The sequence below is a fragment of the Anabrus simplex genome, chromosome 1, assembly GCF_040414725.1.
Source record: "Anabrus simplex isolate iqAnaSimp1 chromosome 1, ASM4041472v1, whole genome shotgun sequence".
Lineage (NCBI taxonomy): Eukaryota > Metazoa > Arthropoda > Insecta > Orthoptera > Tettigoniidae > Anabrus > Anabrus simplex.
In genome coordinates, this window is record NC_090265.1 from 637,321,494 (window position 1) to 637,393,582 (window position 72,089).

A 72,089-nucleotide genomic window follows, 5' to 3' on the forward strand; every position below is an offset into this window, starting at 1 on the left:
ACTCGTAAGCAATGCTCCGTAATAAATATTCCCAGCTTTCCCAAATTAACTGAGGTACCATTTAGACGGGTACATAATCCCCCTTGGTTGATTTAGGATTTAATTAGCAGATTAAATCATAACAACTCAATTCACTTTCTAAATGTACACGGAAAATGTGCACCATAACAGCTCCTTTTCAAGATTAATTTCTAGGATTTCTCCGGGACTGGTGATAGACACGTAAATTCCCAGCATTATAAATAGCTCTAAAGTGTCCATCAAAGCTCTCTACCTGGTATGCGTTGTTCCCCAAGTCTTTAATTACTCTGTAAGGTCCAACATATAAAGGTGCGAACTTCGCGTAGAATTTTTCAACAGGACTTGAAATAGCGGGTTTACGGAGTAATACGTACTCTCCAACATTTAAGGGACGATGAAATCGTTTCTTACGTACTCTCCTCCGTCTTCTGTTGGCATGATCTACAAGGTTTTCTCTCGCTTGGAGAATTACTTCCGCATGAGTAGGACGTCTTTGATCCAAGTGGGGAATTACGTTGTCCCAAGTTCGGACGGGATATTGATTGAAGTGAATGACTGAGGGAATTAATTTCGTCGCCTCATGCACTGTGTTATTTACCACGTCCATCATTATTGGTAACACTGCGATCCACCTATCGTGTCTGTTTTTACAATAAATTCTGCAAAATTTTGAAATCTCTTGCATCACCCGCTCAGCGGGATTACTGGCTGGATTTCGGATCGAACTCATGGTGTGCTTGATCCCCATTTCAGATAAGCCTCGTCGGAACTCTTCAGCCGTGAATTGCGATCCGTGGTCAGTCAGCAAGACTTTGGGTTTCCCCATCATAGGAATTATGCCTTTCTTTAATCTCCATAGGATCGATTTTGTGTTCGCCTTCTGAATTGGAAAAAGGGTTAGAAATTTCGAAAACACATCTATGGTTACAATTACGAATTTATGTTTAAATCTACTGGCTGGAATCGGGCCAAATATGTCCATTGCGAATAAGCTTAGTGGTCTCTCTGGAATAATAGGAATAGGTTTTTGCTTAGCAAAGTGTGAGCTGGCTTTCGTTCTCTGACACGTATCACAGGTGCGTATAATTTCACGTACATTCTGGCGGAGTTTATCCCAAGTGAAGGTTTCTTGGATAGTTGCTACAGTTTTATCGAGTCCTGCATGACCCGTAATTCTGTGCACATGCCATACTAAGTCTTCTCGAATTTTCATGGGCACCACGGCCTTTAAATTGACCCTCATGGGGTCCACGAATTGACATAACATGCCCCCTTGGCTAAGATATCGTTTAGCTTTTCGCCTCAGCATTTTGTACCCGGGATCACCCGGTTCGATCTTTCCAGACAAATAATCAATCAAAGGCCTTAAAGTAGCATCTCTTTTCTGCATCTGTGGAAAATATCGTAATTTTCGTAGGAGCTCCCGGTCATCCGGAATTAGCTCGATCCAATAAACCTCGACATCTTCTTCCGGATTACGGCTCAAATAGTCTGCTAACACATTCTGTTTTCCCGGGCAATGCTCGACTTGGATATCAAACTGCTGGACAAAGAGTGTCCATCTCATTACCCTTTCGCTACTCATTGTGGTGCGCGTCATAAACGTCAAGGCATGGTGATCTGTTCGGATCAGTATGGGGAACCCATAAATTATTTTTTTCCATTGCGTCAAAGCGTAAACAATTGCTAACATTTCTAATTCCGTTATAGTGTATCCTTTCTCATTAGGTCGTAATTTCCTGCTTGCAAACGAAATAAAGTCTTTCACGTCCGGTTTCTCTGGATTTTCTTGAAATAGGACTGCTCCCACTCCAACCTTTGAGGCGTCCGTCTGAATAATGAACGGTCGTTCGAAGTTGGGGTAGCTAAGCTTAACATTGTTCCTTAGCATTTCCTTGGTCTGGATGAAAGCTTGTTCTTCAACTTCCGACCATTTCCACTTCTGGTTCTTTTTCAATAATTCCTGCAATGGCGAGATCGTTCTCGTATAACCCGGGCAAAAATTCGCGTAAAACTGACACATGCCTAGGAATTGACGTACGTGTTTTATCCTTCGTGGACGTGGAAAATCACAAATAGCGGTCACCTTGACCATTCGCCAATATTTCGGGTATTTCTTCATTCAAAAATTGACGTTTTTTTTTTCACCCCTTGACTCATTCCGGGCTGGCAGACGGTCTCCTCCTCTCCTTTCCGTCTTTTTTTTTCTTCCTGAAATGCGAGGGATTCTGCGCCTGTTACGTCGGGATCTGTATTTTGATTCAAAATAGCTCTTCTCCATATTTCACCTCCGTCTGTTTTCTCCTTGAGTTCCCGGACATGTTCTTTGTTTTCATCAACTGTCCCCCTTGGTTGATAAAACCGATAATAATTTCTTCTTTTCTCGGCGGCATATTTTATTCCTCGGGAAGTTCGGCCAAAATATCGATCTCTTCCTCTTGATCCCATCGAATACGGTCGAAATCCATGGAAGCCCCTCTGTAATCTCTGCTCATCCCTTGTTTCACTCCGTTCGGACCTTTCTTTAGTTTGTACCTCTTTATTTTTCTGTGGAACCACCGTCCTTTCTTTCTCAACATAAGTCGAATTGATTTCCTGACTCAAGGCTCGAGTATTACGGGTATGATCCCTAGACGTCATATCTAGCTGTCTTAATACTCTTTCCAGCTCTATAGCTGTTCGGATGTTCGATGCTATTAATATTCTTTGTACGTCCGGCGGTAGCTGTCGAATGATGACTCGGCATAATTCTTCCTTTGGAAGTGGGTCGTCCAATTCTCGAATTTTCCGGATCTGATTTGCGGCAAACTCGGAAAATTTCGTAGGCAGCGTCGAAGCATATCGACGAGCATACCATTCCGTCCTTAAATTGTGCTGAATATCTGTGTTCCAAAATTTATCGAAAAATGCGACTTTAAATCCTTCGAAATCATCGAAACTGTACCGGAATGCCATAAACCACGTGTGAGCTGACGAATCTAGGTATTTTTCCGTCACTCGTAATTGTCGTTCAGGAGGAATGTCATTATCTTTAAAATATTCTTGTAGGTCCTTAATAAAAGTTTTAGGTGTAGGTCCGTTTTGATTGTTGAACTTTCGGGGTTGATTGTCCTGTAGACGTATAATATTCACAATCTGCGGCCTGTTCCCTTTATCGTCCATTTGAATTAAAGATGCGGTATTATTCTTAGCTCGACCGGAAGTTTTTATCTCCTGTGCTGCATTAGGAGTCGAACAAATGAATCCTGCTTTAAACTGTTGCTCCATTTGTGATTGCCTTTCAATTACGGACGCAGTCACAACTCGTGTGCTGTCACTATGCAATCGCAACGTTTGTAGTTCCGTTGTCATATTTGATATTTCGTCTGACATCCCCTTTATTTTATCCTCCATTTGTCCTACTAACCCACGGGACGCAAGAAGTTCGTGTTCCACCTTGGATACAACTTCTCCGATAGCTTTCTTATTGTCATTTGCAGCTGTTTTCAGACCTTCTACTTCACCAGTAATGACTTCTTTGCTCATCTGAATTTCCTGTCTGACCCCCTTGTCGACCTGAATTATACTATCACATACTTCCTTAAATCGTTTAGTCCACCTCAATTGCACATCGGTCGTATTTTCCTTATGCGATTGTATTTGGTTGCTAAGCTCAGAAATTTTCCTTTCCACCTCAGTCTTCTGTGTGATCATATTATCCATAATTGATTTCTTGAGCGTGCCTAGCCTCTCAGTAAACTCCTGCGCTACGCTAGCTATCGAGTTTGTAACCGTTCGTTCAATCTCTTGTTTCAACTTCGCCTGACTATCTTTAAAATCACGCGACATCACTTTAATTTCTTGGGTTAACCTAGTCTGGTTGTCTTTGAACTCACGTGACATCTGTGCTTGACTCTCCTTAAACTCAGTTCTAATAGAATCAACACTAGCCTTAGTTTTCGCTCTCATTTCGGATTGATTACGTTCAAGTCTTTCAATACTAGCCCTATTCTCAGCTCCCAATTTCTCAGCGCTGGCTCTCATCTCCGCTATCATCCGAGCTAAAGTATCCAAATCCATTACAATTCATAAGCATTGTGCTCGCCAACAACGATGAACCTGTACATCTTTGCCCCATTTGCCTAAATTTCACCGGAAATTGCCAAAGAATTTGTAAAATACAAAGTATGAACTCAACAAGCATGCTCTCCGTACTGTAACAAATAGACCTATACCGAAGCAATGTCCAGCTGTATTATGTCATTACCAACCTTGGTATCTCTATCCATTTAATTGTCACCATTTAACTGAATGAAAATTACCATCTCCTTGCTTTTGCGCCACCATAGTGTTCGCCGAAACAACAAGATCGTAAATATAACAACAACAACAAAAATATGCCCTGGAAATAACTCACCAAAACGATCAATGCCTAAGCAATGAGGGTTTTGGTTGGCCCCACGTTGGGCGCCAATGAAATATGTCCCCTTCTCCGGGGTCGCTCAGTCGGCAGAACGAGAGTCCCAAAAGGGTGGACCGTTCGCAGGGCCGATTTTGCTATTAAGGGACCATTTCATAGAGTTTATATTTTCAGGACCCTTGGTGACTGGATAGGTGACACAATATAAATGAAAATCAGGGCAAATAACAACAACGTTTATTAAAACATAACGGAAACTCAGTCTGGACAAATGCATAAAAGAAAAAAAAAATTTTTAAATACAATGTGATTTTGCAACAAAAGAAATATCTCAATCTTTAATGGCTTGTGGATAAATGAACACGACTATAAGTCCTCGCATGCTTCTGGAGTTAGATTCCATTGCTTCTTCAATGAAACTCCACCCAATATTTTACTCTGCAACATCGAATGAACCACAAAATTAGCAAAGCTGTCATTTCCCGTTATAACTCATGTTTAGTCATTTACAGGTAAAATAATTTCATACATTTTGAAGAAAAATTACTATTAGCTCAGCATTTACTTGTTCGAGGAAATCTCTTGAAAATTCATTCACTCTACCTGTGAAAATCCTCTAACTCATCTTGTCATCATAAAATTCCTTTACAATTTCATTTTAGTGTTGGGAAATGTTTTTACAATTTCTTTGGCATAACTCCCTCTCTCTCGTAGACTACGCTTGACTGTATTCTTTCCTTACTCTATTTAACTTTTCTAAATTACCTAGCATTTCATAGATGGATAGAGCATCATGAGATCCTACACGGAATCAACAACAACAACAACAATGCTTCACAGTCACAAAAAAAAAATATACAAGATAAGTTTCCTTGGAATGATATAAGTAAATGACATCAAACAACCCAATTCTACCAACTGGTTAAGTAAATTTTTATCACACAATGAATCTGTAATATTTATTATTATTATTATCATCCAGTCATTTATCTCGTCTTCCTCTTGAGTTTTATTGAAGATCCGTACAATCATCTGACCAGAATAAAAACTCGCTCATGACTGTAGTTATGATGATACAGAAAGCCAAATTTCTCTCTCGAAGAATAACTATCACCATCATCAGTGATAAGAGCTCACGAGCCTCGAAAACATCTAATAACGATTAAGTCATGTATTATTCATTTCAGTTGTTGAGCCAGAAATAGACCTATTATTAGTCACTAAATTCGTACATCCTCATAAATCATTATCGCCATAATCATTCATTACAATCACTGTGACTCATAATACCTTTTAGGCCCGACATGCACCCTAGTAGTCCCATGTCGTCCATTAATGGCGAACTCCATTATCACAATGACCATACAAGTTTAATCTCAACAACTTTTACATTATCCGACCTTTACTATTATTAGCATTATTATTATTATTATCCTATAATGGCTCCTAGATCGTTCTCTCGAAGAATATTTCTCACATTCGTCGTTCACTTTCCCTTCTACCATCAATCACTACACATGACTAACAGGGTTTTAAAACTACGATTTAATTATAGTGTACTCCTACATCTAATCATATCTTCATTTACTATTTTTATGAGTTTAATTTATTCTTATTATTATTATTATTATTATCACGATTGTTAGTAGGCCTTACTCCCTTAAAGTCACTTTCGAAGATCATAATCACTCACTCTTGTCGACTCAAGAACAACTGGGATTATTCATCATCACGTCCAAAATAAAACTATCATTATTCCAAGGAAATGCAAAGATAGAACAATATTGAAATCACAAATCAACGAAGTAAGGAACGCTCTCCCATCACCATTAAATACAAAATTACTAAGGAAACTACTTTACTCTACGCAAGAATACAATCTAGTCATCTACTAAAAGAGAAGAAATTTTACAAGGGTACTCATATTTCCGGTGAGAATCCTTGGCGTCGGGATGCTGCTCCAGGCGACGACATCTCTTGCCTCATCTATGGTGGTTTACGGATGTACAAAGTCATCGCGTTGGCGTGCACTCTGGAATTTAGTTCCTCATGACTGTAGCTCTATTCAGCGTCTTCCTTTTATTCCAGCAAAGTCCCAGAAAATCTCTCGATTTCCCTCTTGATCGCCGCATGTCGACAACTTGGTTTCCTCGGAGATAGCTGAAACTAAAATATTCTATTAGCACAGGAATCCACACTAGCTATAACTCACTAAGTTATTTACAACACTTAACTTGGCGCAACGATGTACTTCAGGTCCATTATTACTATAAGCTTCGTCTTCTGAACACATTCATTAAGTTACGATGCGCCTTAGGCTGACAAATAATAGGGCTGAATATTATGATGATTAAATAAAGGTTAGATTTCCTCTCGTCTATCCACTTGAGATCGTGACTTCCTTTCATAATGTCCAATGGAACATTCCTAAAGCTTCTATGGCAAGAATCGGCTTTAATGAGCACGCTGACTGTCTGTGGTTTAACATTTTCCACCCGGGAGAATGCATGACTGTAATAAGCTCGCTGGATACTGCGTTGAGCTAACAATGAATTACACTGGCATTCAAGTAATGTAATGATCGTGCCCTACCAGGATTACACTAGTATTCACGTCGTCTGAAAATATTCTTCTTTCCCGTAGAGAATACACGGTTCGACTTCTCGTAAGAAAACCACTGTCCGACGTGCTCTTGAAAACTGTTCTGGCCGTCGTCTCGTAAAATTTCTCCTGAACTGTTCTGTCGTTCATACACAAGAACTTCCTTCGACTTTTCCAGAACAATCCTAATATTTCCAGCACTTTCCTCAATTTCTATTGGCTGGTAATCGACCTGCGCCATAGCTCGTCCTTGACCGCTACGAGTGGATTTTATGAGAACATTTCTCCTCCCCTCTGTCGTCTGCTGGTGTCATGACGTAACTGCGCTCTGGTCACCCTCGATCAGCTGTTGACCTAGTTTCGGCCGGCTCGCTCTCGCACAACTATGTCACAGCTGGTACACGCGCACTCGTAAGCAATGCTCCGTAATAAATATTCCCAGCTTTCCCAAATTAACTGAGGTACCATTTAGACGGGTACAGTATGTATGTATGTATGCATGTATGAATGACTATTTTTTGTTATTCTGAATATTCAGTAAGTTCCTGGAACCGTCTGTACATAGATCTGCCTGAGCCACCGTTTTCGGTATATTATCATCTTCTATAAGTAACAGCATCCCATAAGATTGAAAGCAGGACTCACGATTCGAGACTGAGTGCGGTTAACTTATAAACCGAGCATTCAAAGTCAGCCACCGTGGTGCTGACAGCTATTAATAATTTAACATTTGCTCGCTGTGAACTTTTCATTACAGTGCTCGGTTCCAGTTAATAATCAACTTTATTGGTGATTCTGTTTGTACTATTCTCTATTGCGAAATATTGTTCGCTTAGATAATGACCTACTCACATAACAGGCGCCGTGAGCTCAGTAGTACAGCAACTATGTGAATTATTAGTTGCCTTTGTAGATCCGTATTAAAGTTTAGTCCTCCGGATCCCAAACCTGCAGGTTGAAATTCGGCGTAGGTTGTCGGATTTTTGATTGGTGAAGAAATGTCCATTCGGCACCCCATTGCGATCAATGTGAGAAGTAAAAGATATTTGGGGTGTGTATACCTACAGAGTTGCTGGCCTGAAGTGGTGCCATTTAAGTCAACTGTGCCCATAGAGGTCAACTCTCACTAACCAAAGTTGTAGTCTAGTACTTCAATCTTCGCAAAGTTGAGCTCGGTCGTGCAACCATGGGCTATCCGCCAGGGTGGACAGCACACTACTCCATTGGTTGAATAACTTGGAGATTTTCACGCTTATCTAGTGATCTCGTGGTGAATTTCATTGAGTTGAGTTGGTAATTTCGCATCACCAGTGATTCATTTGAGGAGTGTCAGTTCAAAGGGCGCTATTTCCGCCCTAAGGAAGTTGTGGAAAAAATGCAAGGAAACGTATAATAAAAGGCACGTGGTACGTACTCATAATCAGGTATGGTACTTCTTTTAAGGATTTACATCTTTCTTGTCTGGATTGCTCATGACATTCGATAGCATTCAACTATTCCAATGCATGTTGGCGAAATACAAAAATGTTTGAAGTTGTGATAGTACATATATCACACCCAGAATTATATGTAGAAGTTAGAGATATTATTGTCAGTATTCGATTTATTATTATTATTATTATTATTATTATTATTATTATTATCGGTATTTCATTTGTATGTTTTGTCATTTATATTTATAAGCTGGAAGATATCCACATATGTAGGTATGAGTAATTTGTTTTGCATGAGTGGGAAAACATTGCTTTAATAACTCTGGTAATTCGAATGAGTCATATGGCTACCCCAGTGTCTGTTGTGATGTACTTGTGTCGGGAAATTCATGAGTCATGTATATATCCCAGCCTGATGAGATGAGCTTGTTGTTGTACCAGGGAAATTTGATGATTCATGTAAAACTCCCCAGAGTTTGTTATTGTCTTGGGAGGAAGAAGTAGTTCAGGGCTTGGTCTTGACAAGAGGTTCACTCATGATTGGTGGGCAAGCACCAATCCAGACGTATCATCTGAGAGGAGGGGGATGTTGATGTCTATAAAGGTTGATGATACGGCGGCAACCAAGGACATTGTATGGAACATTGTAAGGGTGATTGTAGAGGTGATTGTAAAGGAACGAGAAGGAAGATAACTACAACTACAACTACAACTGAGGCACTGTACGGGAAAGAAGTGGTGCTGATACACGGTACTGGAGTGACACGGCAGCAATGGACTGGACTTCAAACGTTCGTGGAGCGTAGTCTAGTTATGTTTGTGGAAAGTGGCTGATTGTGAAGAGTGCTTGCGCATTAAGTATGGTAGCACTTGTGGCGGCCTAGCATTATATGTTGGTGAAAGCTATCTCAGACTTTCCATAAATTTATGTTGAGGATCGACAGACGTGTGTATATATCTTTACAACAAGTGTTAAAATATGTTAACACAGTAGTACAAGGTACAGTATCTGTGTGATGTGATAACTGCCGATTATGAGAATCGGTAAGTCGAATTGATATAGAGACAGTGAAGGGTATTTATCTTCATACATGTACATTGTTCATCGGACTATCTACAAATGGTAGCTTAGTTCTTGCTTTCGTTTTCCCACTGTTTTCATTATTATTATTGTTGTTGTTGTTGTAAATATGGAGTCTTCCAGCAATATTTTATGTGTGTATTATATGTATAATGTTGTATGTTGATGAGGTGCTCATGCACGGAATTTGTTCAGAATATAGTTAGCTATTTTAGAATCAGTGTTATTGATGAACCTAGGTGCAGTTCCTACCTAATTAGTCGTTTTCAGGAGGTTAGGTAAGGCCTGCAGCAGATGTACCAGTACGCAGCATTATGTACACGCCCTGGGATATAAAGTTTATCATGCTCTTATCTAAATTCGAGGGATCCATTCTGGTGAACTCTGGCGCCCATACTACGGACATTTCGGTTAATTATGCTTATTAATTTTATTAAGTTTTTGAGTAATTTTATTTATATATATTTTATTCATGATTTTATATATTTATTTATTATTATCATCAAAAAATATTACAAAGTGGAAGTAGCACCTCTTGAACAGACACTCCCCATTTGTGGAAGCATAGGTGCGTCTCGATTTAGAATGAACAGCGATCAAAAATGATCCATTTTGTCGAAGTATAAAGACGCGTAAAGTTAATAAAAATGTTAATAATCCAACTTTTCAAGACAGAAATATGAGGAACGATATCTATAAGCACACAGCCGAGGAGATAAATATCTCCAGTACCAAAAATGTAAGAAAATATAAACAACATACAAGCGATAAACAGTTGGGTTTATTTTTCGAAAGTAAGACGATGGAGCCCTAGTCAGATGACGTTTGCAAACCGGCATCTCAACTTCGTGGATACCTCTTAAGAAATATTCTAAAACTACCATCTACGATTTATTCTTTTTTATGCTAGTAGCTTTACGTCGCACCGACACAGATAGGTCTTATGGCGACGGTGGGATAGGAAAGGCCTAGGAGCTGGAAGGAAGAACCCGTGGCCTTAATTAAGGTACATCCCCAGCATTTGCGAGGTGTCAAAATGGGAAACCACGTAAAACCATCTTCAGGGCTGCCTACAGGGGGATTCGAACCCACCATCTCCCGGATGCAAGCTCACGGCCGCGCGCCCCTGACCGCACGGCCAAGTCGCCCGGTCTACGATTAATAACCAGGTAAGTGATTATATTAATACTTGTGCGGAGCTGTTCATTAGTAATGTTCCTCGTTTTATAAAAGTAGTTCAAAACATTTTTTTGTGTAAAGATTTCATGTCTTTTTCAAATCACAGAAAGTTTTGTGAACACCTTTTTTTCTTTTTCTAGCAGTGTAACGTTGCGCTAACACATAGAAGATTATGATTGTGTTGGCAAGACAGAAGTCACTGGAAGTGAGCTGCGGTTCTTCCACTCATGGAAAAGACAGAGTCCTACATGCCCAAAGCGGATTCGTCCGTCGAATACGGTATGGCAGGAAGACAGCCGATGACTCCGTAGGAACCCATGTTAAGTCTCCATCAGTCACATTGATGGCCAAACAATGAATGTTCTGGATCAGTTTCATGCTGTTTCTTCACAAATTCTGCAGGTAAATTTCCTCGAATGTAGGGTGAAACAATTTAGATTAAAGGGTAGATTCCTTAAATGCCGGGCGGTTGAGGCGCTGGTCTTCTGACCCCAACTTAGCATGTTCTATCCTGGCTCAGTCCGGTAGTATTTAAGGTGCTCAAATACGTCAGCCTCGTGTCGGTAAATTTACTGGCACGTAAAAGAATGCGGGACTAAATTTCGGCATCTCGGCGTAACCGAAAACCGTAAAAGTAATTGGTGTGACGTAAAGCCAATTATATTATTATTAGATTTCTTAAAGTTGTGTTCGTTAGACATTCGGATACAGTTCCTGAAGTCCCATTAAGTGTTATGTCCATCTTTTCGCCATGAGATGAAGAAAAGCAATGAGAGTTGATTGGTTGGATAACGCGAAAATTCCAATTTGTATCCACTTAAATTCCAAAATACGCCGTTCAGGCGAAAAATCATTGTGAAAACCATACCTCTATTACATTTCTCTTCTTCTTCTTCTGCTTCTGACCTATTCCTAATTACCAGGCTTCGATACTGCATCTAAATTAAGCTCAGTTTTACGGCTGTCTTCCCTTCATGCCTTACCTGTGTGGAGTATTGTATATATTCACCATTACGTATTACTGTGGTTGTTGGCAGTGTGAAGTGTTGTGTATAAATGAAGGGGTGTATTTTAACGCGAACACAAATACCAAGTCCCAGAGCTAGAGACATTAAATGGACGCGGCTAAAATTTCTAGCACAGCCAGGAATCGAACCTCCGAACCGAAGGCCACTACGCTGACATTCAGCTAAGGAGTTGGACTATAGTTCGCATAGATATAAGAGAAAAGGATGTTCTAAGTATTATTGAATATTTATTTAAATAAAATCGTTCATACATACATACATACACTTACTGATTAAATGTAACATTATCCTTAATCACGTATAAAATATGCCATTGAATTTATTTCATCCATCTTAAGAACCTTTAGATGGGGCTTTTCATCCAATGTAAACTGTATATTTCCTATAATAATCATAAAATACCTAATGGTATGTGTTAATAAAAACCAGAATTCTCTCATCTTTATAAATTGTCTTTCTGTCGTTAATATATAATGCATATTTATCTCTGATGTAACTTTCATAGAAAGTTGTAAAATACAAACATATATAAGTATTTTTAATACATGGAAGAAAATACACTGCAGTTAGCTTAGTCTGAGATTTAATTACCTCAGTTATTCGATTGTTCTATATCTTCATTAAATATATTTTTAAACATCGTCTTCTAAAACAAATCTTGATATTTTCATTATTAGCTTGTGGAGTGTCTCGTGGAAATGGGAAGTAGTTGTGTGTTACCTCAAGTCAAGTGAACATTCAAAACATAGTGCCGTACAACAACGTCAATTTCTGATTATTTAAATCACATTACTCATAATGAAATGTACACTTAACATCATTAATATAGAATATTCCTTTCTTCGCAATAATAATAATAATAATAATAATAATAATAATAATAATAATAATAATAATATACTTGTCACATAATACTGGTCAGCAATGCACGCACACTTACATAGAGTGGTTTGTGCTGGTCTATTTTGTACTTGACAGAGATTTACATGATTCAAGGGTTAAGTAAATGCCTCTTACGTCATAGAAGTTTAGAGGTATTTTTAGATTCACTTATTAAGTACGTCTGTCGTCATTCTGACATGTCTGTTTAGAGTCTTTTTCGTTATACTAAGTCATACCAATTCACCATTTTAATGTTGAAGAAAAGCATTATGTTCAGGTCACAGCTGCTACTCTATTGCGAAGAGAAACAGTGAAATGTGAGCAAACAACTAGAGGTTATCCTTATTCACATCTTGTAATTATGTTACGTACATAATTCGAGTGCATTAACCTTTATATTAATGAAAGTTTGTGCAGTAATATTTTATTAATGAAATTGACTACATTTGTAGACTTACGATCGAGATTTGTGCGTAGTATTTTCAAAATTACGAGAAGATTTTCAGAACTAAAAATAATTTACACTTCACTGTCCTGGATGAAATTCCTAAAGCTCTATAAAACACCCTTGTCTACTGTTTTACTTGATTGTTAGGGGTCTTATTGGGTGTACGTCTTTTCTTTATGCAAATATTTGTACAATGTCTAGTAAGTATCCTACGATACACACGTTAATGTCTGGAAGTAAGGGAAATGAACAATATTACGCAGGAGTCAGAGAGACAGGGAGGTTCATGCATTCGTACTAATAATAAGTATAATATGTCTACACCATTCTTCTCTTTATAATTAACAATTGTTGTATACAAATATTACTAACTGTCGTAAATTGTAACATTAGGGAAATAATAATTCGATGTCAGTAAAGTGCACTGTCTTGAGGAGTCATTATCGTTCCCGTGGTTTATTTTTGTTTAATGGTTGGAACAGTCATTGGATTTGTTGTCTTTATATCAGTGTCTGATGCATCATGTACTCTATGTCTTCCGGAAGCTGGAAAATTTGCGTAAAGGAATATCACAGTTTCTGTTGTATAATTCAGGTCACTCATCTGCGGATTCGTATAGTCTTCGTCCATCATCCAAAATCTTTGTCGTTGATTCAAAAAGTTATACTTTAAATGTGTCGTATCGTAATAGAGTCTATAAAAACCATGCTTAGTTTGCTCAAATAGAAGTAAGAGCCTAAAATACGGTAAAATCACAGAAGTTCCAGTTGTAAGAGACCGAAGCTACTTCGAAGCAACAAAAAAAACTCTCACTGTACGAGCATGAGGAAGACGCCTTATTACAAATTGTAATGTAGTAATACTTAAAATACCCATCGATTATTTCTGAATGACTTCACTTGCTGCGTTGTTTTCACAACGTTGTAGACCTTCTATAAGAATACCTTAAGGCCGATCGCAATCTGAGCCAGAGAATGAAGCAGGTGAGGTTGGTGAGAGATGACAAGAAATGAATATAACAGCGCTGTTTGAATTGCAGTGTGACATAACGCAGGTCCAGTGCTACGTGATCTTACGGACCGCAGTCTTCATGCCACGGCTTTCTGCGCGTCATAGGTGTGAATTGCAATGTCTGACGTTTATACAACCTAGAAGGAAAGTTTATTTAGCCTCTGTGTGCATTTCTTCAAACCGCACCGAGCTCGATAGCTGCAGTAGCTTAAGTGCGGCCAGTACCCACTATTCGGGAGATAGTGGGTTCGAACCCCACTGTCGGCAGCCCTGAAGATGGTTTTCCGTGGTCCCCATTTTTACACCAAGCAAATGCTGGGGATGTACCTTAATTAAGGTCACGGACGCTTTCTTCCCACTCCTAGCCCTTTCCTGCCCCATCGTCGCCATAAGATCTATGTGTGTCGGTGAGACGTGGAACAAGAGCAAAAAAATATGTAAAACGTTCAAGGTCTTACTGGAAGTTGGTAAATAAATCGTCAGAAAATTCCTTAAATTAAGCATTTTATCCAAGTCTTTGTTTTCCTAAAATACGTTTTACCCCTTTACGTTTCCTTCATTATAAACGCCACGTTGCGCTAGTATTTCGGTCTAATACGATACATTTGAATCCTATTCACAACATTTCAGCCATAGAACTCAACATTGAGTCCATGTACGTGGCGTTAGTACGGCTCAATTGAGCATTTGTGTTGTATTTCTCAAACTGTACTCCAACGTGCGCTTACACATTGAGAGGAGTTTGTCATGTCCTGCTTCACCCTGGACCCCAACTTTGATTGGCTTATGAGAATACCCCCGTCTGCCGCTCCACGAAATCCAGGACGACAACAGGTGCTTGTGCTCTCACCATCACTGAATATTTGTTAATGTTCGAAATGTTCGCCTGATTTTCGTCAGCCCTTTATCATCATTGCCTACTGCTCTCCATCGATTGTCATCCACTATTGAATACTTTTCGATTATCAAATTTACGCAATTTATTTTTCATATTGTTTTAACCTGCCACTATTAAGTTCTACATTTATATTTAACGAATTGATATTTGTTGAGAATGAACTGCTGTAGTTCATTTTATGTGGCTTTTCATACGGAATATTTCATTATAGAGACAGAAACTATTGAGACTCTACTGTTTATGAGAAAGATGTGGTGTCGTGAGGTATTATTAATATAATAATTATATTTAATATGAAATTTGTATTAAATTATGTTCACAGTTATCAAAATATAATAATGTCACTCTCATGTCGTCTTGGCACGTCATCGTCCGTTGAGATAGCTGTCGTTCTATCAGTAGTAGCCGTAATGTCCAGCATCCACGTAACCGCCTCCGTAGTCGTAATCGTAGGCGGGAGCAGCGACGTACTGTACCTGAGGTTTGGCGTAAGCTGGAACAGAGAAACAAAGCAATGAAGAGCCAAGCCCAAGGAATTTGAATGAATTAATCAATGAACGATACAGGACGTGCACTGGAAAACGCAACTGGCTATGGTTGGTAGCGTGTGAGTCTCTCTTCGGATATTGATATAGATAATATTTCATTGAAATTCTTTGCTACTAACCAAGTCTGCTTTACTGGCGTAATTGTTTGTGTACGTTTATGTTGATTTTGCATGATCGTGAAGTTATTTTTAATTCCCAATCATGAATATTCATAGTCGTGAGGAAGATGATGGTAACAAGATGGGTTTTTTTCTTTTCTTTCCTGGCCGTATACGCGCCTTTAACTCGGGCTCTTTGATTACTTGGAGTAACGATTTCAACCCGGTTATTCAGCCGGATGTGAATGGGTGTATTCAACTACTGCTTGTTCCAGTAATGGTTGATAATGCGGCATGCTGGATGTAAATGAAGAAGTATGAATTAAGACAAACGCTCAATCCTTGAATCACGACAATTAACCAGATGCGCAAAAAATCTCGGGCTCGGCCGGAAATCGAAGCCTGGATCCACTGAATCGAAATCTGTTATTCAGCTAACGATCCATACAAACTGTGTTATTTCATTACTTCGGAATATTTCTGTAATGCATTAGGGGTGATGTAGAGGGATAGCTACTCACCTTGCTGCTTACAATTTATTGGATTGTATCGAGTATTTTGTATATTTATACGGACTGATTTATTTAACTGCAAAGCAAGAGAACAATAAACTAACCAATGATTCTGTGAGTATGCTTGTGAAAAAGAATGTTATAATTAGGGTCGGAAGTTGAAAACTATAACTTGCCTAAAAAGATCTAAATGTATCCAGAGAGGACCTAAAAACTGGGAAAATGACGTAAATTCATTAATAATTTTAGTGTTAATTACGGTACATATTTAATGAAGAAATATAGTATTTTAAAATTAAAAGTTCTGATGGTATGCAACATACTGTGCAAATATATATGAGTGACCGATTTCTTCTTTCACACAGTATATATTTTAGAATAACATAATTTAAATACAGGAATTCCGTGTTGGTTAAGAAAAGTGCTTGCTGAATTTAGAATGAATTTTTTTTCCACCTGGAACAAATTCAGCGAACCCGCAATGGACGTGATGTAGATATAAATTGAAATTAGTTTAACTGGAATCATTTTTGGCTCACCCACACTAGGGTTACATTACTTGGAATTCGTAAACCTTACGGCAGTTGGCTTTTCAATATATATCACAACGGTCATCTCCAGGTTCTTAGGAGTAAATGATCGTCAGTTTTCAGACAACACGTTGAAAACTTCTCTCCACAAGGGTTCATACTTGAATCAAATGAGATCTTCCTCTTTATAAACACTCATCGAAATGTTCTTTCTTCAATATTTCACTTATCTTGATACCCCGGTTTTTTCAAGCACCAGTTTCATCTTTACATTTCATTCCATTTCCTCTCTTTTCATATATGGTTCATATATACGTATTTGCTAGAGAAAAGATGTTTGAGAGGTAATGGATGAAATAATGATAATGTGAATTGAGAAAGGGTAATACAATGTAGTCGAAAGAAGGTGAAGTTGAAAAAAAAGCCGTTAAGAGCTTAAAAAAAGGCTTTAAAAAGGGACCAATAAGCCGGAAAACGCAAAAAAGGACAAATAAAAACCCACCATTTTCTAGCCTACAATGACCCAGAATGAACATATATTATGTTGGACCCTGTCTTCGGATACTCAAGGAAAAAAAGGATTTTTCCTCAACTTCTGATCCCTATTAGTTCACAAATTAAAGTCAGATATCCCATGCCTGTCGTAAGAGGCGACTAAAAGGGCCGACCAAGGGATGATTGAATTAGAACCATATAACTACTTGTGATTAATACCATCACGAAGGGAAAGCCGTGGGTCGCCTTTACTTGCGAGTAGTACCACTGTGTTAGGTACACAATAGGTTTGTGATTAGTAGCAGCAGAAAGCGTTTCACTGTGGTTTTCCAATACCTGTGATTAGTACAACTATATGAGCGACACTGTTGGTCTGCGTGGTTGTGATTTATACCCACTATGTGAGGAATACCGCGGGATAGTACGAGTCCCTGTGATTAATACACCTATGTGAGGTGCACCATGGGTTGGCGTGGCGACATTATGTGAGAAATACCATAGATCTGCGCTACCTGTACAATACTTGTAAGTAGTACGATAACGTTTAGAACACCGTGAGTTTACGCTACCTTTGATTAGTACCGCAAGTTGAGAAATACTATGGTTCTACTTTACTAGCGATAAGTGCCATTATGTGGGAGCGCTGATCCGCATATGCACCCCCTTTAGACACCAAGCATCATCGATTCAGGATTGTGCTTTGGAAGCAGTCGCTTGATCAGGAAGGTGAGGCATTGTGGTTCGGATCCACTGATTGTTTTAAATTCATATTCATCCATTCATTCTTCATCATCACATTTTGAATTCTGGTCAGTGGATGAATGTTGTACTTATACATTTTAATTGCATTTCGTCTCATTTCGTACCATTAGGGGCCGATGACCTAGATGTTGAGCCCCTTTAAACAACAAGCATCATCATCATCAGCATCGTCATCATTTTACAGTTCGCTATCAGTCTGCAAATTTTAAACGGCAGCGTAAAGTTATTACAAGATCAAATGTTATGATTCTATATAGCCGAACTGCTGCAATAGAATAAATACATTAGAAAACATCATCAGTCCCTAGTAAGAATAAAAACATTTTATCGTTTTCCAAAAAAGAGCCTCTGATGCCCATTTACCACATAACGATTCGACTGTTTTGCCACCTAGGAGGAAAGGCTACTGAGCTGTGAATAAACAGTAATCTCTGTTAATTGCGGAAGTGAGCACATGGATCGTTAAGAACAATCTTCTAAAATCCTATCTCGATGATTAAGTCATTTCGTGCGAGGTATCGAAAGCTCAATCTTGATAGAATTGCTCGTTAGACAGCTGTTGATAAGCACACGAGCATGTGATGAATAAATTTTGATAGGGATCTTACCAGTTGAAGGTGTTGTATCTTCTAATTACACGGCCTTAGTGGTAACCTTGGAACACCCGGTTTCTCCTAGCCCTCACTAAAAGAAATGGAAGAATCGTCGGTATCCTTCCTCTTCGATGATTCGAGGGTTTTCTTCAGCACTAGTTGTGTATGCAATTTCTCCATATGAGGGATCCCGAGGTAATTACAACATTAGGTAATCACAACATTATCATATAAATATCAAAAAATAACTAATGATATTTCAACATTCCCACACATTACAGAGTGTTACTCAGTTTGTGCAAGAATTTTTTTTTTCTAATCACCCTATTCATTTTGTATTTTGTTTTCCTACATATGGTATTTATATGATAATGTTCTAATAGCCCCATGTTCTAATTACCCCGGGTTCCTCCTGTGTCATTGTGTTGCACTCACAACATAATTGTTTGGGTTGGACCAGACTAATTGCAATGAAATTCGGCGGCATGATCAATTGAAATATCAGAACATCGCTGCACGCTAGCTGTCCACAGCAGTGATCCTGAACCAGAATCCGGCAGTCTCCTAGTTAGCTATTAAAGGTTATATTAATACTATGCCAAACCAAACTCCATGGCGCAATAGACCCGAAAAAGGGCCCTGGTCCACCAAGCGACCGCTGCTCAGCCCGAAGGCCTGCAGATTACGAGGTATCGTGTAGTCAGCACGACGAATACTCACGACCGTTATTCTTGGCTTTCTCGATAGGGGCTGCCATCTCAACGTCAGATAGCTCTTCAATTGCAATCACGTAGGCTGACTGAACCTCGAACCAGGTCTCAGATCCAGCTAAAAATCCGTAATCTGGTATGGAATCGAAACCGGAGCCTCCGGGTAAGAGGCAGGCACCCTACCCCTACAGCGTGGGGCCGGCATTAATAGCATGCACGTTTATATACAGATAGCTAAGCTTTCATGCCACACACTACCGTATGCGGCAAAATAAAATAATTAATCCATAGCTTGTTTCTAGTCATTCGAGCGGGTGAATTAATGAAGCCCCCATCTAGCGGCAAGGATAGGAATTGTGCCGATTGCCAAAGCCTGTCGCACTCCTCTGGGGTGATGATTAATGACTGAAATGAAATTATATTGGAGAGTGTTGCTGGAATGAAAGAAGATAGGGAAAACCGGAGTACCCGGAGAAAAACTTGTCCCGCTTGCACTTTGCCTAGCACAAATCTCACAGGGATTGGTCGGGATTTGAACCACGGAATCCAGCGGCGAGAGGACGGAGCGCTGCCGCGTAAACCATGGAGTATCCGTGGCAAAAGAAATGAAACATAAATATTACTTCATCTTTCCATTCCGAGACCGAGTTCACTCGAATATCAACACGTCTCCCGCCGTCCCAGACAAAGGGTTAACTCGAATGTCAAACAATGCGCTCTTCTCCACTTCCGAGTTCAGTCTGACGCTGTAGTTCTGTTGTTCACCACATGCTCTGTTTAGACGACGAATGATTCATATTAGCCTTACCGTATTTTGACGATAATTATGTGTTTCGCGTTTTTCTTTCACAGCTGTCTTCTGGGATCATAAGTATAAAGAAATCGTGATGGAAGATTATATTTTATAAATTTCAGGGAATGAGGATGAGCCTGACTTTTCTGAGTATAGTGAAAATAAGTTGCAGTAAAACAAACTGTAGACACTTGTCACTCTATTGTCAAGTTCTGATAAAAGAGCCAAATTATTGCTAATGCAGTCGTTCCATGACTGTTCAGTAGCTGTGTAAATATAAGGCGTGATCAAAAAATTCCGTTTGAGTGCGTTGCTGCAGCGGACATACAATGTAGCGCGACTCCGATGCTGGTACATAAGCACGGACATGTACGCAAAGGGATCAGTGTGACAGTCATGTCGTGTCGAGGTGGGTGCGTTAAATGCAGCCATGTGAACTATGACGATGTTATTACCAAATGCGTCCAAACAGGACCAACGTGCTGTTATTATGTTCTTGGCTTCCGAAGGACAAACACCGGTGGACATCCCTGGGAGAATGAAGACTGTGTATGGGGAAGCATGTCTGTCGAAAACCATCGTTGTGGAACGGTGCAGCAAGTTCCGTGCGGGTCGCGTTTCGACACAAGACGCCGATCGATCTGGGAGGCCAGCCTCATCCATTACGGACAACAATAAGCGGGAGGTGGATAAGGCCTATAGTCCTGATCTATCCCTATGCGATTATGCGACGCTTCTTGTCGGACGAGGATGTGCAGCAGGCGGTTACGGACTTCTTCACGCAGCAGGGCACTGTGTTTTACCACCCGAGGATCTTCAACCTAGTGCGTCGGTGGGATGAGTGTCTCAATGCTCACGACGATTTTGCCTGATTGGCTTCCCGTTTGAGGCCGTCGAACGGAGATGTTTTGATTGCCCCTTATACAAGTTGTTTTAGCCTATTTCAAACATTCTCGAAACATCCAAAAAAATCTGGTATGGGACATGCATAAGGCTGAAAGGAACTTGAAAGTGAGAAGTTTAATTGCGTTGAATATCAGATGATCAAAAATGTACCATCACGTGCCACACATTGTTCATAACGTTGCTGAAGATTGCTGAACATTTTGACGAACAAAGAGTGCTGTAAAGATACAAAAGATGACGTTTTCTCACGTAATTCAGGAATACTTGTAGGAGGGTCATTTGTCTCGAAAAATGGTCTTTTTTATTTCAACAAAGCCTGATATATAGGCATCTGGAACCGTGACATTCGGGGACAGAAAGGGTACTGGAATGGAGTTGCAAGAGAAATAAGGCGATCTCCAAAGTGTCTTTGCAAAAAGGTTGTGGGCTGCAGCTCCATATTTCTGCATCCACTGTCGCTGGAGGGGTAAGTTTCTGGCGCGACAAAAATGGTGCGCCGGGCTGAGTGGCTCACGCAGCTGAAGCGCTGGCCTTCTGAGCCCAACTTGGCAGGTTCGATCCTGGCTCACTCCTGTGGTATTTGAAGGTGCTCAAATACGCCAGCCTCGTGTCGGTAGATTTACTGGCACGTAAAAGAACTTATGCCGGAGCCCACCTGGTGGCCATGATCGTTAAGGCGATGAAGTCTAAACGGTCTGACGCCGTGGTTAGTCGGTTCGAGTCCCGTTGGTCGAAACTGTTTTCGCCATTAGAATGTTGACCGGCAGGGTACGGAAGGTGGTGGTATACAATTTCTGGTTTTCCGTGTTTTCCCATTTTCACACCAGGCACATGCTGGGGCTGCACCTTAATTAAGGCCAAGGCCGCTTCCCTCCCGTTCCTAGACCTTTCCTATCTCATCATAAGACCTATCTGTGTCGGTGCGTCGTAAAGCAAATTGTAAAAAATATATAATCACTAGATTGCGTGCTAAAAGCCTAGATTAAATTCCAAACCTCTCCGCTGTGCTTATATGGTGTGAGGGCATATGACGTTGATGGTAAATCGTCCGTCGGATGGGGACGACGTTTTGAAAAGACTCCTTGGTGCTATTCGACAGGAGTAGGCTATGTGCAGGCACCGGGTGTCACCCTCTCCCTCCCTACTATCATATCACGTCATTCAATTCATCTCTCATTAACTCCTCTGATGAGGTTATCCGGTCATAAAAACCCGCACGACAGATTCATCTCACCTCATACCCGACCCCGTAGAGAAACGGGATAAGAGTTGAACAACAAACAAAACAACAACTCCTATGGGACTAAATTCCGGCACTTCGGCGAACCCGAAAACCCTCAAATAGAGTTAGTGGAGCGTAAGATATATTACAAAATAACGTTACTATACAAAACAGGTGCAAATCCCTCACGAATGGGCTATGCAAATCCACCCATCTCTTTAAACATCCTCCCAAGAGACGTTATCGCTCAAATCAAGGTTCAGCGATGTTCGTCGTAGACTACGTTTTGGGGACTGTAACAGCTGTTGGAGAAGTCGTCCATGATTCTCGTTTGTGGCGACGGTTCTTGACCGCTCTGTTCTCCCCTTTTTTTCTTGTTATAAGACCGAGCCTTATAACGTAATTTGTCAACGATAGCTAACATTGTTCTTTTATTTGGTGCCTCCTTATTAAATCGCTCCTCGTGCTGTTCTTTAACGCGGAGCAAACTTAGCCCATTCTGACACCCCACTCCGTATGACCAGAAATAATGTTCCTCTGTTGCGAGAAAAATAATTGCAGAAATCAACACAACAATGAATTCAATTTCTAGTCTATGAATAAGATGGCCTAACTCCACCCAGCTTTCATTCTTATACAGCGAAATCGCTATGAAAACAGAGTGATGTTATTTTTCCCAAGAGCTCGCTGTTCTCTTACTCAATACCGATCACAATTGTGAGCTCACAGCATGAACTTTGCAAAGTTAATAAATAAATAAATAAATAAAATAAATAAATAATCTCTGAAACTACATCATTAAATTAAAAGCAACAACTAAATGGGTACAATAAACAAGTAAAAACATGGGGGAAGCTGGAATAAATCTAAAAGAGATTTTTAATAAATATAGGCTATGTTTCAAGCCAAAATTCATAAATTCAGGGGATTCCAGGAAAAGCAAAATGAAAAGTCAAAGAATATGTGGTCAGAATAGAGGAAGAGAAACCACAGCGAAATGATGAAAATGTTCGGGGAGAAGAAAAAAGGACTAACCAGCAAGTCACCTATTTACCGTGGTCCAAAGTAGGCCAAAATCGAAGAAAGAAAGAAAGAAAGAAAAGAAAAGAAAAGAAAAGAAAAGAAAAGAAAAGAAAAGAAAAGAAAAGAAAAGAAAAGAAGAAAGAAAGAAAGAAAGAAAGGAGAAATAATTAATCACAAGATGAAATTGCTTTCCCGAACTGTATTCCTTTTCAGGAGGTAATGAACATTAATACTTACCAATGGGAGCTGCCACTGGCGCCGCCTCGTAGGCCACCTGTTTGACTACGGGTGCCACTGGCACGACAGGTGCAACAGGTGCGACATGCTTGACGACGGGCGCCGTTGCGTGCACGCCGGGTGACTTGCTGACGACGGCATTGAAACCGTTGACTGGATCAGCTGTGTAATCCACAGTCCTCACGCTTCCATCAGGCTCAACCAGACTGTACTGGCCCTTAACCACGTCACCTTCCCGCTGCTCCGACTGCTGCTTCACATCACCAGTCACGTGATCCGTTACACCGTAGTTGAAGGCGTAGCGCGGATGTGCCTAAAACAAAACAAAAAATGCACTTCAACAATACACGTTAAAATTGGTGCGAAGGAAGCGGCCGTGGTCTTAATTAAGGTACAGTCCCAGCATTTGCCTGGTGTGAAAATGGTAAACCAGGGAAAACCATCTTCAGGGCTGCTGACAGTGGGCTTTGATCCCACAATCTCCCGAATACTGGATACTAGCCGTACTTAAGCGACTGCAGCTACCGAGCTCGGTAATAATAATAATAATGGCGTGTGACCTCCGAAGAGGCTGGGTGCAGGTCTTTCGAGTTGACACCGTATAGGTGACCTGCGCGTCTATGAGAATGGGGCCCTACCTGTGATGAATTCTAATGCTGAAGACGGCACACACACCCAGCCCCCGAGCCATTGGAAATAACCAATTAAGGTTAAAATCCCCGACCCGGCCGGTAATCGAACCCGGGACTCTCTGGACCAAACGCCAGCACGCTAACCATTTAGCCATGGAGCCGGACACCGAGCTCGGTAAACCTGGACTTTGGAAGTACCCCAGCCATAAGGTGATCAACTGCTGAAAGAAGGGATGAGTGAAAACACAGTCCAAAAATGGAGGACATTCCACAATTTTGGGGCGCAGATGCAATTTTGAACCGACCAAAATTTTAATGTTTTCAAAGGAATTGTGTCGCCAGTTCCGCCTTCTTTTGCCACGGGTACTCTCACTGAAGTAATAACATAGAAAATACATTTCACTCAGCGTTAATGTACAATTTATTTTCCAGTCTGTGGGTTGAAGACTATTCATCGAAATTAAAATACACTGACTGACAGAGCAAATGCAACACCAAGAGGGAGTGGTCAGAACTTTATGCCAATTGCAGGGTAGACTGACGTCACTGAGGTATGCTCATGATGTGAAATGCGCCGCTGTGCTGCGCACGTAGCGAACGATAAATGGGACACGGCGTTGACGAATGGCCCACTTCGTACCGTGATTTCTCAGCCGACAGTCATTGTAGAACGTGTTGTCGTGTGCCACAGGACACGTGTATAGCTAAGAATGCCAGGCCGCCGTCAACGGAGGCATTTCCAGCAGACAGACGACTTTACGAGGGGTATGGTGATCGGGCTGAGAAGGGCAGGTTGGTCGATTGGTTGAAGGAGGCCAACACTCCCGGCGTCCGCTCAGAAGACTACCATTGACTCCACAGCATAGACGTGCACGCCTGGCATGGTGCCGGGCTAGAGCGACTTGGATGAGGGAATGGCGGAACGTCGTGTTCTCCGATGAGTCACGCTTCTGTTCTGTCAGTGATAGTCACCGCAGACGAGTGTGGCGTCGGCGTGGAGAAAGGTCAAATCCGGCAGTAACTGTGGAGCGCCCTACCGCTAGACAACGCGGCATCATGGTTTGGGGCGCTATTGCGTATGATTCCACGTCACCTCTAGTGCGTATTCAAGGCACGTTAAATGCCCACCGCTACGTGCAGCATGTGCTGCGGCCGGTGGCACTCCCGTACCTTCAGGGGCTGCCCAATGCTCTGTTTCAGCAGGATAATGCCCGCCCACACACTGCTCGCATCTCCCAACAGGCTCTACGAAGTGTACAGATGCTTCCGTGGCCAGCGTACTCTCCAGATCTCTCACCAATCGAACACGTCTGGGATCTCATTGGACGCCGTTTGCAAACTCTGCCCCAGCCTCGTACGGACGACCAACTGTGGCAAATGGTTGACAGAGAATGGAGAACCATCCCTCAGGACACCATCCGCACTCTTATTGACTCTGTACCTCGACGTGTTTCTGCGTGCATCGCCGCTCGCGGTGGTCCTACATCCTACTGAGTCGATGCCGTGCGCATTGTGTAACCTGCATATCGGTTTGAAATAAACATCAATTATTCGCCCGTGCCGTCTCTGTTTTGCCCCCAACTTTCATCCCTTTCGAACCACTCCTTCTTGGTGTTGCATTTGCTCTGTCAGTCAGTGTACAATGACACGTTACCTGTTTAACATTGGTAGCTCAGGGTTCAACTCATAGGAGCTCAAAAAGGAAGTCAAATTGTCCTCCTAGTGCACGTGATACCAGACGACACCTAATGTAGGCACTGCAAGAGCGGCGATACTTGGGGACAGTCAACGGAGCGCGGGTGTTGGTGCATTGCTGAATAAATTAAAGTTTGCCGTGTGGGAACGGACTACTGCTCTTTTACCATGTAAGTCTCGACACGTTATCTTATTGCCACCGATCTCATCCGGGGTCGAACCCGCGATATTGGGGTTATGTCTCCAACGCGCTAACCACGCACTCATCAGCTATTAGCTATCATCACTCGATTACCTAACAAAATATATTATGTTAAAACACTTACGTTGTTGGAGTGTACCTCTATAATGTGCACCTCCGCAGCGCAACGGATAGCACTGTTAGTTGCCATATTCGGAATGCCAGGTTCGATATCCGGTAATTCCAGAAATCACTTAAATTATTAAAATGGTACATCCATTTGGAGTGTGCCTGAAGAAAGCTGCACTACTTCAGGATGTGGACACGAGTTCATTGGTCTGGCTCGACGGCTAAATTGTCCAAACGATATCGGATTCGATTCCCGATCGGACTAAATCCATTGGCTCGGTGGCTGGGTGTGTGTGCCGTCTTCAGCATTAGAATTCATCATAGGTAGGGTCCCCATACTCACCGAAACGAAGGCGGCCTATAAGGCCTCTTCGGAGGCCACACGCAATTAAATTATCTCAATAATAATAACTCGACAACGAAGCATTATAGGGTGTATGTTTATAGGATTACTTTCCTTTTTTTTTTTTTTTTTTTTTTTTTTGTGAGGAACCCGCCCTCACCGTCTGTACAAATATTTCTGATACACCCTCTGTGTCTAAATATTTTATGAAGAAGTGAAATCAGTAGAACGCCATATTAATATCAGAGTCGTGGTTGAAACCAAGTATCCCGTCTTCACTAGTAAATATGGAGGGTTACGCGCTGATAAGAAACGATAGAGTAGGAAAAGGTGGGGGAGGCGTAGGGATATATCTGCGCAAAGATATGAAATTCAAAGAATTACTCAAAACACCAAGTGAATTTCACAACGGGCCGGAGTTCCTATTTATTGAATTACAAATTCGCAGTGTTAAGTGTTTACTGGGTGTTGTGTATCGTGCACCGAAGACGAGATATATCGAAGACCTGGAGGAAGCACTACAGGACCTATTACCCAGGTATGAGCATGCTATTTTAATGGGCGACTTTAATTCTGACATGATAAAATGTGACTCTGCTGAATCTAGACAACTCAAAAGCATGCTTACCTCACTCAATATGACGATCCTTCCCCTAAATCCTACACACCACACAGCTACTTCCCATACACTACTGGATTTAATTATTACAAACAATACTGATAGAATACAGACTTACGGACAACAGCCAGCTCCCGGACTTTCCCAACATGACTTTATTTACGCAACTTACTCACTGAAATGTCCCAAATATGAGCCTAAATTAATTTCCTATCGAGACTTCAAAAGCCTAAACGAAGAGGCGTTCATTGAGGACGCACTCAAAACACCGTGGCACAACATACAACTCGTACAAGACATTAACGATAAAATAACCTTGTTTAACAAACTACTTTTAGGACTGTATGACAAACACGCCCCCATACGGACTGCACGAGTGAAACGAAAACCATCACCTTGGCTGACGCAAGACATAAGGTTAAAAATGGAGGAAAGAAATGCAGCTTACAAATATTATAGAAAAAATCCAACCGCAGAAAATTTCGAAAAGTACAAAAAATTGCGTAACACAACAACTCAGACCATCAGGAATGCTAAGATACGCCACACACATGAAATCCTAAAAAATAACAGTTCTGGCAATGTTTGGAAAATTCTTCGGAACATTGGTTTGACAAAAAATAAAACCGACGAAAACAACACTGACTTGCCATTAGACGAATTAAATCAATTTTTCTGCTCACAAAATTCACATACAGACGAACGAACTAAAAGGGAAACAATCGACAGACTACATACGAAAACAAAACACGATGGAGAAGAATTTTATTTTTCACATGTAACTCTTAATGACGCCAGAGACGCAATTCATGAAATAAAGTCAGAGGCTACAGGATGTGACGGAATAAATTTGACATTAATTAAAAGACTCACTGAAATTGTTCTCCCAACAATTACACACATAATAAATACCTCACTCATGACAGGAATCTTTCCCAATATATGGAAAAGTGCCATAATACGACCGATAAGAAAAATCGATAATCCAACAAAACCCGAAGACTTTCGACCAATTTGCATACTTCCTTGTCTTAGTAAAATATTAGAAAAGGTCGTTCACAAGCAGATAACAAATTACATTAACAAACACAATTTACTCGACAAATACCAGTCAGGATTTAGACCTAACCACAGCACAACCACAGCACTACTAAAAGTTACAAATGACATTCAAGCAGGCATGGACAACGGACAAATGACTATCCTTGTACTTTTAGACCTAAGTAAAGCATTTGACTGTGTAGACAGAGAAATATTATTAGCTAAGCTACAAGCGCAAAAATTTTCTTCAAGCGCACTGACGTGGCTGCACTCTTATTTAATTGGGCGGCAGCAGTGCGTTTCAGCAGGTACGAAAGTGTCACACTGGCAACAAACTGAAGTTGGCGTAGTTCAGGGCAGTGTTCTAGCGCCACTGCTATTTTCACTGTACTTAAATGACCTACCAGAACATATAAAAACGTGTAAATACCATTTCTTCGCAGACGATATTCAACTTTATATACAAACAAACCCGAAAGACATCCAACTAGACATTGACAAACTAAACGATGACCTGGAAAATATAAAAGACTGGACTAAAAATAATTATCTTAAAGTCAATCCATTCAAATCGCAAGCAATCATAATTGGATCCAAAAGTAATCATACCAAACTGAAAAGTGTTAAAATTCCCCCAATCCTATTCCACGCAACACCAATACAAATAAACGAAACAGTAAAAAACCTTGGCCTCATTTTTGACAAGTACTTAAACTGGACGGAGCACACGACGAAAATATGCCAACGAGTATTCTTTTCTTTGCACTCTCTTAAACGTTTACGGGATCTCCTCCCTCTAAATACGAGAAAGTTACTTATTCAAAGCTTAATTCTACCCATCTTCGATTATGGTGACGTAATATACAACAACCTAAACACCACACTTAACACTAAACTTCAGCGGGCTTATAATACATGCATCCGTTTTGTATTAAATATGCCCAGGTATTGCCATATATCACCTTGTCTTGAACAGCTGTCGTGGTTATATTTGGCGGAGAGAAGAAACCTTCACTCTGTTTCGCTTGTTCACAACATTCTCCGTACAGACACACCAAGTTATCTGAGAATGGATCTTAAATACTTGTCATCTCCCAACAGCATACCTACAAGGTCAGAAACCTCTTCCCTGCTGAGCTTCCCAATTTACCGCACGACCGGGTACGGCAACTCATTCATACCTGCAACCATACGCTCTTGGAATTCCCTTCCGGCTGTAATTAGAGACATACATAGTAGAAATGTATTTAAAAAAACATGTTATAAATGGTACATAGACTTAAGAAATTAGTATTTAATGTTTTTTTTAAAGTAACTCTCAGAAATTTTCCTTTTGTTTATAACTATTATTTAAGTTTAATTTTATAATTAATTATATGTAACTAGAAATCCTAATACTTTGTAGTTTGTACAATGTAGTACATATGAGATGGTTTGGCATAACAGCAGGCTTCATAGCCTGAGCCACGCCACAAGTCAATAAATAAATAAATAAATAAATAAATAAATAAATAAATATTTATATGGGGGCTAAGCCCGCTGGCTTAGTTGCGGGCTTCCCACCTAGAAGGCTGAGGTTGGAATCCCGACCGATTCTGGACTGCCGAAAATCACGTGGCGTCACGAAGGTCATCCGGCCTTCAACCCCCGGCCAAAACCAAAATGAGCCTAGGTGGCTCCAGCTATCCCAGGAATAATTTGAATTCGGAGAATAATAATAATAATAATAATAATAATAATAATAATAATAATAATAACAATTTTATTGGCTTTACGTCCCACTAACTAATTTTACGATCTTCGGAGCCACCGCGGTGCCGGAATTTAGTCCCGCAGAAATTCTCTTACGTGCCTGTAAACCTACCGACACGAGGCTGACGTATTGGAGCACCTTCAAATACTACCGGACTAAGCCAGAAAATCGAATCTGCTAAGTTCGGGTCAGAATGCAAACGCCTCAACCGTCTGAGCCACTAAAGTTAAAACCCTCCTGTCTACATTTCAGTTATTTTTACAGGAGAGGAAGAAACGTTTACATTGCTTAAATTAATATTCTTCCTGATTTAATATATGTTGAACTGCCTGAACAGAAGACTCTGAGCTATGTAGAGCATGGAGGAAGTAAGTTATACACAGAGAAGGACACGTCTTGGAAACGGTAATCTGTTTCGGCGGAATGCAATCGTAGGTATTGTGTAATCACCAATCAACTGGGTGATAAATTCTTCTTCTGGTAGTTTTGCCTGTCGGCACGCGAATACAATGTTGTAAGTGAGAGTTACAAAACTCCTGTCATCTTAAGAAACCATTTACCGAACAATAGTCAAACATTCCCACACCTAATAATGTATTTACATCCGTTTATTATGTAAGGATCATTAACTCTCATGAAACTTGCAATTAAATCATTAACAGCTTCTCACATTAGGAAAAGTATTACGTCAACAGTACAGAGAGGTCAAAGAAAGCGGGGTAATGTCTTATAGTATCTCTTGAATGAAGGATATTCTTAGTAGTAGGAGCAGTAGTAGTAATAGGAACAGAATTTTTCGGATATCGTGTTGGTGCGTCGATTATTTTGACAAATAGTATCACAAACTTCATTACTGATACGTTCAAATTTAGCATATTTTTATAGTTTAACACGTTTACATTACTTCTGTCTCAATTAGCATTTATTACTCTTAGAGGATGGTATGGCGGTACCAGTCGATATTTTAATTCTCAGACACTTATGTTTTCTACCTGCAGCTACCATTCCCTGTACTACGACTTCATATATTTTATCTGTTCATTTGGTTGTACATCCGTATAAAAAAGTTATAACTGTAGTATTTCTTTAGAATATATTCATTACTACGATGTTAATCTCAAAATTACTTGAAAATATACTTCTAGACCTATTATATCCATTTACGGTCACATCCCACAGACAGACATGTTTCTCAGGAACAAACATTTATGCATGAGAATAGAAATTATAATAAGCAACATATTGGCTACCATGATATCCAGACCTCTACTGTTTCCATATGGTCACGTTGATATAATAGATTATCAAAAATAAAACTTATCTTCATATATCCATGAAATTCCGTAATTAGTGGAAGATAAAGACTATAATTACTTAGAACATTGATAAACATTGGACAGGATGGTTAAATCTCTTCCTAACCTCTGCTTTTGCTCCCAGGGCAGAGTATATTATTGTTAGCCAGGGGTAAAAATATGTTTCATTCCGGATAGTAGGCTTAAAGGTGAAGTGCACTTTCAAAATGTTGTAACAAAAGTCAATATTACATTTTCACACCAAGAAAATGCTGGAACTGTGCCTCAATTAAGACCGCTTTCTTCCCACTCCTATAGTCTCTTTCCCTACCCCATCATCACCATAAGACCTATATGTGTGCGTGTGACGTAAAGCAAAATTATAAAAAATAATGAGCGTTGGTAATTTAGGTTCCTCATTTTCTGACTCCGAGGAAAACATTTTTTTTTTTTTTTTTTTTTTTTTTTTTTAGAATTTCGTCAAAGCTAGTTATTTCTGTCATATTTGCCTATTCGTAGGTTCCCTTCAATTATGAATGACGATCGTTCACAAATAAATTTAAAATATCAGTCCATTTTAACATCATCTTAGTTTTTTTAAATAAAATGATCATCTACAAACAAACCAACCCCATGGCGCTACAACCCTGTGTCGTAGTGTTAACAAGGCCACTCTTGTAGGTGTTCTGCTCCCATATACCACTGACGTTTAAGAACGCTGCACTGTTGTGTATGACTCCGGTACCTCCTGCACTGCAGGCGCTACAACCCTGTAGGACCTTGACCTACTAAGTGACCGCTGCTCAACCCGAAGGCCTGCAGGTTACAAAATTATCAAACAGTCCAACTAAATCATTTATATTATTGAATGAACGTTCGGTGCAAAATGTTGCAGATTCTACACGCATTAAATTTACTTCCCTCGCAGAAAATACTTGATATACTCTTAGATTGAATTTAATTCACTAAGTATGGGAGGCAGCATGTCAGACATAATATCTTATCATATGGAATTCTGCGCTAAGGTGGTCATTCTACATTGCAGCAGAAAATGAAAGTGGACACTGCATTTCTTAGAGATTAAGCTTCCACGGTCTGTTGAACTACTACTAAGATATATTTCCGGGTTAACTGTGTAACTGTGTCGTGGTCTCTTACCTTATGTACAGGTTACGAACATTTCGAATACATTGCAGTATTCATTTTAAAGGCGGCTGCGTGAGCAGACTGACAATCTTTTGTCGAGTTGTGGTACATCAATCGCCTTGATAGAGAATACTGCACTGTATTCGATACGTCGGCAACTTCCACATAAGGTGCATAAAGCAGCAACATAGTTTGACCTGAAAATAGAACTTGGTAATGAAAAATACACTGACATGACAAAAGTCATGGATTAGAAGTCCATTATCGTGCAAGTTCTCCTCTAGGTCGGCCAAGTGCAGCAACTCGTATTGGTGACGATTCCACAAGTGGAAGAAATACCTGTGGAGAGATTCTGATCCATGCCCGTTGAATAGTCACCCACAACTTCCTGCTGTTTGTAGGTGCAGGATTTTGGGTGTGAAAAGACCTCACCACCACGACCCATAAATACTCGACAGCGTTCATATCAGGCGAACGGGGTAGCCACAGAAATTGTTGAAACTCTCCAGAACGCTCCCTTAACCAATTATTGGATAACTTGGTCCCGACGACACGGTGCATTATCTTGCTGGAATATCTCGTCTTTACAGGGGTACTTGAAGTTCATGAAGGGCTGCAAGTGGTTATGAAGCAGTCACTGGTAAACGACCTGTTCAGCTGGATCGGCGGATCCAGCCCATGCCACGTGACACCTCACACCATTATGGAGCTAACACCAGACTATATGGCGCCTTGTTGACAACAGGCGTACACGGCTTCGTGGGGCCTGCGCTCAATCCGAACCCTACCATCAGCTCGAAACAACTGGAACAGTGATTCATCGGACCAAGCTGCATGTCCCCTGTCTTCTAGGGTCCAGTTGGCAACGCCACGTGCTTAGGTGAGACGCTGTGCCCGGTGTCGTAGTGTTAACACGGCCACTCTTGTAGGTGTTCTGCTCCCATATCCCACTGACGTTTAAGAACGCTGCACTGTTGTGTATGACTCGGGTACCTCCTGCATTGCATGCGGATGTGATATAAATCAGTGTGGCTTGTCTGTTACCACAGATAATCATAACTAGATCATTGAGCATCCGCGCTCGGCCACTGCGCTGTTCACTGTCGGTGATAATGCCTTCCATGAGGTATTTCCAATACACACGTGACACCGTCGATCGAGGAATGTCCGCACAACTTCGACAATGGAATAATCTGTCACCTGACTCCCACTGCCATGCCCAATTCAAAAGACGATAATTCACGTTGCCTTGCTATTGCCAGCACAGGCGGTGTTTGCATTCACTCTCGAGATGTAGACCACACCTGATACACTCCCAAGACATCACGATACTGTGGTGCCACCGATGACTATTGCCTTTAAATAATGCTATCCCATGATTTTTGGCACGTGAGTGTATGTATGAAGATATGAAATGCAGATCAATGTTTGATAATAATATTTTATTCTACACCATCCACACTAAAACATTAAGTGAATTGTGCCCTTTTTGACCCATGAATTATTACTTTCATGATGTGTTGTAAACAGATTTGACATTGTCTTTCCACTACGTACAGAAATAGCATTATGTTCAAAAATAAAGAAACACGTATCAGGATTGTACGGGTTAAATCATACTGTGGCATACTACATGGCGCAACAGCCCCGAAGGTCCATTGCCTACCAAGCGATCCCTGCTCAGCCCGAAAGCCTGCAGATAACTAGGTGTCGTGTGGTCAGTACGACAAAACCTCTCAGCCTTTATTCTTGTCTTTCTAGGCCGAGAGATAATATATATTAGATTGTATAGATGAGAGCATAAACCATTCAATAATTTACTTACGTAGTAATCCACTGCGTGCCCATGAACTGCGTAGCCTGGTTTAGCCAGCACCAACCTGGTAGCTACTACACATAGTAGGACAGTCGTCTGCAACATAAAGAAAATACGTATTATTTCACACAAAAATACATATTTCAAGATGGGTGAATTCGGCGCTGCGTATAAATTAGGCCCAGTTTTCTTGCCGGGTGCCTCTCCTCACGCCAACCCAATGTGAAGGGATTTGCTTCTTTCTACGGTGTTGTACTTGGTAGAGTAGTGTGTTGTGTATGAATGAAGAGATATGTATTAAGACTAAAACCACTCAGTTCTGGAGAAAGATTAATTAACCACTTCCGGGGTCTCTGAACCGAAGTCCTGTACGCTATCCATTTAGTCAAGGAGCTGATCTGGAGAATATTTCGGAGAATAAATAAATTTATTACACACTGGAATTGTTTTTCATTTAAAGGTTCAGATAACGATATAATGAGGGGTAATGTATTCATTGGTTTTAGGGGTTATTTTTGTGATTCAATTATTCATGTTTTAAAGGTTATCGAGGGAAATGGACGCGCATATTAACACGCTACGCCTATGGAGCACAGCTCTGCATTCCAGAAACGCGTGAGGTTGAACCTCACCATTGACTCTCCTCAGAATGGCTTTCTGTGTTTTCTCATCTTCACTTCCAGGCAAATTGCAGGACAGTTCCTAGCTATAGGCCAGAGCCGATTCCTTTCACCGTCTTACCCAATTTCATTCACAATTATTTAATCTTCATTAGCTGTTCAACTGAGTTTGGCGTCAGCAAGGGCATCTGACCGCAAAAACATGCCATGTAAATTTATCTCACCTCATCCAAAGACCCCGTATCAAACAACGGGACTAACTAGCTGTCATGGATGTTCTAAAGGCTAAGAATTTTAATGTTATTATTAACAAATACATATTATTAACAAATACATCGCAATTGGGAAATATCGCGGTGGCAATGGTCACTTACATTAGTGTGATAATAAAGTAAAGTTAAAACATAATTACCCAACAACAACAACAACAACAACAAGAGAAGAACGAGCAATTCCATGGAAAAAAATATTACAAGAAATACTGCTAGTTTAACTTACTAATGCCCGGTTTCTGGAACGTGAGATATCGAACCTATAGCGGTATCGAATGGTTAACTTGTGTTTTGGCGTTGCACGAACGTAAGATACATCTATTGGTTCGACAAATCGCTTGCTAACTTAGAGGACCCTGAGCAGGAGATATCTATTTGTTAACTTGCTGGGCGCGTGCGCAGTACTTCAATATCAGCAGCTAACATTGCGTTTGTTAAAATTTTCTATGGCTTTTTCATCTTCTTCCGTCGGCCTAATGTTCTAATGAACTATACAGTAGTGAAAATGAATTCAAAGACAGACTGAGGCTAAACAAATATACTGCCTTAGGTATGGTAGAGGTTACAGGCGACAATTTGCGTCCTGTGACAAATAATTTTCCATTGTCCCCTGTTGATCAATTATTAATTACGATAACCTTTAAGATTCAGTACTACTGCGTCTTGTCATATTTGTATCTGTGACTGCATTCGTGTCCATAAAAGCACTGGTACCAGTAACTGAGTATAACAGATAATTACACATTTATCGTAGTAGGCCTACTGCAGGCCTTCTTGAATTGGCAGTGAGCATATACTTTTATCGTGGGATTGTTTTTAATTAACGATATTACATTACAAGGAACCAACAGGTTATATAATTATGTTAATTACGCGATGTATGTCGTTATACTGTGATCAAACAATGTTCATATTTTGTAATAACAGGGAAGAGATACGGTATACTTATAAGGCTCAGTGCAAACTGGATTGCGCGTGACATGTGCCATTCGTGTGCATATTTCATTCGAAATCCTCAAACAATATAAAATTCTTCTGACAGTCCTTAAACACCACGAAACTGACACCCACTTCTGCAAGAACTAGTCGAATATCCATTTCTTCCTGCATGGCAAAGAGGGGATAATAGGAGCTGCACAGAAAGCTCAAATGCGATGCAATACTTGTGCGCATGCGCCTAACAATCTAGGGAACACACCTAATGCAAAAAAACAAAGCAGTACGAGGGGTGGCATATAGTGTGTATTTATGAAACTTGATCAACGAGCCAATAGTTGACAGTTCGATAAGTTAGCTGCTGTTCCGCTGTGCAACGCAGCGAAGATTTATGGAGTCGACAGCTGTAACAAAGCAATAGTTATCGGAAAGATATCTCATCATTCCAGAAACCGGGCATAAGTCTAGGTCCGTATAAGATGAGCAGATCATTCCGGTAGGACTCTCTTGGTGTTCCCTTCCTTACAACTTTTCCTTCAAAAATTTAGCAAAGAAAGTCACCGTGTCTGGTAAGATGAACCGCATAGTTTTTGCTATTCCTTTTTCGATCCCATGGATCATTTTTCTTTTCTCACCAACTTCTATAGCAATGTGGTCGTTACTGTCCATCTGTGTCCAGTTGTATCGGGTCACTTTTCTCCCCATCCATATCTTTATTGGTCCCAGCATTTGCTTTTCCCACTGTCCAGCTTCCACATCTATATGTACATTAAATACAAAGCTATTTACAAGTAGTTGCGTTGTTTTGATATGCATGTACTTACTGGTTAACATATGATATTTGTTTTGTTTTGAAAGACATTCTTAGTGAGATTCTTTCTTCATTTCATCATTACTTCTGTTGTCACCGGAAACGATGCTTTCTTAGTAGCAGACTGGTTTATCAGATTAATATTTACATTTCCGATTTTCATTTCAGTCTGAGATCTTTGGAATGTGTTTGTTTATAACCATTTAATTCTAAGGTGCCATTGGGATAGGACTTCAGCTAGTACTGTTAGAATTCAATTATTTCCCTTCGCACTGTCGCAACTATTGTAATATCACCTGCATATTGTATACAATGAAAATGTTTCCCTTTAGTATAATTAATTTTGTATTTGTTTTCATCACTGAAATTGTCTCCTTTATGGACATGTTAAATAATTAAGATTAGAGTTTTAGTTGTTTTGGTTCTATTTATTTAAATTTCAGTTTGCTGTGATTTGCATAAGTGGAGTGTTCATTGTCTGTCCTTCCAATCGAGTCCCACTTGAAAAAGCCATTTCTAGTCAACCTTATGAAAGACCTTTTCTAGATCAATGAATTTCTATTCAGTCCAAATCTTCTCTAAAAAATTACGCACTGTGCCAGAAAATAAAATGGCGTATGTCCTTTAGTGCCGGGAGTGTCCGAGGACATGTTCGACTCGCCAGGTGCAGGTCTTTTGATTTGACTCCCGTAGGCGACCTGCGCGTCATGATGAGGATGAAATGATGATGAACACGGCACATACACCCAGCCCCCGTGCCAACGAAATTAACCAATGATGGTTAAAATTCACGAACCTGCCAGGAATCGAACCCGGGGCCCCTGTGACCAAAAGCCAGCACGCTAACCATTTAGCCATGGAGCCGGACACTGTACCAGAATTGCATCTCTATATCAACTGTGTTGTATTAGACTTTATAATTCATGTTTTATTAGAATGTTGTTGAGTGTTGAAGGAGAATAAAGTCTCGTAACTGTGGGATGGGAACACTTATGTTATGACTCATTGTCAGACGGTCATTGACTGGAAGCAAGATATAACGAGACAGAAAAACGTGTGAGAATTGGCCAAGAAAGTAATATTAAATCACACCAGTAATTGGCAGTTTAGTGTGTTGTTCATTATTTGTAAAGGTCGTGTCGGAGAGCAATGAGGCTTTCCTAGAACTGGAGGCAAGCTGCTTGGAATTAAGAGTGTACTGAGAGGTGTAGCTTAGTCCTAGCAAAAGATCTTGAAATAGAACTCGGATGTGTAGGCGGTAATAGATGAGAATGCAAACTAATTTGACTTATAGGAACCGCCGTCTAGTCAGCTCTTCCGTAATGTAGTGAGAGTAACATAAACTCAAGGGGTTCTAATAAACCATACCGCTAACGTAAATCTAAAAGCAGAACTGTCGTGCGGGCTAGAGTATATACTTGGGGACAAAATATGACGGCCTCAGTTCCTGGAAGCGAGCTGGAAGTCAGCTGTCAATTACACTCTGCACCCTGCTGAGTTAACGAATTCTAAGTGATCCTTATTTGGTGTAGAAAGGTTGACAAATCATTATCTCCCCACTCTCTTCAGTCTTTGCCCTTTCTTCGTGTCGAGTGCAGTAAACGATTTGGCAACTCAGGCTCCAGTAGACATAGTAAATCCTGTAAGCCACTAATAGACGCCGGGCTGCCGCTGGAGAGTATTGGTGTGTGGCGAGGTCGTCATGTTTTGTCCCCAGGTATACTTGAATAAGTTTGAATTCTAATCTATTACTGTCTAAACATGCAACCTCTGAAATAAATTTGTTTTCCACTTGCAGAATTACTCTTTGTTCCCTTAACGATTTTGATGACCTATTTTAAATGCTAAGAACATGTTCGATCATTCGCCCCAGGAATATGTATGTCTGCGTTGGGCAGAAGGGACTGGGGAAACTATGAGGTTACTTATCACATATCTTCATATCCACACCAGCTGACTCGGTGTCTGGCTCGTGATTCGAAGTTCGCGAGTACTCTCCCAGTCGAAGTAGAGGATTATCGCAGAAGGCTCTAAAACCTTGTCACTCTACTATATTGATTATCAAGTTGATTGTTTCCCCTCCAAGTGTGAAATTGGTACATAGACTGGCTAAATGATACCCCGTTAGAAGGCCTGCAGTCTAGTATCTAAGGCCATACACCTCTCCCTTCCTGGGCTAAGATCTAGGTCAGCAGTACGAACTCTATGTTATGATATTTGGGCACGTTAAGGAGCTTTGAATCCACCCGAAAAAAATCAAAATAGCCGTCGGAATCGTCCAAAATATCAAGTGTGAAATTGGTACATAGACTGGCTAAATGATACCTCTTTAAAAGGCCTGCAATCTGGTATCTAAGGCCATACACCTCTCCCAGCTGACCCGCAGGAACTTGCAGGTTAGAATTTTTTTTAAAATGCCGTCCTAACGAACTGTTTTTAACGCGCCTACACGGTCTTCAGTGATTGCTTGGATCTCGAAAAATGTGTTCCTATTGTTTCTGTTGCTCTGGTTGACCAGCAGCTGCCAAGCCTAGAATTTGACGATGCAAAAGTAGAACCAAAAGTAGCTGTATAAAATATGAAGTCAACCTGTGGGTCTCCAAGGCAAACAGCAATTGTTAAATGTTCCACACCCCTGTCTAACGTTGAGGAATGGCCTGATAGAAATTGATTAAATGTAGTGTCAAGTAGTTTTTCTCCAACATCCGGGGTCTGGCGGGAAAGAAAAGTCAGGAATGTATTGCTCACTTTCCTTAAAACTCATTTCATGATCCGATTGTGTGCTGAGAAGTTGCCATTGAAAACAGGAGAGTGTTTCATCCATATAATAACTACTAAAACATTGAAGTAAGTTGAGCTATTATTTTGACCCTTTTAATATAGTTTTTATATGTAATTGTGAACTTCCAGTATATGCTATGACTCACTGTCAGGCTGTCATTGACTGGAAGCAAGATATAACGAGACCAAAGAATGTATATTTTATATGTAATTGTGAACTTCCAATATATGCTATGGGGCCGATGACCTTCGATGTTAGGCCCCTTAAAACAACAAGCATCATCATCATCAATATATGCTATGACTCACCGTCAGGCTGCCATTGACTGGAAGCAAGATATAACGAGACCAAAGAATGTATATTTTATATGTAATTGTGAACTTTCAATATATGCTATGACTCACTGTCAGGCTGTCATTGACTGGAAGCAAGATATAACGAGACCAAAGAATGTATATTTTATATGTAATTGTGAACTTCCAATATATGCTATGGGGCCGATGACCTTCGATGTTAGGCCCCTTAAAACAACAAGCATCATCATCATCAATATATGCTATGACTCACCGTCAGGCTGCCATTGACTGGAAGCAAGATATAACGAGACCAAAGAATGTATATTTTATATGTAATTATGAACTTCCAATATATGCTATGACTCACTGTCAGGCTGTCATTGACTGGAAGCAAGATATAACGAGACCAAAGAATGTATATTTTATATGTAATTATGAACTTCCAATATATGCTATGACTCACTGTCAGGCTGTCATTGACTGGAAGCAAGATATAACGAGACCAAAGAATGTATATTTTATATGTAATTGTGAACTTCCAATATATGCTATGACTCACTGTCAGGCTGTCATTGACTGGAAGCAAGATATAACGAGACCAAAGAATGTATATTTTATATGTAATTGTGAACTTCCAATATATGCTATGGGGCCGATGACCTTCGATGTTAGGCCCCTTAAAACAACAAGCATCATCATCATCAATATATGCTATGACTCACCGTCAGGCTGCCATTGACTGGAAGCAAGATATAACGAGACCAAAGAATGTATATTTTATATGTAATTATGAACTTCCAATATATGCTATGACTCACTGTCAGGCTGTCATTGACTGGAAGCAAGATATAACGAGACCAAAGAATGTATATTTTATATGTAATTGTGAACTTCCAATATATGCTATGGGGCCGATGACCTTCGATGTTAGGCCCCTTAAAACAACAAGCATCATCATCATCAATATATGCTATGACTCACCGTCAGGCTGCCATTGACTGGAAGCAAGATATAACGAGACCAAAGAATGTATATTTTATATGTAATTGTGAACTTCCAATATATGCTATGACTCACTGTCAGGCTGTCATTGACTGGAAGCAAGATATAACGAGACCAAAGAATGTATATTTTATATGTAATTATGAACTTCCAATATATGCTATGACTCACTGCCAGGCTGTCATTGACTGGAAGCAAGATATAACGAGACCAAAGAATGTATATTTTATATGTAATTATGAACTTCCAATATATGCTATGACTCACTGCCAGGCTGCCATTGACTGGAAGCAAGATATAACGAGACCAAAGAATGTATATTTTATATGTAATTGTGAACTTCCAATATATGCTATGACTCACTGTCAGGCTGTCATTGACTGGAAGCAAGATATAACGAGACCAAAGAATGTATATTTTATATGTAATTATGAACTTCCAATATATGCTATGACTCACTGCCAGGCTGTCATTGACTGGAAGCAAGATATAACGAGACCAAAGAATGTATATTTTATATGTAATTGTGAACTTTCAATATATGCTATGACTCACTGTCAGGCTGTCATTGACTGGAAGCAAGATATAACGAGACCAAAGAATGTATATTTTATATGTAATTGTGAACTTCCAATATATGCTATGGGGCCGATGACCTTCGATGTTAGGCCCCTTAAAACAACAAGCATCATCATCATCAATATATGCTATGACTCACCGTCAGGCTGCCATTGACTGGAAGCAAGATATAACGAGACCAAAGAATGTATATTTTATATGTAATTATGAACTTCCAATATATGCTATGACTCACTGTCAGGCTGTCATTGACTGGAAGCAAGATATAACGAGACCAAAGAATGTATATTTTATATGTAATTATGAACTTCCAATATATGCTATGACTCACTGCCAGGCTGTCATTGACTGGAAGCAAGATATAACGAGACCAAAGAATGTATATTTTATATGTAATTGTGAACTTTCAATATATGCTATGACTCACTGTCAGGCTGTCATTGACTGGAAGCAAGATATAACGAGACCAAAGAATGTATATTTTATATGTAATTGTGAACTTCCAATATATGCTATGGGGCCGATGACCTTCGATGTTAGGCCCCTTAAAACAACAAGCATCATCATCATCAATATATGCTATGACTCACTGCCAGGCTGTCATTGACTGGAAGCAAGATATAAAGAGACCAAAGAATGTATATTTTATATGTAATTATGAACTTCCAATACATGCCATGTCAGACATTCATTGACTGGATATAAAGAGACAGATAAACGTATATCTTTATATGTAATTGTCAACTTCCAATATATAGCTGTCAGTCAATCATTGACTGGATATCAAGAGACAACAAAACCTAAATTTTGATATGTAATTGTCAACTTGCAATATACGGTGTGTCAGACAATCATTGACTGGATATAAAGAGACAGAAAAACGTAAATTTGTGATATGTAATTGTCAACTTCCAATGTATGCGTGACTCATTGTCAGACGGTCATTGGCTGGAAGCAATATATAATGAGACAGAAAAACGTGTGGATATTGGCCGAGAAAGGAGAGATGTAGGCCTAATTGTTTTATTCTCAACCACATCAAAATGAGAAACAAATACTGATTTCAGACTTTGATTATTGAAAAAATAATATTTGCATTTATTATTTTTTAAATAAGCATCAGTCGAAAATCAATTATCAGTTAATATGCTCCAATCTTGTCCAAAATAATGAATAAAATAAATGTGGGGACATTTCGTACACCACCCTGTATTTCCCCTTCCTCTGTTTCTTTCCGAATTTATACCAGAGACCGTTAATGAGTGACTGGAGTCCTAGAGCAAGGCATACTCTAACGTACTACTGCTTAAAATAAGTAAGCTGATATGTGATGAATATGCGTGTTGCCTAAAGCAGCTGGTTCAGTTACTCGTATATTTTGAAACCACTCCAGCAAATTTCTTGCATATCAGAAGAAGCAGGAAGATGCTCACGCAATAATTGCTAGAAACTATCATATCATGTAAACTGTTCTATTATAATCCTATTGTTGCGTGATCCATTCACTATGTCTACGTAAAAACATCTCATCAGAGATGAGCCATGGATAATTTTATCTCAAGGTTAGAGAAAGTGTAATCTTCACGGAGGACGCATTATCACGCAATTTATTGCCCGTAGGCAAGTTACGGACTGGTGGATATTATGGTCAGCGGATGTCGCTTTATATTTCATAACAGGCTTCTCCTTCCGTTACAACGACTTTATAATGTTGGTACATGTTGCAACCATTTGAAGATATTACATTCATAAGTATATGTATCGAAGAGCAAATTCATACGAATGAAAAGGAAAGGAAATTTTCTCTAAAAGTAATTAACAAGAGCCATTTTTTTTTAATTTATGGAGAAAGTGGTTGCGGCGTTTGGTTCACGTGGCTATCAGCTTGCATTCGGGAGATGGTGGGTTCTAAACTCACTGTCGGCAGCCCTGAAGATGGTTTCCGCTGTTTTCAATCTCACACCAGACAAATGCTGGGGGCTGTATCCTAATTAAGGACACAGTCACTACCTTCTCATTTCTAGCCCTTTCCAATCCCAGCGACGTCATAAGACTTATGGGTGTCGGTGCGACGTAAAGCAAATTGTAAAAAAATAATAATAATATCTTATTGATATAGAGCCTCCGTGGCTCAGACGGCAGCGCGTCGGCCTCTCACCGTTGGATACCGTGGTTCAAATCCCGGTCGCTCCATGTGAGATTTGTGCTGGACAAAGCGGAGGCGGGACAGGTTTTTCTCCGGGTACTCCGGTTTCCCCTGTCATCTTTCATTCCAACAACACTCTCCATTTCTCATTTTATAGCATCTATCAGTCATTAATAAATCACTTTGGGAGTGGCGACCCCATCGTACTAATAGCCTATATATGCTTCATTCATTACATCCCTGACCCGGTCAATGACTGGAAAACAGGTTGTAGGTTTTCATTTTCATCTTATTGATACATTGGAGGTATCTTACAAGAAAGTAGCCAAGATTCCTCGTTACATGCACTAGAATATGCATGTGTATTGAAAATATCCTTGATAAATTAGGAATGAATACACTAGGTGAAGTTTCATAAATTATCTGTCTTTCTATTCGTTATACACTAATTCTGTATGTAAATTGTGTTCAACTTCAAAAATTCTAGAGATCTCTGCATGACTATTTCAGTCACAATTTCACGTACAAATATAATACGGAAATGTTGAAGACTTGATAGCTTAAGTGAAGCAATGTTGACTTATTAGACATAATTTATTTCTGCGAAGTAATGTATCTAGATAGACATAGGTTGTAACTAGATTACATAATGTTCAATTCTATCAATGATGCGATAATGACTCTTCGTGTAAGACGTATTTTCTGTTCTCTTTAAAACACCAACTGTTGTGCGTCCTTTCACTTTCTTTAGCGCACCATCTGACGCTCATGGTATTGTCACAATCACGTTTCAAATGATGTGCAGTCACATCGTTTTCGACTTAAACATTACATAGGTCTTTTGAGTTGTTGTTTATGACTTAGTGGCAACAACAATTCTGAAATTTGAGTTTACTTGATCACTCGTACCGATACCGTACGAAATTAAAACGATACGGTTTATAAATATCTAATAAATTGAATCTTCAGGCCCGAAGGCTAGTTAGATCCTCAGCAGCTTCACCTTCAGCCCTCATAAATAGCCTAGGTATTACTGAAGAGGAGTGTTGGGAAATAAGGAATGAGGAAGTTTCTCGTTGCTTTCCTCACCGTGCCTGAATTTGCTATTACATATCAGTCTACCATGCCAGTGGAATGCATACATCAACTGCCCTTATGAGCAATACTTTCACCCCATTCAGCACAAGGACTGACTGCGTAAAGAATGGCGATACATTATATACGTAATAAACAAATACCTTACAGGGGCAACACGAGCGCATTCGGGTATCGGGGCATTATGTGTTAATGCAATTCTACAGTAAGAAATGACAATTGACAAAACAAGCAAGCTTGAATTTAGAGGTGAATATTGATATCATGTCCATAGCCATGGGATCTCCAGTTTTACACGGAATCCAAACCACAGAGACATGACATTTTCTTTTGTTTCAAGAATTCCACATGCAACAGCCGGGACTTAAACGCAGACATATTGGTAAAAAGTCAGTCACTATGCTACTCGGCTAACATGCTTTCTTATAATAATAATATTATTAATAATAATAATAATAATAATAATAATAATAATAATAATAATAATAATAATAATAATAATAATACGGCGTCGGCTACTGTGTGCAAGCAATTTGATTTGACCGTTTTAATCTCCCTCCACATTAGTTACAGTATGTTTATTCTATCAGGTGACGGGGATTTTGGAACTCTATTGGGCGATCAACTGCCGAGATTTAATTAATTTTCTCGGATAAACAACTTATGTGCCGCTAGTGATCTTTTACACTCTAACATTACAGAGCATGAAGTACCGGTTGCATATTCTGCATCTTCAATAATCGGAGTGCCTCTGCCTGGTTTGAAGTAAAAATTTTGGAATTTGCAGTTCAGGACTTAACTATTGATCTCCAGATCGAGCTCTTACATGGTAGGACATATCCTAATTTTTAAACTGTTGCCAAAACGTTTTCCACCAGGCAATGAACAGCGCCTTCGAGATGTTTCATTCAAAATATCATTAAGGCGTCGACAGATCAGTATATAGAGGCGTAGAATTGTAATAACAGTGCAGAGGTAGTGCTCATTTCAAACCATTCTCTCTTTCGCCTTCCTCTCTGCATCAGGTCAAATGAAAAACAGCTACCACGATGAACACTGCTGAGTTACGAAGATAATTTGTGTTTCTAGGCCGCCTATCAGACAAATGTTCTGGGCACTTCCTCATATGTGTTTAGAAATATATTATGTAAGGACTCTAATGGGAAAAGTAGGGGCCAATACGAATGTCGACAACTTACTTTTTTCTCTGCTATATTCCAACAATAATAATAATAATAATAATAATAATAATAATAATAATAATAATAATAATAATAATAATAATAATGTTGGGTATTCAGCCCGAAGGCTGGTTTGATCCTCCACAGCTGCACCAACAGCTGTCATAGCCTAGGTGTCACTGAAGAGGCATAGTAGGAAAATAAGGAGTGAGGTAGTTTTCCGTTGCTTTCGTCACTGAGCCAGAAGTTGCTATTACATATCAGTCTGCCAAGCCCACTGAAATGCATGCACCAACAAACCCTATGAGCGATACTTTTTCATCATTCATAACAGTCACTGGCTGCATAAGAAATGGCATTACTAGCATCGCTCATCCCTCAGTCACTTTCATATTGTCAAAGCCAAGGATGAGACTGTGACAGATCAATGAAAGTAACAAATTTATTCTAGCCCATACCAGAAGACACAGTGCACTGTAAACACTACACCTCGCCAGCAAAGGCACATTATAATAATAATAATAATAATAATAATAATAATAATAATAATAATAATAATAATAATAATAATAATCGTATGGCCTCAACTACCGAGTTCCAGAACTTCTGAAATAGTGCCATCTAGGTGACCTGCTTATCACTTTCGACTTTTCGATTATATTGCTATCGAACTTCTGCTAGACGTACTATGGCTGTGTTAATTTAATTTTCTGAGGTGACGCTGAGTGTTCCACCACAGATATTTAATATGTCAACAACAATGACACGCAGTGCCCAAGCTTTTGGACTGAAGACACGAACCTAGAATGAGGAGTCGGATACTCTTCCACTAGCCTGTTAGGGCAGATATTCTCATTCAGTATGCTGGAATAGTGGCCCCCTTCCAATCTCCTGGCACAAACTATCTTCAAATAATTATTAGTGTACACGTCTCAAGACATTGTAAGAGTTCGGGTTACTTTACAAAAGTTCACTCACAGGAAACGACGCTGGTAATGATCAAGACATCTCTAACATTAAAACAAAGTCAACAGTGTTCAGGCTAAAATAAGTTAGTGTGATTTTGAAAGAAAGAGTGTAAGTTTTCTGTTTTTAAAAATTATGAATTTTTCACTGTACATTCCGCTTACTTTTACACCGAGCTCGAGAGCTGCAGTCGCTTAAGTGCGGCTAGTATCCAGTATTCGGGTGACAGTAGGTTCGAACCCCACTGTCGGCAGCCCTGAAGATGGTTTTCTGTGGTTTCCCATTTTCACACCAGGCAAATGCTGGGGCTGTACCTTAATTAAGGCCACGGCCGCTTCCTTCCCACTCCTACCCCTTTCCTGTCCCATCGTCGCCGTAAGACCTATCTGTGTCGGTGCGACGTAAAGCAAGTAGCTTATTTTTACATTTTGTAGGGAAACTCTAATTCATGCATTTTGGCAGTGACTTGAAATTTTTATTTTTATTAAACCCTAAACAAAATATTTTTGCGTAGAATTCAAATTCGGCCTGATAATTTATTTTTTACATAACAACCAGTATATTAAAACAAATATGAAGAAGAATACAATTTCATCTTACTTCACTTACATTTGAAAACACGAATTTAGTCCCGCAGGAGCTCTTTTACGTGCCAGTAAATCTACCGACACGAGGCTGTAGTATTTGAGCACCTTCAAATACCACCGGACTGAGTCAGGATCGAACCTGCCAAGTTGGGGTTAGAAAGCCAGCGCCTTAACCGTCTGATCCACTCAGCCCGGCCCATCATTAATAATGATTATACTATTAATTTAATGGTTTCGTACGATGACACATGTGTGTTAATGCTGTAAATGATGTTCACTTACCTGAAGGAAACCCATGGCTGACAGAGCCCAAAAGATGCAAATCCTCACGAAAGGCACACGAAACAAGACTAACGTCACTCTGGAGATCAAAAGGCTATGTGGAGACGTATCTATACTCCCCCTGCTATTTATATGTGCTAGAATCCGATTTGAATCAAGGTTAAGCCGGGGTTACGCTAACGCAATAGGTATTCTCACAGGAAACGCGTGTGTAAGGCTGTGGAAATGTCGTTCTCCCCACCACAAGGCAGCATGCCCTTTCTCCCACCGCGACTCCCGAGATTCTCACCCCTTCCACCGAGCAGCTCACACCCTGACCAAGGTTGCCACATTCTAAGTGGGTATTACGCGACTTTCCCTGATAACAGTGGCATTTCCTTCAGAATCTCCTCCCACTTCCTCCGCCTCCAAGCTCTGCACTAATTCTATTATAAGCTTCACCCACGTACGTCCTGAAATAATAGCTGTTTCACCCAATTATGAACTCGGTAGCTATAGTTGGTGTATGCCATCCGTTTATTCTTGTCTACGACTTGGACATCAAATTCGCATGCCCAGGACGTACAGAAGTAAAAAAAAAGAACATTGGAAGGCAGTATTTTGTTATTCTTTATGCCCAAGTAGGGTGCGTGTTTGAACTTATTAACACTTTTTTTTTTTTTGCTATGGGCTTTACGTCGCACCGACACAGATAGGTCTTATGGCGACGATGGGATAGGAAAGGCCTAGGAGTTGAAAGGAAGCGGCCGTGGCCTTAATTAAGGTACAGCCCCAGCATTTGCCTGGTGTGAAAATGGGAAACCACGGAAAACCATTTTCAGGGCTGCCGATAGTGGGATTCGAACCTACTATCTCCCGGATGCAAGCTCACAGCCGCGCGCCTCTACGCGCACGGCCAACTCGCCCGGTAACACTCATTTGATTCTTCTCCTTGTTCTTCTTCTTCTTCCCTGCCTATTATCTCTATATCCCCTCGCTGTGTTCTTTTTTCCGTTGTCCAGTCCATCCCGTATTTTAGTCGGGTAGGATTTACAGAAAATTTGTGTTTGTGAATTAAGGTTCTGAATTTTACTCTAGTGTATCTTGAATGGTTTGTTTTCTCATTAATGCCAATGTCATTCAGGTCTTCACTGATTTCTTTTAGCCAGTTATTGTGATTTTTCATTGATAAGGCTGTTTAAAATTTTCTTTGTAAGTCTGTTATTATCCATTCTATATAAGTGACCATAAATTTATAATCACCGTTTCCTGATGGTATCTATGATTTTTTTCTGTAATTTTAGAGATTTCATGTGATTTCATGGTCCTAAGATTTTTCTGAGGATTATCCTTTCTTGTTTTTCGATCATCTTTATTCGAAATTTGCCACCAGTTATAATTAGGTAATGGTTTCAGATGCATACATTGCTTATGTTTCGACTACTGTGTTATAATGTCGTGTTTTTGCCTTTTTTGATATAGTTCTTTTATTGTATCTGTTCCAAGTAATTTTGTAAGCTCCTTGAAGTTTTGCAGTTCTTTCTTTGTTAGCTTGCTGATTTAACCCTGCTGGTTGATCTATATACATTTTTCTGCTTGAGCGATATTTCCATACTTAGTGATTAACGGTTGCCTGTTGAAACTTGATCTAGTCCCTTCAATATAGTATGTCGTTTCGTAAGAAATTTGGAGTCCTGTTTTGGCTCTATTTTATGGAAAAAAAAATTTACAGTCTGTATTGCCTCCTGTCTGTTGTTGAATAGGATAGCAATTTCATCAACAAATGCTAGGCCATTAACGTGAATTTTGTTTTGGGGACATCTAACAACATTTATACTTTTAGTTTCGTTTTGACGTATCCTAATCACTTTTTCCAGAACTAAATTAAACATTAAGGGAGATAATCCATCTCCTTGTCTGACTCCTGTTTTGATTTCAAATTATTATTATTATTATTATTATTATTATTATTATTATTATTATTATTATTATTATTATTATCATTGGACCACTTGAGTCATTCCAAGTTTACTTTCTCTTTAAGGGTTTAATAATATAAAGAAAGAACATAACTACTATGGAACTGGCATTCAGAAATAAAATATAAATTGATATAATTAGTTTATAACATCAATCATTACAAACTGTGTAAACGTAGATAATGTTTTATTGTATATCAATCAATCAATCAATCAATCAATCAATCAATCAATCAATCAATCAATCAATCGATCAATCAATCACCATTGATCTGCATTTAAGGCTGTCGCCCATGTGGCATATTCCCTAACAGTTGTTTACCTATTCTGTTCTGATTTCAAAGAAGTTGGAAATCTATCAAACACCTCCCTTGCTAAATTATTCCAATCCCTAATTCCTCTTTCTATAAACGAAAATTTGCCCGAATTTGTCCTTTTGAACTTTATATTCATTGTATGATCTTTCCTACTCTTAAAAACCAACACTCAAGCTTATTCGTCTACTAATGTCATACCAAGCCATCTCTCCTCTGACAGCTCGAAACATTCCGCTTAGTCGAGCAGCTCGTCTCCTTTCTTCCAAGTCTTCCCATCCCGAACTTTGTAACCTTTACGTAACGCTACTCATTTGTCGGAAATCAGACAGAACAAATCGACCTGCTGTTCTTTGGATTATTTCCGGTTTTTGAATCAAGTGAATCCTGGTGAGCGTCCCATACACTGGAAACATACTCCAGTTGGGGTCTTACCAGAGACGTATATCCCCTCTCCTTTACATCCTTACTACAACCCCTAAATACCCTCATAACCATGTGCAGAGATATGTACCATATATTTCAGCTACAATCCCATTTATAAGATTATTCCAATGAAGATCTGTCCTTATATTAACACAAACGTACTTGCAGTGATCCCCACAACGAACTTTCACCCCCATAAATGCAGTAATTAAAACTGAGAGGACTTTTCCTGTTAGTGAAAGTCACAACCTGACTTTTAACACTGTTCCGACCACGGCAGAATTAGTTTTATGAGGCCTAGGGAATCTCATATTTTCACGTCCTTCGCTGTCCTTCCCTTTCCTTTGTCGATACCTTCATCCTTTGAAGGATCGGACCTCACCCATTTCCTCTCTGATTAATGTTAACAGAAGGTTGGTATACATACGCATTTATTCAGAAAGAAAAAACACTTTCCCCATAACGAGGTTACCCTTGAGGACAAAATATACTATATAAATGGATAACTATGTAAATGATTTCTGAGTATGGATAATGAAGCTTTCAAGGCTTAAAGGACCACGGTTTTTGTTAACGACTCGGATAGATTGAATCTTGGGCGGAATTCTTCGAAGAACTTAGGAATTTTTCCTCTCTCACCGATCATGAGGCCTATAACCTCGATGTTATCCAGTCTGTATTCACATCAGTAAAAGGCGGGATAATTGGTTCGTAGATGCTTTTCTTTTCCACTGATTAACGTGCGATTCAAAGCGAACCGTAGGATCAATAATGTATCCATTGGTGTTATTTTTAAGGCTATCATATCAGTTCTGCGGGTACTGCCGTTCTGCGATAATCCATGGACCTCTTCGTGAACTGTATAACCAGCGTCTCGCAAAGACTGAGCGACGGAGTTCCGTATAGCATGGTGTCTAGTGAGTCGCAAGGTTTCGCCGTATGGACAGTATCCCAGGACATGAGAAATGTTTCTGTCTCGTTGTGGCAATGCCGACAAGGCTCGAACTGCTGCGACGTTAGCGGCCATCTTTAGAGCATCACGCCAGCCAGTGCAGGACAGGCCATCATGGTGTATTATCCGACTGTTCGCTGAAAGGTTTTCTTTAACTAAGACAACACCATTTCTCTTTAGAGTAAGCTGACGCCATTTTTGGAAGTCCTGATCTCTCAGTAATTGTTTTATTTTCTTGGAATCCAAAATACTATTTTTGGAATTTAATAAGCTGACGCAAGGTGAAATGTGCAGATTTTGTAGGCATTTGTTACCCTCCTCAGAGAGATCCCTACTTCCAAAAATATAAAGGTTGCCATTTATTTGCAGAGTAACAACGGTGATACTCTGTTGCAAGGTAGCTTACCGCTGTGATCGGAAAAATCCTAGACTTTTGAACTTCCTGTGTGTATATCATACCATCAAGTGTGTCGGCAAGGAAGCTGGAGGATTTCTTTCAGCGTGAATTTTATCATTCTGTCACTATCCTTCAGAAATTTCAGAGGAATCGAGTTTAGCGCAAATGTCTGAAATGAAAAGGTCAATGTTGGGCATATGGAAGAATTTATGACGGTGAACTTTTGATCTGCCTTGAAGGAGAGGAGGAGATGACAGTGACTCCAATCTGAGACGTATATCCTGCATCGTTCTGTGTGTGTTGTGTCAAAGATAATTCCGAAAGTTCACTCCAAGATATCTGATGGACCTTTCTTACGATATCGCTTTTATATCTCCACCGAAGACAGATATTAGGCCGTCAGTAAGCAGAGCTTCAGATATGTTCATAGACACTGATTTAGACAAAATTATGTTCAAGCCTATCTCTCTGAATCTTCTCATTGCTGTTTCAGTCAGATCTAGTGCAGAAGCTTTGTTTTTACCAACAATAACAGTGCAATCGGCGAATCCCAGTACTGTGGAGGCTTCAGACCTTCTACAAGTGGAAATCCATATTCTCTACCTATTGATTCCTCTGAGAGTTCATTCAGAATATGGTCCGTTGCGATATAATAAAACGTAGGTGACAATGGTGATTGACAATGGTGAACCTTGCAACACACCTTTCCTCAGTTGTATGCTCTTAATCCTCGAGTAGTTGGATTCAGCCCTCTTGAAGGAAGAGGATTAGCTCGACAAGTTTAGATGGAGCGGCAGAATTGCCTAGAGCTCTTCTGATAGGGTCATGACCAGTGTTGTCAAATGCCTTTTAAATATTACATTTCTCGTTCTTTGCCTTCGCCAGAATAGACTGTAGCAATGAAGTATTAGTTATCGTGCCGGGTGAGGCAGTGAATCCCCTCTGATTATCATTGAAAGTCACGAATTCTCTCAACCGGCGATCTAGAACTGTCTCGATAACCCAAAACTGAACCGATGGAAACGGGCCTCCAATGTGACGCAACTTTCTCATCGCCTGACTTATAGATCAAGACAGTTCTTGCCTTTTGTAAACATGGAGGGCCGTCGGACGTTATTAACATTCTCGTTGCTATTATAGCATAATATCACACACGGAATCATCTTTCACAACCCTCATCAACACATGATCTGGTCCAGGCGATGTATCAACAGCTATACCTTTCACTCCGAAAATGACCCCTTCTTTGGAGATGTTGAGTTGACAGGTGTCATCCAAAGCGATTCGTCCTGATGCGGACATTAAACTCGGATAATCATTTCGTATGCAATCGTTACTAGTTGAATAGAGAGAAGAGGACGTCACGAATAGGTATTTTGCATTGTTTTTCATTATTTTCTAGTACTATGCGGACTGCTTTTCTTATTGTAGTATTGAAATTGTGTTAGCTGATAGGCATACTTACTTGTCTTTTTGCCCTGTCCCTTTTAGACTGTCTTTCGGGATTTGACGATTTTGCATAATTTCTTTGGATTTTTTTTTCTCAAGGCATAAAAGTTTCTGGCAGGGTTTTTTGGTCCAGGGAATACATCAATTGCTTTCACAAGATAGTCGGAGAAGTCATGTACTTCCCCTTTAAACACCATTACTACCAGAGAAGTATTCTGTCACCTTTGTTACGTTAGGTTGGTAACTGACAAGATTATGAAGAAAAAGACATAGCATCCTCTGAAGAAATTAATGTAATGCTGTTTGCTGATGACGATGTTGTGATGAGAGAAAAGGATGAGAAGAACAGATGGATATAATAAGTGGAAAGATTGAACAATGAGGAATGAAGATCAATACTGCCCCCAGTATTGCCAAGCTAAGCCCAGCCAGTGAGCGAGAGATCCCATGGTGGACCGTCCGTTCCTGACTTTCCGTTTTTTTAGAGACATTTAGGGGAAAAGCGGTGACGACCAAGTAAAAATAAATATTTTTTTAAACAACACTCTTATATTTATTAACACAAACATTCAAAACACAAAAATATCCTTGCTGGATCTCTTACAGCAAACTTTCATAATGTCTCATCCTCCAGGAGCGCTTTATAACCGAATGTACTTCTCGTCCTCCAGCATTACTGTTCTGGAATAAAAATTAACAAAAAAATTAGGCCTTTACTGCCTTTAAAAATTAAAATATTTAACTGAAAGAGTCCAGAGACTTCAATAAAGACTTGCAAAAAATTAGTAGGCAGCTATCTCACTTATTATTCCACAGAGAAATTTACTCAAGGTTCCATGAATTTATAGTAATCTCAACACGTGGTCAATGTTGAATTCTGATTAATTTTAGTATTTAAAGAGTATAACATTCATCAATAACACCAGTAGAAGCTTTAGTGAAAATCAAAATTAATTCTAAAATTTTATAATTAATTATTATTAATAACCTCTAACCTTATCTGTACAGCATTTTTTCTTTATCGTCACACGATCGTGCATACCAATTAGTGTATCTCAGTAAATAATTCTCATAGCAATTACAATTCACATTTTCCTAATTAATTATCCTTCCAATTCATTATTATTATTCATTATCACCTGAATTCAAGTTGTGATGCCATTGGCGAAACATGTAATTTCTATATTCGCATAGCACTTAAGTATCAAATCCATTTGAAAATATTGGAATTTGAATATAAATGTATTGAAAATTTTCTCATCCACGTGTGAGTTAATTGAAGATTAGTTTACAAATCGCTTGCCTTTGCGGGAAAAATAACGAGACGGTCTTTCACCTAAATCTTTAAAAATTGCAAATTAAATCCTAGTCTAGTCTTACTCGACAATAATCTTATCAAATTTTTCCTGAAGGTGCACTAAACAAGACATCATGGTGGCAAACGACGTTGAACACAATCTGTGCCGTTGTCATAAATGCACGACCAGATCAAATCACATCAAACAATCGAAAAACACGGAAAATATTCATAATTATAACACACACACACACACACACACACCACATTCACACAAGGTAACACGTACTTTTTATATACACTATTTACACCGGATCCTGCACTTATAAAATTATTCATTGTTTTAGCATGGTCACATCAATAGTTTCGGAGGATGAATTCGTACATGGAACTACTCTTTCTTCAATAGTGGCTAGTGATCGAAATTTGTGGTATCACTTGGATTGAAATATTCCTCAAACAATGATGGAGATTCATCTAAATTTCTGAAATGTATTTGAAGATTCCAATAAGATCCCATAATCATCACCATCACATGCGTTACAAATCGCAAATGTCGCGTTCGTGAGCCTCAATCGCATTATTATTACTCCCAATTCGTGAAATATATATGCAACATGTGCTCCACTTATGATAAACTCCGTTGTGCTCCCAAAGACACAACAAGTCATTCACCAATAATACATTCTCCAATTAATAAATTTCTCAATTAACATCCCGCAGGACAGCCATATTCCAGGCGCATCATGAATTGAGCACATTAAATCTCACATATAAGGACTCTAAGGTAATTTTCAAGCTCACGGCCGTTTAATTCCATTTTTAACCCGATCTTTACTTAATTTTATTATTATTCAAGTGATTATTATATCTGTCAGTCCTCATGAAATGTCGTGAAATTAGATGACTCGATCCCAAAGAATACAAGTGATCTCAAAATGACACCAGGTTCGATCCTATCTCACAAATTTTACACGTACCTCCAATCCAGATTAATTCCAATATCACAGGCAAATAAATGAAGTTTATCGCGTGGTCAGTGATTGTTAGACCTGTCTAACTGCTATGTATGGGAACTCACTCAAAGACAGACTACACATCTAATCCAATAGCTTTCAAATTTCAGTCACACACATGTAACTCGACTACCATGACACCTCAAGAAATAGAAAATGAAATACTTCTTTCTACAACAGCAACTAATAGAGCTACGATTTAGAGAAGAAAGATCCTCTAGTATTACAAAGATGAGAAAGAAAATAAACATTTAAATGGTACTCAAGCTTTAGATGAGGTTCGATCCCAGGTTGCAGTCAGTCATTCCGGCATTTCCCCGGTCAGTCACCTTCTCTGTCCAGATGCGCCTCACATACTTAGAAGGTCATGGAGACACGGCAGTAGACGTCCCACGATGAAATTAAGATGCACATTGTAGAGGAATAATCCATCTTGATGTACACAGCGAATCACTGGGATGAATTCCGTCACGTTCCAGAAGTGTAGGCTGTAACTAAGACGACAAATATTAAAATATGTTCACACACGCTGGATTACTAAATGGTCTCGTGGAGAAATAAACTTAACTTGGATCTCCTATGTTGATATTCATTCCATAAGAGTTGCTAATAAACTTTCACTAATTTTAGCAGAGCCGATGTCTGCTTGCGAGGCAGAGTTCTCCTTCCACGTGGTTACGTTGAAGAGTAGCAACAGCAGAGTGACAGCAAGGTAGACCAGAATAGCGTAGATCAGAGTAGAGAGCGATTTACTTTGAACATAGCATTTATAGTCTTGGCTCGGGAGGCGTGTACTTTTTAAAGACAATCATTGGTTCACGGGGTCTCTTAAAATTGGCTACGACTGTTCTCGAAGTTTGCTCGCAGCACAAGTCGTCCGCACGAGGCACGCTGGAAACACAGGCTTGTCACGTGATCTACCCCGCACTCAGTCGAAGACGGATCAATACATCGCCCTTCTGAATGATAGAAGAAACTGGTTTGGTGCCCACACACAGCTTTGCAAATGATGAATACAGCTCCCGGTGTACAATAAAACGTTTAATGTTGGCTCGTCGTAAATATTCTAAAGATGGCCAAATTTGAAGGGGACATCACAGAGAATAGTAAAACTATGACCAGAGCAAAGTGGAGGATCTAGAAGCATATCACCACTTTAGGATGCGAACTAATGGCAAAAAATGTGGAAATTACCAGGAGAATACAAATGGGATTTTCTTTCTACCACAGCGTAAGAAACTTGCTTTAGACATATTTCATCCCTATAACAACGTACGGAGTAGAAACTTGACTATAAAAAAGAGTTGAAAGCCGTATGGAGCATTCTGAAACGAAGCTTTGAATAGGAGCATGGTTCAGAAGATAAAAGGGGACAAAGTTGAAAATGAAGACATAATGACAACAACACGAGTTGAGAAATTGAAGACCTCCCCGGAATAGGACGTAACCAACAAATTTTTGAAATGTGAGATTTGAGTGGAAACAGGGTATATCATCACACCTCTATGCTGTGGTGGCATCTTATGTCTTACATTTGAAGTTCAAGCTGGTTTACAATCAGCATAACTTTGTCCTCCATGGTGTAAGGATGGAACATCAGTCAAGGTAATGAACAGTGCTTGTATTGGTTCATCACCAGGCGTAATAAGTTAGATCATATAAAAAAAGCCAGAGACGAAATCACGTCTATATTTTGAAAAGTTCTCTAGACATTTATATTGTTATTGTTGTTATTCTTATTACTGCACCAATATTATTTGCTATCATTTGTGCTGCAATTGCATTTACAGGATTTCTCTTCGGTTACATATACCTGCAAGTGCTTGCAGATTATTTTCCATTTTATTACTTCAAATTCATACATTTTAAAACCTCACTTTGATGAAAATTTGTATGACTGAAATTGAAAGGATTGAGTTTCCTTTTCCTTCTCACGAAGTTATCCCGCTGAATTCAAGCAATTTATCACTGTAATAATGCTTTGTTTTGCCAATTGTAATTTTACATTTAAATCCCTTTTTTTCTCACATAATATTCTTCCAAATGTAAGAACATTTGTATTGTGTATGTATCACAGCTATATTAAGAAACCTGCGTATGGAATTTTGATTGCAATTTTTTTCAAGTAGTCGGGATTTTTAAGTCCAAAAGTTTAGAACGTAAAAATTACACAAATTTTACTACGATATATCTCCTTATATAAATTATGTACAGAAAAGTGGATGCGTAGTGCTTTTAAAATAAGTATTATCTACCTAATTACGAATTTACATTAAGATAATTTAATTTCATGAAAAATGAAATAAGATTGTTTAAAAAGTATTTTGGAAGAAGTGTTAATTGTATATGAAAGAAATGTTGTCGGCCTCTGTGGTGTAATGGTTAGTGTGATTAGCTGCCATTCCCGGCTCTGCCACGAAATTTGAAAAGTGGTACGAGGGCTGGAACGGGGTCCACTCAGCCTCGGGAGGTCAACTGAGTAGAGGTGGATTCGATTCCCACCTCAGCTATCCTGGAAGTGGTTTTCCGTGGTTTCCCACTTCTCCTCCAGGCAAATGCAGGGACAGTACCCAACTTAAGGCCACGGCCGCTTCCTTCTCTCTTCCTTGTCTATCCCTTCAAATCTTCCCATCCCCCACCAACGCCCCTGTTCAGCATAGCAGGTGAGGCAGCCTGGGCGAGGTACTGGTCATTCTCCCTAGTCGTATCCCCCGACTCAATGTCTCACGCTCCAGGACATTGCCCTTGAGGCGGTAGAGGTGTGATCCCTCGTAGAGTCCGAGGGAAAAACCACCCTGGAGTGTGAGCAGATTAAGAAAGAAAGAAAGAAAGAAAGAAATGTTCATGATATATATACTTTTATGTAAGTGGAATTCACACAAAGTTTCGTGAAAATCCATGCATCAGGTAAAAATATATTTTTATCTCCGCAGTGTCGCCTTAAATTACATCAATAACATATTTTTAATAAATGAACTCATTTGTACACTTGCATATGCTATTGGTTCAAGCAGTATATACCATTAAATAGACCCGGAAATAATTATCCTCTCTCCTGAAAAATTACTGATTTGTTGGTTACATCCTCATTCCGGGGAGGTCTTCAATTGATGATGAGATAGAGAAGAATGGGATGAGATGATGTGGACACACCAAACAGATGAGCAATGAAAGGATGACAAACCAGATTTTGGAACTGCATCTGGAGAGGAAGAGAATTGGAGGAAGTCCAAGGAAAAGATGGATGGATTTAGTGAAGAATAGTCTTAAAAAACGTAACATGAATTGGATCAGAATATTGAATAAGGAGTGATGGAACGACCGAGGAGGGTGGAGAAGAACCACATCAGCCTCAACCTGGAATGAACTGAACATAGGAAAATGATGATGATGATTAAATGATGTAATCAAATGTACAGTCGCTCAAAAAGCAACTAAGCACGTGGTATTGTTTAAGTTCATCGCAGGTACACTTTTCTCGGGCACAATTGATTCTATAAACATAATGTTTATTACGGATATCCACAGGGTTTGCATCTTGTAAATGAAGCAAGATATACACACACATTTTGCTTTACATTGCACCGACACAGATAGGTCTTATGGCGACAATGGGGCAAGAAAGACCTAGAAGTGGGAAGGAACTTGCCGTGGCCTTAATTAAGGTCCAGCATTTGCCTGGTGTGAAAATGGGAAACCAATGTAAACCATCTTCAGGGCTGCCGACAGTGGGTTTTGAACCCACTATCTCTCCGATGCAAAACTCATAGCTGCGCACGGCCAACTCGCCCGGTTATCATCATCCAGGTATTCTGCTTCATGGCATGTCTTGCATGGGATGAACCTCTTCCACTTTTGCCTGTCCTGCGCCAAGTTTTTCTTGTCCGAATATTTCTTTCCGTTGACATTGTCCAACATTTGATATATTTTCCTTCCTCTTCCTCGTTTGCCTTTCACCATTCCTTCTTTTCCTTCTTTCAGCAAACAGTCCCTCCTCAAACAATGTCCGATCCAGTTCATTTTTCTCCTTCTAATGATTTGCAACATACTTCGTTCTTCTCCGTTCTTCTCCAATTCTTCGTAATACCTCCTAATTCGGAGAGCCTCCGTGTCTCAGGTGGCAGCGCGCCGGCCTCTCAGCGCTGGATACCGTGGTTCAAATCCCGGTTACTCCATGTGAGATTTGTGCTGGACAAAGCGGAGGTGGGACAGGCTTTTCTCCGGGTACTCCGGTTTTCCCTGTCATTTCTCATTCCAGCAACACTCCACACTATCATTTCATCTGTCAGTCGTTAATCAATGCCCCAGAAGAGTGCGACAGGCCTCGGCAGTCGGCACAATTCCTATCCTCGCCGCAAGTTGGGGCCTTCATTCATCCCATCCGTGACCCGGTCATTGACTAGAAAACAGGTTGTAGGTTTTAATTCCACCTCCAAATTCCTTACCCGTGCTTCCCATTTCACTTGTTCTATTCTCCTCCATATCCAGACCTCTAGTTTCTCCAACCTTATCTCATCTTCCTTTCGCAATGTACAAGTCTCTACGCCATACAGCGATAAGCTCCAAATATAACACCTAGCAAGTCTTTTCCTCAAATCTTTGTTTAGTGGTCCACAAAGTAATTTTGATTTTCTCTTAAAGCCTTCTTTTGCTATGGGAATTCTTTTCTTAATTTCTGTCGTGCAATACATATCATCTCTGATCATACTTCCCAAATACTTAAAGTTAATGAATTGCTCTATTTCTTCTTCCCCTATACTAATACCACTTCCACCTCTTCCTCCAATTATCATATTTTTGGTCTTCTTCTTATTAATTCTCATTCCACATTCTTCTAGTTTCATTTCACGTTCGCTTTCTCCCATTACAATCATATATCTGCAAATCTTGTACACTCTACTCTCCTACCTCCAACAAAAACTACACTTTTTCCATTACAACTTTCATTGATTATTTCTTCGAGATAGATGTTGAACAGTGTCGGTGATAAATAGCAGCCCTGTCTTACACCTCTTCACCGGGTGAGTTGGCCGGGCGGGTAGAGGTACGCTGCTTTGAACTTGCATCCGGGAGATAGTGGGTTCGAATCCCACTGTCGGCAGCACTGAATATGGTATTCCGTGGTTTCCCATTTTCACACCAGCCAATGCTGGGGCTATACCTTAATTAAGGCCACGGCCGCTTCCTTCCAACTCCTAGGCCTTTCCTATCCCATCGTCGCCATAAGACCTACTGTGCCGGTGCGACGTAAAGCCCCTAACAAAAAAGATACACCTCTTCCTAATTCAATTTCTTCACTCATCTCATTTCTTATTATCACCCTTGCTCTCTGGCTTAAATACAAATTCGTTATTAGCCTTCTATCCCTCTAATGAACTCCATGTTTCTTTAGGTTGCCATCAATTTGTTCCATCTGACACAGTCGAAAGCCTTCTCAAGATCAATAAATACAGCACAAACCTTCCTGTTTTTCTCTATGTACCTCTTTCCTATCATCCTCAGTAGCCCAATGGCATCTCTCGTTCCAACTCCTCGCCTGAAACCAAACTGTACTTCACCCATATATCTTTCTGCTGAGCGTCCGCAGTAAGACTTTAGCTACATGTGAAATTAGACTCAATGTCCTATGTACTTCACATTTTTGCTTCTCTTTTTTCCATAGGGATTATCATTATTTCACTTAAGTCCTTTGTCCATTTTCCTGTCATGTATATCAGATTACAATAATCCAATCAGCTCCTTGTTTCCTTCGTTATTTAACGCTTTCAACGGGTCAACAGGAATCTCGTCTGTTCCCATTGCCTTTCAATTTTTCATCTCGTTCAGTGATGCTTCAATCTCTCTTCTCAGTATGGTTTCTCCTTTATTGCCCCCTTTAACCACATCTTCCTCCTCTAATTCAAGTTCTTCTTCATTTGGTAGGTTGTCCCGATCATATAGCCATTCTATGTATTCTTCCCATATTTTCATTATTTCTTGGGGTTCATATATCATTGTGCCATCCGTAGCCTCTATTTCCTTATTGCTGTTGTTCCTTCTCTTTTCTTTTAATACTATATTTGTTTATTCTTTGTACATCAAGCCATATTTCCCTTCTTTATCTAGTTGCTCTATCTCATCACATTTTTCAGACAACCAGTTCATCCTTGCTTCATCCTGTTTCTCTTCTTAATTCCTTATTTAACTTCCTGTAGTTACGCTTTCCTTCTTCTGTATTTACTGTTTTCCATTTCCTGCATTCCTCCATTTTTCTTATCATTTCTGATGTTATCCATTCCCTCTTTGTCTTTTTTTCTCTCTCCTTGGCTCCAATCGTTTTCTTTACTGCTTCTTTTATTCCATTTTTAAAAGTTTCCCATCTCCTTTCTACAGTTTCTGTTCATTTCCTAGCGTATTATTGTCACAATATCCTCTGGTTCTCTGCACTTGTCTTTGTCTTTTAGTTTCTCAATATTAATTTCTTCCCTCTTCTTTCTTTCCATGTCACTTTCAATTTAATTAGTACCTCAGCTACAACTAATATATGGTCAGAACAAATGTCTGCTCCTTAGCATTCTTTAGGCATATTCTGTATCATGATATAATCAATTTGATATTTTTGTCATCTAATCGAGATATCCAAGTATACCTTCTAATTTTTTTGGTTGTCATACAAAGTGTTTCCAACCACCATGCAATTCTCATTACAGAATTCAATCAACCTTTCTCCCCTCTCATTTCTGTCTCCCAATCCAAGTTTACCAATGGTCTTACCATCTGATCCTTCACCAACAACCGCATTCCAGTCACCCATTACAACAATAAATCTTTCTTTTCCTCTTTCTCGATGAGTTAATCCATCTTTTCATAACACTACCTCATCATCAGAATGATTACAGGTCGACATATAAACTGGTATGATCACTAAGTCTTTTCTTTCCCCTTTCAGTCTTATCATCATATTCCTTCCATTGATATATTCAACCTTCATAACTTTGTTCTTCAGTCATTTTCCAATCAGTATTCCAACTCCATATAGTCCATTTTTATCTTCACCCGAATAGTACATTCGAAAGTCGCCGCTTTCTAGTTCTCCACATCCACCCCATCTCACTTCACACATTCCAAGTACATCCAAATGATTTCTCATCTTCTCATATTTGGCGTTTTCTAATTTTCCTTCTTGCAAAAGGGTTAGAACATTCCACGTCCCTATCCGCAATAATTCCTCTTTCTTCTTCTCCTTCCTTCCATACTTTAAAAACGTCGTTTATACCCTTCCCGGAGAACCGAATCAGGGAATCTTTTTTTTTTTTTTTTTTTTTTTTTTGCTATTTGTTTTACGTCGCACCGACACAGATATGTCTTATGGCGACGATGGGATGGGAAAGGCCTAGTAAGTGGAAGGAAGCGGCCGTGGCCTTAATTAAGGTACAGCCCCGGCATTTGCCTGGTGTGAAAATGGGAAACCACGGAAAACCATCTTCAGGGCTGCCGACAGTGGGGCTCGAACCCACGATCTCCCGATTACTGGATACTGGACGCACTTAAGCGACTGCAGCTATCGAGCTCGGTGGGAATCTTTTACAAAGAGGTTCATATCATGATCGTCTAGGATAATACTGCCAGTGGTGCTTTCCCGTTGCCTTCCACTGTCCTCCACATCCTGTCGGCTCGCTGATCCAGATTCCTGTTGGGGTTGGTACCCCACCTTCCACTGGGTTGCTCAGCTTAACAGAGGCCACACATGTAGGTAGAATTGTGGAGAATTAGGATGAGAGAGGCTAAGAGAACTCTCTTATTGATTCTTATATTCGCACGTCTCCATTTGTTAGCCAGAGTCACAAGGTTTAATTAGTGACTTCCCCAGTTCATCTCCTGGGCCCAGTGAAGCAAGAGAAACTCTATCAATATGTCCCTGGAACCTCTCACTCTGTAGCACGATATGTACAGTATGTGGCTGCGTATGCGAGAGAGAATGTCATATGTTGCTGTGTTGTGCAACACGTGGCTTGAATGATGATCTCTGGGTAATGACGCAAACACCAAGCTAAGTTCTTTTGGGTGGCTCTGTTCACATTATTTGTGCCTACTAATTTTAGTGGGCTGTAATGCGTGAATATTGAACTAATTGTTCATTTGCTATGTTTTCCGTGAACAGGAGTGCAAGGAAGATAATCAAAATTATCATTTTCACGACGACTGGGGAGTTGAATTTTACCTTTTTACTGTGAAAGACAACATTTGTTGTTGTTTAATTTGTGTCCTTTCCAAGGTAAGGTAACTTGGAACGTTGTCATAGTGTTCCTAACCATAATAAAAATTTTGATTTTCCACGCGAAAGTGAAATTCGTAAACTCAGGGTTAAGGAACTTAAATCAAAATACGAATTCAGCAACACATGCTAGCAAAATTAAGTTCTCATTCTAACAATGCAACAGTTTAATCCTTCAAAGTGAGCAATTTGATAGTTAAAAATATACTCCATTCATTGAAGGGGTGATCATTTTCTTGAAGTCATTGATAATATTTTCGAAGGATTTAAAAATTAAAAATAAATCGAGGCTGCTACAAGATGTTCAACCATTTATAGATACGGTCGTGCAACGAGTGAAAACTGTAATTGAACACCTTTGGAAAACATATGTTCAGTTGCGTTGCTTTCTCACTCTAGTTGGAGAATCTACTGACGCCATTCGCACGGTTTAGTTGTTAGTTTTTGCCAATGGTTCTTGAAGATATCGGCGCCAAGGAAGAATTTCTTGGCTTATAATATAACTGACAGGCTGAAGAAATGTTGAGGACATATTTGACTGTTTGTATTACATTGTCAGAAAACTTAATCTACCATTACGTAATCTTTTTGCCATCACTTCTGATGGAGCAAAAACCTTGACAGGCCATACTATTGGATTTATTGCTCTATGTTGGCAGCATGACGATTTCCCTGATTTCCTTGCTTGCCATTGCATAATTCACCAGCAGGATTTTGTAATCAACAGACTCAATAAAAAAGGTTCTTTTGACGTTGTATTTTAATTTAGAAATTCAATTCGAGGAAAATCGCTCAAAAGAGGACTTTCTAATCTTAATCTTGACGAAAGGACACCCTGTTTCATTTTACACACTGATGGCGGATGTCTGAGCAGGTACGCAGTTTTTCAAAGGTTTCGAACTTTACTAAGTGTAACCAATTCATTTTTAAATGAATGAGGATGACTATGAGCAGTTAGAAAATAAAGAATGGTGTTCTGGATTTTCTCCCTAATGTAGTAGACAAAGTGAAATGAACCTGCAGCTACAAGATAAAAATAAATGCACTGCTGGGATGATGAGCACGGTGTCATGCTATAAGGTAACTTGCAGTTATTAATAGCTGACCTGAAAAATTATAGTTTCGATAATTTTCGTAAAATTCAAAACATCTTAGAAAGTGTCCTAGATTTAATTTTCAGAAACCTAAGTAGTAGTATTCGAAAGAGGTTTAATTATTGAAGAGTCCGAAAAACTCTGCCGTAATTTCCAGGAAATTAGAACATTTATCTACTAATGGTCTACAGATCATATCCGTGTAATCAGAATATTATAAAAATAAATTGCTGCTACTATCAGTAAAATGTATTCAGCGAGCAAGTTGTCTCTTTCAAATTAGTGTTGTGTTACAGAAGAATGCTGAGGGTGAGATGGGTAGATCGAATCACAAATGAAGAGATACTGAATCGAATTGGTGAAAGGAGAACGAGTCGGCGATATTTGAACAAAAGAAGATACAGAATTATAGGGCACATCTTAAGACACCCAGAACTTGTTCAGTTAGTTTTTGAAGGAAGTGTAGGTGTTAAAAACGGCAGGGGTATGATAAACAGATTACAATAGATGAAGGATGTAGTAGTTACGTAAAAATAAAAAGGTTAGCGCAGGTTAAGGTGGCATGGTAGGCTGCATCAAACCACTCTATGGACTGAAGACCAAAACAACAACAACATTCTGAAAGATGATTTTTTTTCTGAAAACCCGTGTGAAGCAGGATTAGTTCTGGAAACTAGTACCGACTAATTTGGTCTTCGTACGGGAATTTGCAGTGGATTACATGTTTCGTTCAGGAATTTACGCGAAGTAACATGGCTCTATTCACACGGTTAATGCGACATGTTAAAATTATATTTTTCTACGATAGCGCGAGACAGTAACGAAAATGTAATGAAGAGAATGAGTATGATTTCCGAATTTATTGTACGGTACAGTTCCTGGTCCGAAGTTGTGCGAAATTCTCTATGGTTCTCAGGTTGCATGTTGTATCCCTGACCACTGGCATGGCGTTCTGGCGTTGATGATACCTCCCTTAATATCTGCCCTGCCGGAAAGAGTACATGACATAAAGGAACGGAAATAACATATTCTTAAACGTTTGTATATAACAAACAATCTTTTGATAGACCTAATGTCAACGACAATATTTGAGATTAATCTTTCTATAAATGCCAACTCCATGTGATTACCATGACATCATATGCACTGATAACACAATCCGGGCTGGGTAGATTCCAAATGAAATAGTTTGGTTGAAATAAGTCCACCAGTTTTACACTTTTAGGAATACAAACAGATAGATAGAGAGACAGGCAGGCAGACACTAAAAGGAAAAGTTCTTCCTCGGTGTTCATTTCCATTAGGTGGGATTAATTTTCAATCCGAGAGAAATATTGTGCATCCTCTGATTTTCTCCTGTTATGTATCCTTCAAGTAACTGTAAGTGTGCGAGTGTCCGTCACTGGCTACAGAGCTTGAAGCCCGTAGAAAATAGTATTTTTATCCGTCATTGGAAGAGTGAGAGAAATTATGTACATATCAAAAAAAATTTAAAATGAAGGGGCGTTTAACATACAGTCCATAGATTTTACATATAATCAATAGTGTAAGAGAAAATTGAAATATAAACCTCTTCTGGTCTTCCTTTAAACAACCAGTTTATTCAGTGAACTTTTTAATTATATGTATATCAAAACGTGCTCCTGGACGAGTAGACTCTAATATGAAGTTTGTTAGAGATATAGTAAATAGTGTAAGAGAAAACTGAAAAAATAAGTTCTTCTGGTCTTCCTATAAACCCCACGAAAAATTACTGCACAGATTATAAATGTAATGAACTGAAATACCCTCCGCTGCTGCTGTCTTACTGTTGTCTTTATAAACTAGGGATTGCGATCTTGTGTTTTGTACTTGGATATGTATTTGTAACCAAATTCGTCAATAATTTTATGTGTTAGGAGTTCTATTTATGCTCATAATTCATAAATTCTGATAAAATATAGAAAATGTGGACGCGATGTCCACCCTGCTTCCAGACTGAGTGTCCTGGATTCGGAAAAATCGAGCGGGAATTTCTACAGGACCCGCGCGTACTGACAGGAGGTACAATCGTCAACGACGTCCTAATTTGAGCTGAGTTCTCCGCCGGCCCCTCATAGACATGCTGATAAAAATGAAATGGCGTATGGCTTTTAGTGCCGGGAGTGTCCGAGGACATGTTCGGCTCACCAGGTGCAGGTCTTTCTATTTTACACCCGTAGGCGACCTGCGCGTCGTGATGAGGATGAAATGAATGTCGATGATGACACATACACCCAGTCCCCGTTCCAGCGAAATTAACCAATGATGGTTAAAATTCCCGACCCTGCCGGGAATCGAACCCGGGACCCCTGTGGCCAAAGGCCAGCACGCTAACCATTTAGCCAAGGAGCGACATGGTGATAATAATGTTATTTGCTTTAGTCCCACTAACTACTTTTACGGTTTCGGAGACGCCGAGGTGCCGGAATTTAGTCCCACAGGAGTTCCTTTACGTGCCAGTAAATCTACCGACACGAGGCTGCCGTGTTTGAGCACCTTCAAATACCATCGGACTGAGCCAAGATCGAACCTGCCAAGTTGGGGTCAAAAGGCCAGCGCCTCAACCGTCTGAGCCATTCAGCCCGGCGACATGGTAATAAAGAAAGAGAGAAATACAGGGAATGCGGAGTTGCTTAGTTTTCAGGCTACGCGTGTAAGGTAGCGTAATAATCAGTGTGTACAAATTAAGATAGTGGGAAGGAAGTCAGATTATTGTTGCCATGCAGCCTAGTAAAATACAAGATAAGGATGAAAGAACTTCATTGAGAAGCTTAGATGGTCGAACGTACGTTTCTGAATTGTGATATCGTGATAACAATGTTATTTTCTTTACGTCCCACTAACTAGTTTTACGGTTTTCAGAGACGTCGAGGTGCCGGAATTTAGTCCCGCGGGAGTTCTTTTACGTGCCAGTAAATCTACCGGTACGAGGCTGACGTATTTGAGCACCTTCAAATACCACCGGACGAGCCGGCATCGAACCTGCACACCTGGGGTCAGAAGGCCAGCGGCTCAACCGTCTGAGCCACTCAGCCCGGCTTATCGTGATGTTTATCGTCAGTTTATTTTAAAATCTCACTTTGGTAAAAATTTTCTGCATTTTTCAATTCCCAAACGTTCTGTATGAAAATTAAAAATAATGTTGGGATCAGGCTACTTAAAGCAAACAAGTAAAAATAAAATATGCTGTACTTCTATGGCTATTAGTGTAAATGATATTGCCCCAAAAGCTTCCTTTTGCCTGCTTTCTCACACCTTTAAACCAACTACTGTATTTAAAATTATCAGGAGATTTATATATATATTGCATTATGAAAATTACAAAATATACAATGGCCAGAGTTGGGAAGTAACTGAGTAAATGTAATGGATATACATCGTTCGGAACCAGAAAAGTGAAAACGAATTAATAATAATAATAATAATAATAATAATAATAATAATAATAATAATAATAATGGCGTGTGGTCTCCGGAGAGGCCTAGTGCAGGTCTCTTGAGTTGACTTCCGTGGGCGACCTGCGCGTCGTGATGAGGATGAAATGATGATGAAGACGGCACATACATCCAGTCCCCCTGCCAGGGGAATTAATTAATTATGATTAAAATTCCCGACCCTGCCGGGAATCGAACCCGGGATTCTTGTGACGAAAGGCCAGCACGATAACCATTTAGCCATGGATCCGGACAACTAACTCATGTTGAAGATAACTTTTTCAGTTCTACTACAGCAGAACCAGTAGCTTCACCAGTTCTGGATGAGGTAACCTCGTCAGTACTTTCGAAGACGTTCCAACGATGTTCATAAAATAAACACAGGTATTTCTTCAAGTATCTCTGTATGGCGTCTTTTCAGTAAATCCAAAGATGTACTTTCTCCCTTAAGATGTCGAGGATTAGCGATAAGAATTTTATGAACCAATTAATGTATTTGCAAAGTAAATGGCAAATAATTTCAAACGCTAAAAGTCATTAACAAAAATATAAATGATGGGAAAAATATAATTTCGAAAATGCCATGGTATCATGTTTAGTCTCACCTGCGATGATAGCCACTTAATGCCTCTATGCCAATAATATATCACAAAATCAAGTAATATATTCATTTCCCTTGCAAACTTCGTGATTTCCTTAAGACTGGCGTTCTCTGAAATAATTGTCATTTAACTGATTGTTAGGCAGTTCGAGTCCCGTTGGTCGAAAAGATTTTCATCATCAGAATGCTGGCCGTCAAGGTAGGGGAGGTGGTGGTAAGCAATTTCTAATTGCTAGATTGCTTGCCAAAAGCCTGGATTAAATTCCAAACTTCTCTGCAGTGGTCATATGAAGTGAGAGCATATGACACTATTAGTGGTGATTCGTCCGTCGGATGGGGGGCGTTAAACCTTGAGCAGACCCCTTGGCGCTATTCGACAGGAGCAGGCTATGTGCCGGCACCGGATTTTACCCTCTCCTTTCAATAGTATCATATATCACGTCATTCATTTCATCTCTTTAACTCCTCTGATGAGGTTGACGTCAGGAATAAAAACCCGCCACGACAGAATCATCTTACCTCATACCCGACCCTGTAGAGAAACGGGACATGGATTGATCAAACAATCGTTTTGAGGAAGTAATTTGTATTTGAATAATATATTCCTCAAGTAATTGTAATAGATATTAATTACTTTTATCTTGTACTCTTCCCATCACTGGCCATCGCTAAGTAATAAGTAAATTTTGATGTCTGCTTAGTATTACAAAGCGAAGAAAACACTATCTAAATACCCATGATGGTCTTTTAAGGTATGATGATAAGGAATTCTACTTTTCGTAATTTTGAGCCTAATTAGGACAGAGTTATAAGCCCTACCTCCAGCCACCTTTGCCTCCAGGAATTCACCTGGTACTGAATCCTGTTGTAGTGAGTGAATCCCAGAACCATGTATCTTACCTCTTCAGAAGCAGAGATTAATATCAAAACTCCTCACCTTCCTGAGGAGCAATCGAACTTATATCCTTCCAGATGAATCGTGGACGCCTTCACCGATTTGGTTATACAGGCACCTAAGGGGAATCCAAGCCTTCTCCAGGTCATACACGTTTTTTCAAGAAGGGTTACGCTTGTGATTCTCCTGAACGGGTTTTTTTTTTCTTACCTTATCGAAGGACTTCACTTTTGATTTAGACAGACTTTTGTGGTCACTGGGGTATGAAGTTTAAACGCTGAGTAGGCTGCAGATTTAAGGAACGCTGATTGCTGAATGGTGTCAGGTGAAGGAAGCTTTGAAATCAAATTCGTGATCCTTAAAGTACACTATTGATTTTTATTCAAATCTAGCAACCACAGATTCTCTAGGCACACTTGTTTCCACTTGCTTGTGTCAGGTTCCTCACTTTGGTCTTACCTACCTGTCCTTCCTTCATAATCTTCTGTTGTTGCACTCTTCGTAAATGGGTTAGTTGCTGTTCAAGTGCAGAAAACGTCCCTTCAGCAGTAACACCACCTAGCAGACATGATGGCAACGGAAGAGGCAGGACGTTCTCAATTAACATCAGTAAGTGTAATGGTATTGTTGATTAGTTTCAGAGCCTTAGAACAGCATTGATAACACTGATTGACAAGGGGTAGATATATGACATTATGTTTACTCTTTCCAGTGCAGTTTTTCATGCTGATTTCAAATCTGAAAACCGTTTTGATCTATCACGTCAGATTTTGAAGATGCTGACAAAGATTTATTTTTGTTGGAACAGCGTTCATCGGGAATTGTTTTTGTACCGGGCGGTACACCTCCACGACGCGAATTCAAATATTGCGCCTCTCTACAATATGAAACCTCTCTACAGGAGAAACTCTGAACTTTAAAATCTGTATTAAATCAAAGGTTTCTCGGAAGATGTCTCTACTGTAAATTTTGAAGTGTTCTGAACGATGTCTATTTCGATTTGTATTTGTTTGCTCTATAGCAAGAAGTGTGGATATTCTCTTCTAGATGGCACTACTTAAGAACTATAATTGTGCACCCTAGTGCGAAGTGAAGGAACTGTTTTTTTGTAGAAATTTGGTATTCATAAGTTTGTTCTTTGTTAAATTTCTTTCAGTCATTTTATGGGTTGGCAGTATAACCCTTCTCTTTCCGCTTGTTTTGAATTTAGCCAATCCCGAATTTCTCTAATTAATTTTTGACCAATAACGTATGTTTTCTCCGATATGGAGATGTTGCTTTAAGCTATCCAATAAAGTTGAGGGGGGTGTGGGTACTCATTCTTGAAAGGTCTCGAATGTTCCACGAGGGTATTTAAACTGCTGATTTTCTTGTCTCGGGGCCACTTCATCGACATCTTGCTTAGTGTGTGATTATGTAGCAGGGGGCGGGAAGTGCCTCTTTCTTCGGGCAGCAGTTCATCCACAAGGTAATGGCGGTTTAATAACTTTATTTCTTGCTAACTCAGCAGTTTAACCCTCGGGGCAGGTTCGAAACTTTTCTCATGTAACCTACCTTTAATATGTAATAGACATTTGGTAAAATTTCGTCTCTTTAACTACAAATTGGGATAGAGAGTGCTTAACCCTCTCGAGCTCCCACTCATATTGTTTTGAGGTGACTACGTTTTCATAACCGTTTTTCTTCTCTTCGTAATGTAATAAAGTTTTCTTATCGTGTCACCTCCTTAGTATGGGATTAGCCCCTGCGTAAGCGGCCTAGTGCCAAGTAGGTTTTAAAAGTGTATTAGGAGTGCAGGCTGCGCCTCCATTCTATTTTGTATTATGGGCCAGTAACTTGAACTGATGTTTTATTTTCCTCATGTAAAGGCCCTGTAGGTTGGGTATCTAATACCCCTGTTTCTTGGTGTGCCTTAAGGGCAGATAGAAATGAAGTCTGTTGTACCCTTTGATAGGCTTGTCAAATTGAGAGTGGGTCTGCTCTTTTTCTTAACACTGTAATTAGGAGCAAGTGCTCCTTGTACTTAGGGGTTTTCCGCCCTTTAGCTATTGTGGTGGTGAGCTGAGAGCTCAGAAATTAATCTTGGGGCTCGAAGCCCAACTCTTGTAACTATTGTAATTTCTTGAATTATTTTCCTGCTACTTGGTACCTGTTACTCTGTTGTTGTTATCTGTTGATTTTGAAAAGAAAATATAACCTTTGTTAAAGTTTTAAATTAACTTTAATTTCGTAAGTTGAGACCTCTTCCACCCAGCACCTTCTTTCACCTCTGCAAATCTACAAAACATCGTAACAGTTTTCATAATTTTCTTTATTTCTCATGCAAAGCAGAATATTTTCATATTTGCTTTTTTTATCTTCACTAA

The 72,089-nt window shown here is 39.7% G+C and overlaps 1 protein-coding gene across 1 annotated transcript; it reads right to left on the reverse strand.

Annotated features, from left to right (window-relative positions):
• Positions 1-15,327: 15,327 nt before the first annotated feature.
• LOC136871519 (cuticle protein 7-like) lies at positions 15,328-47,693 on the reverse strand. Its single transcript, XM_067144987.2, has 4 exons — positions 47,616-47,693; positions 34,070-34,156; positions 23,411-23,723; positions 15,328-15,474 (listed from the first exon to the last, which is right to left on the reverse strand). The coding sequence occupies exons 1-4, from the start codon at positions 47,628-47,630 to the stop codon at positions 15,377-15,379; spliced, it is 513 nt and encodes a 170-aa protein (XP_067001088.1). The 5' UTR covers positions 47,631-47,693; the 3' UTR covers positions 15,328-15,376.
• Between the last annotated feature and the right edge of the window lie 24,396 nt (positions 47,694-72,089).

What these genes read in the sequence shown, in the direction of transcription:
- LOC136871519 (XM_067144987.2), bottom strand. An exon ending in GGCACGCAGTGGATTACTAC is followed by an intron (nt 23,724 to 34,069) that starts GTAAGTAAATTA and finishes GTTTTGTTTTAG; the next exon opens with GCACATCCGCGCTACGCCTT. An exon ending in GCCAGTGGCAGCTCCCATTG is followed by an intron (nt 15,475 to 23,410) that starts GTAAGTATTAAT and finishes TCTCTGTTCCAG; the next exon opens with CTTACGCCAAACCTCAGGTA.